This window comes from Diospyros lotus, chromosome 14 (assembly GCF_014633365.1).
Source record: "Diospyros lotus cultivar Yz01 chromosome 14, ASM1463336v1, whole genome shotgun sequence".
NCBI classification, from domain to species: Eukaryota; Viridiplantae; Streptophyta; class Magnoliopsida; order Ericales; family Ebenaceae; genus Diospyros; species Diospyros lotus.
This window is the reverse complement of record NC_068351.1, coordinates 20356212-20428300: the sequence shown is the minus strand read 5'-3', so window position 1 is coordinate 20428300 and position 72089 is coordinate 20356212. Positions and strand designations below refer to the sequence as shown.

The following is a 72089-nucleotide window of genomic DNA, read 5'->3' as shown; positions in this document are numbered from 1 at the left end:
AATTTTCAGATTTAAAATACCACAAATATACATCAAAATTTTTCCATTTTACACCCCCACTTCAACTCTTTGTCCTTCAAAGCCTTACAAATTTTTTTATTCATTTGAGCCACTAATATAAACAATGACGGCCTAACCCAAATACACATGGCAACAACACCACACTTGCATAACATTCATAAACCAAAAATTACAACACATGCCTTAGGCTTCAACAAGTCATAAACTAACAAAATAAATTCACATCATAAAGCTTCCCAACTTCAAGCTAGTAACTCCCCAACCTCTTACCATATCAAGAACCTACAAGGAGAGGATGAAAACCTCATAAGCTATAAAGCTCAGTAAGGGTGCAATGCATGTAAATATGAATATAAACATAATTATGTATGTCAAGTGCATGCAAATAAGGCTAGGTTCTTTCATCCTCACAACCCACCAAGTTTTGAGGCATCAACCTACCCCTCCCACAACACTAATCTTTCATATGGCCATAGGTACACTAGAACTCATACCATGCAAGTGTTAACCACTACATGCAAATGCTACATAAAAATTTTATAAACCATATTTACCCACTTGAAAGGACACCTCCACATGGGGCCATCCTTTACCTCTTCTCTTGAAAGCCTCTAATGCTTGCATCAAGAAAACCTGTACCACCATCTTCTCCCACCTAAGGAGAATTTCTTAAAATAAGACTTTTTCCTTCTAAAATAACATCAAGGATGAAGAGAAGCATGAAACTTACCTTGCTCTCTTCTTTTCCTTTCCTTTGCCTTCATGGGAGACTTCTCCCAATTCTCCCAATCTCTTTATTTCTTATTTCTTTCTTTCTTTGAGAGATTTTTCCTTGTCTTGATATCTCAAACTCAAGACTCAATCTTAACCCTTGATCTTTCTTTATGAGAATAAATCTCAACCCTTGAAAGAAACACAATCCATGCCACTTGATCTCTTTAAATCCCAACCCTTGGATCATTTTGCTTTTTCCAAGACTTAATCTCAACCACTCAAAGAAAGCACAATCCATGTGCTAAACCAAGATTAAATCTCAACAATTCATTACTTTAATACTTGGCAATCCATGCCATTTCCTCTCTTTAAATCTCAACCCTTTATTGAGATTGGAGATTAAATCTCCACCTTCCAAAGAAGCACAAGCCATGCCACTTGGAGACTTTTATTACAAGCCTTTGATCTTCTCCCATCTCATATTCAAGACAAATTCTCCACCCTTGGATCACTATGTCTTCAAATCCCAAAATTAGCCATTTTCCCATTTATTTAATTTTGACTAATTTCAATACATCACATGAGAGACATAATTCCTTTCTTTTCCATTAAATATATCCCACATTTTCACACATTAAATGGGAGACTACATTCCATTTTCTTTTTGAATTTCTTTATTTCTCCCTTAATCATTCCTTCCATAAATGCTAGAATGACTAATTTTTATTTTTTTATTAATTAAATCATTCATTTCTCTTGGACAAGAGCTTGCCGAGTGTCATTTTTAGACACCACCATTGGTTTCCAAGCTTTAATCTAAGTCATCCATGTGGTTTCACCACATTTATTCTCCATTTTAGGGAAAATAGATTACTTCTCACATATAAATGAATTATAATTAATTTTCCTCTTTAATAATTAAATTCCCTCGTGGAATTATACTCCAAATTACCAAAATGCCCTTAGGAATCAACAATCCCATCAATCTCCACACAAAAGCACAAATGAGAATAATTCACAACCAATTCTCATTCAAACAAGGAAATACTTTCAAAATTTCTCAATTACCTTTTATTGCGTCTTGTTAGCCAATTTACCAAAATGTCCCTTCCCGAGGGCACTATTAATCCTATAGATCCACTTATCATAAGGGCACTGTTCGGAAGTTTCTATCAACCTTCCATACTTTCTAACACCAATAACATCGGGTGTTACACCCTTTGTTGTGGCTATATGGAGGTAATGCAAGCTTTTACTGTAGATGTATGTCCCCTAAGGGAATGACTAGAATACATGTAAATCCTTAGCAATAGTCCATCGAAATTCCTCCATGAATGCACGCTCATCGTGGAAAAGCAACATAATGGTTACCACAACAATATAACCTAGCCTAAGGATATCATCTGTAGCCAGGTCATGTGTGGAATCAAGTGCTACTGTTATGTGAGGCCAAGACACCATTTGTTGCTATGGGAAAATGGGCGTGCATAAACTATTCGCCTTAATAGGCCTCACTTCAAATTGTTCTTTCTTAATTGTGCCAAACCAAAGTCCACTGATTATAACGAACTCTTGTTTCCCGTAGCTATATGGAACGAAGTCAATCTCGAACCACATCTCATCATGTCTAGCACCGGAAAATGTCACCTTCCTAACTAGAACATCTCTTATCAATTGTGGAGCAGAGTACTGATCGTGAAGAGGGATCTACATGAAATGTCCTAGCGATCCCTCGATAAATCTATCCAATACGCGATAATGGCTCAAAGCCTCACGAATTAGCCCAAGCTAGTGCATCCCACAGTGAGTAATGAACCATGTACTTGGCGGTATTACCAGATGAGCGTGAACATAAGTAAATTTTGTATTCTGCTTGACATCCATCTGAAAGGGTTCGAGCATAACCAAAAAATAATTGGAACAAGAATTAAATTAAAATAGGGTACATGAACATAATCGCTTAATCGGGCTTTATTGCGCCATTAAGTGTTAGCCCGAGCTTGAAAGCCCGAGCCTAGCGAGGAAGGCCAACCACCTAAAAAGACCAAGAGTACTGTCTCGATGACACTCGATTGGCCATCGTTTCCTAATAAAAGAAGCCCGACCTCACTTTCCTCTCCTAGGCTTCTTCTTTAGGTCATACCAAGGCTGACTGACCTTCATCAGGAAAGTATGCCCCATCGAGGCATAGGTGGTCTTCCTTCCTTGCTAGTCCAGGCTTCATCGGGTTGCATAGGCTTAGGACGCCTGGGGGGATGCTCATCAACGGGAGTTCCTCACAAACATGCCCCATCAGCGAGCATGCCCGGTGAGGAAGGCAGACAATCATCCTCGCCAATGGGGCTTCATCATGAGGAAGCCTTGTCGACGAGGAAGACCATTCGCCTTCCTCTCCTCCTCAAGCAACACAACCGGGTAAGGAAGGCAAACATGCATTCGAAATGCCGAGCAACGTAGCATGATGAAACCCATCATGTTGAAGCACGTCCATCCCCATTACAAAAAATCACACAAAAGGAAATGAGAACTAACTTCTTGATTGTCAGCGGCAAGGGGTCGGTGGTGACAGCGTTAAAGGATGTGATAAGGTGCTGGCTTACTGATGTTATAACGATGGTGGTTGGGTTTAGGAAAAGAGAGATAAGGAGAGATCGAGTTTCAATAAAGGGATATTAGGTTTAAAAAGGAGGGGCTAAAAGGGAGTGTTATTAGTTTGAGTGGGTAAAATGGAATTGGAAGGGGTTTACGTACGAATGGGTAAAAAAATTAAATTATTGTTTAAGAATTACATTTTCATTCTTTTGGGTAATCAAAAGTTTCATATCATCTTCATGTCCGTCCAAGGATTTGTAGGGAAAAAAACAAATAAAATTATAAAGTCTAATCACCGAGTTTATTCTGTCAATTAAACCCGGCCATGCTATTGAACCTAATAATCCTTTATTTATTGAATTCATTTTCTTTGGGGGGAGAGAGAGATTCTAATGACCCAAGATGCAAAAATAAATAAGTAAATAAATTATTGTTTAAGAATTACATTTCCATTCTTTTGGGCAATCAAAAGTCTCATATCATCATCAGGTCAGTCCAAGGATTTGTAGGGAAAGAAAGAAATAAAATTAAAAAGTCTAGTCACCGGATTTATTCGGTCAATTAAACCTGGCCATGCTATTGAACCTAATAATCCTCTATTTATTGAATTGCTTTTTTTTTTTTTTTGGGAGCGGGGGATCCCAATGACCTAAGAGGCAAAAAAATAAAAATAAAAATAAATTATTGTTTAAGAATTACATTTCCATTCTTTTGGGTAATCAAAAGTTTCATATCATCATCATGTCGGTCCAAGGATTTGTAGGGAAAAAATCAAATAAAATTAAAATGACTAAGCATCGAGTTTATTCGGCTAATTAAACCCGGCCATGCTATTGCTATTCAATCAATCAATATTTTACAGGTATTTAACTAAAATTAAAATACTAATGATCTATAAATAGATACATCAATGTTTTTAAAGGTGTAAGGATTCCATACTTCTTTGTCTCTTCTTTATTGCTTCTCCATCATCTTCTTATTTTCCCCATTGTTGCTTCTCAGGATCATCCATTACAACCTGGTTTCATCCTTGTGTTGCATATATGGAATATAGTGATGCATAGCAAGACCTTCTGTAAAGTATTGACATTAAAAACATACGCATGATATAATGTTTTCGGTCTTTTTAAAACTGAACAATGAAATTACCTTGAAAATTAAATGTATTAATTAGTAGAGACGGAAGCCTCAAGGTGGGAAATGGAAACGGTTGAATGTATGGAATATGTTACAGGAGGGGTGTCAGACAGGGTATTATGCTTCCTGTGTAGTCTGAATAACGATTGCATCATCCTGTAGATTCTTTTGTGACACTTTATTGACTTTCTTTGTACTTGAATACACATGTGCATCATCAAACCTTGATTAATTTATATTCAACCTAGTAGGTTACTTGAACACTACAAACTAGTGATTACCTTAACTCTTTTCGATGTCATCTTCAATGGGCCCTTCTTGCGAAGCTTCTTAGGTGTAACACTCCGCCTTACACGGGTGCGTCACTATAAGGAAATTCCCGGGAATCTTTTTTTTTTTAAAAGAAGGTCTATCACACGCGGCGCCATAGATACAATCTTCACATGCAGGTAAAAATCCCGAGAACCCCAGTCTTACTCGCTTAACTAACAAGATTAATAGACTTAAAACTAAACGAGATATGATATAACATAGCGGAATAAATACATCAAAATGTCGTGGCCTACCACGAGTTTCATACAAAGTATTCTCGTACTGAAATATGTAATACAAACTTTCAAGTGATACAGCGATGTCATACAACTGATTATACATATACCAAAATAATTACTAACACTCCCAAAATGGTACAACGATTATCCACTAAACACCGCTGGCCCAGCCGGCCATCTCCTCGATCTCGCAGTTGTCCCTGGCTGGAACGTTGAATGTTCTAGGGGCATAACCCAAGTTAGATGATAAAAACATCTAAGGGATGGCATGAAACAGTTTATACAATGCATGAACAATATACGAGCATGGCATATACAAACAATAACAGCATGAAACATGTCTAACTTGAGAAATCTCCCTGACATACTCAACCTCTCGTGGAATAAAACCATTCCACACTCTGTTGGGGTCGATCTTGCCGCGACATATTTAATCCCTCGAGTGCCCTACCGTGTCACTCGTTCACCAAGATTAACCTTGTCCCATTCTCAAGAAGACCCCATCCTGTCCCATGTGGACCCAACAATGACACGAAAATCAACACCCCAATGTTATGAATATACATGCCATGCACTGACTCGTTTTAAAAATGAAAACAGTTGATGCAATATACCACATGTTAGATATGCATATGATGCCATAATGTACATAAGTGAAACGCCTTTGCAAAACAACCTGGGGTTTAGGAGGGTATAATCACTCCTTAAAATCGGTCCGGTCATGTGGATCCTAAGCTCGGGAGGGTAAAACCACTCACCAGAACCTTCTATACACACTTCAAACCATATTTAAGATAAAATAAACTAGAGTCAAACCACTCACCTCAAATTGGAAAAGTTCGGATTTTGCCTCGAAAAACGTGAAATTCTTCTTTCCAACTCACCAATCGTCTCCTATTCACCATTTGGACCTTAGAAATCAATATTTCTATTTTTTCCCTCAATTTTCTCAATTTTTCTTTATTTTTAAACCTTCCTTACTTTCAAAAATTCACAAAAAATACCTAACATCGAGTTTCATCAAATATTTTTCCACGAAAATTCCTAACATAATTTTACCAAAATTCCAAAATTAAAATCAAGGACAAAACCTACCTCACGTGCCTTCACGCGCCACCCAGAGGCTCGGTAAGTGAGGCCCACGTGCAGCCGGCTCTGATCGTTTTCTCCGGCTATGGCAGCTTTCCGACGACTTCCTTTGGAAAAAACGACCACGGGGCCTTGAAGATCTTGATGAGGCGATCTTGATGGAACCCTCAAATGGCCGAAACACCTACCGGAGGACGCCTTAAACGGCGGTTGCAGGTCGCGGTCCGGCCGAGCCTGACTTTCCGACGAACCCACGAAAACCCCTCTATTTCTATACCAAACGACTCCAAATGCTCCAAAAACAATCCTCAACGCCCAAGGAACAAAAGCCCCCTATCCTAGAAGCTCGATTCAGCCTAAAACTTAGAGAAATTTCACTCAATTTTAAATTTGAACTCTCGGCCAAGAACCCTCTTTTATACTCGATTTTGACCCGATTCCCTATCAAATCTGGCTCGTTCTTGTCCCCTAAACCAAAATCCATCCTCCAAACCAATCGAAAAGCCCCAAATCACGAGCCTAAGCTCTCGAAAGATTCGGCCAAATCGAAAATCTCTCCCACCATTAAAACCGGTCACCTCAATGCTTTTTCCAGCCAATGGCGAGTCCCTACAACTTCATCATCAACTAAAGCTAGCCTAGCACCTCCTAGGCGACCTTCCCGATGTTCCCAGGCGGATGGCCGACGGCCATAGGCGGCCGGTCGGTTTCACACTATGCCATTTTTGAAAAATTGTATTTTAGCCCCCAGCTAACTTTTAATTGCATTTTCTCCCAACCTTTGATACCCCTAGACTTTCTAACACTTCCACTACTGCCCATAAGTTCCATATTTTTCATTTCCTCAAGAAATTTTTGAAAAATTCGTCATTTCGACCTCCCTCGGATACTTTACAAAATTTGCACTTTTGCCCGAATGCCCTTATTTGCATGGTTTTTACTTCAAACCTTCGAAAATCCCTTGATCTTGTCGAATATTGTTTATTTGGGCAATTTGACCTTTATTGGCTTGCTTGATATAGTCCCTCACCTTCTGTTTATGTTTTGAGTACTGCACTTAGGCCCTAAACTATTGTAAATTCTATTTTTTGACCTCATAATTCTTGAAAATTCTCTTAACATTAAATACTGGGTATTACATTAGGCCTCCCTTTACTACTCGAGTAGTTCTAGTCCAATATATGCTCGCTTGAAGCATTCTCCGTTGTTGTGTCGGTGGAGCCTAATTGAATAGTGGACTAATAAAGACAATTACTTATGTTCCTTGACTTTTATGTGGAAAGCTTTTTTTTTTTTAAATAAAAAAAAAAATTAATCCACTCTATAAGCTGAATGGTACGACCTTCATCATCTATTGCAGGATCACCTACCTCAGTAAAAACTTTGCACAATTGGTCATATCTTAAGTGCCCAAGAGTACTAATCCACCCATCATAGTTGATTACGACCTTCGTGTAGCATCTGGTCACATCTCTTCTCCATCTCCTCAATATATACCTATTAGGAAGTGATTTTACCTTACAACGAATCAGTATTGAGATAGCATGCCTGCAGATAATTCCTCTAAACTCGAATAGGTGGCAGCTACAAACAAATTCGCAACTATCCCTTTGAAATAAAACAATAAATTTTTTCCTCTTAACACCCTCACCAACAATGACATCCTCTTCTACCTCGAATGTTGTTCTTGAAGGCCCCTCGTTGGCAGATATAAGGTCACAATGCATCTTTTTGGTGATTTTTTCTTGAAATTCCTTAAATTTTGATATGGTGTAAACTGATTGAAATAGATTTTCAATTTCATATGGTGTAATGCATGGTACCATTTGCGAGAAGGATCGAAAATCTACTTGGAACTCCTTTTCAACCTTATTCTTCTATACTTGCTCATATTGTTCAACAAACTCCTTCAACGTTGTCTTTGAATGGACAAACCCATCGAAAAATGCATTCATACTCTCACTGCGTTGGGTTATTAACATGCTTGCCTAAAACGATGTTTTCAAGAAACAAGGAACCGAACGACCTCTATCAGTGTAAAGTCTGGTAAACCAATCACTATCATGTAATTTAAGTTGTTTAACCATCCTAATCCAACCTTGTTCGAATTCTTACGGAGCTTGTGAATCATAGACTTGAAAGTAAAGTAAGATTGCTACGGGGCAAGTAGCGTAGTTCAAAAATTTGAACCTTACCCCAATCCCGACGATTGGATCAAAGTCGAAATAAAAAAATATACATACAAAATAAAATAAATCTAACATTTATATTTTCTAGTTATTTTCGGATTCAAGCTGTTCAAGTGTCGGGCCTTTAACTCATGATACGTGACACGCGTCCGTTGGCGAGGAGAATGGAATGAGAGTGCTAGCTCCCTCTCCTTTTCGCAGCTTATGTATGGATGGAAAGAACCTCCTTGTTTCAAATCGATGCAGAAGGAAACAAGAGAGAGTTAACGACAATCGTTTTTCAACTCTTAAAAAACCACACAAAATAAATTTCATGAATTGGACAACCCTTAAAGGGGTATTTATAGAGAAGTCATAGGTTTTCTTAAACCCTAATAGATATGGGCCAACCCATTTATCCTAGTCCAACTAGGAACTTAATTAAATGGGTTTATCCTAATCCAACTAGAAACTTAATTAAGTGGCCCAAATCCAATAATAAGTTTAAATAAAATATTTTGACCAAATCTACTTTAATCCAAATATATTATTTAATTTAATATTTGACTCAAATCTAATTTAACCCAAATCCAATTTAACTCAAATATCAATTTAAGCCCAAATATATTTTATTTCTTATTTGTCACTCCAACAAATAAAAAATTATTAAATTAAAAATTCCTTCATAATTTAATCAATTGCCATTTTAGGAAACTTTTTCCTTTATGATGACCCCTCGTCATATCGACATTATTATGTCTATTTGTTCTTTTTTGGTGAGAATCTACGATAGTACAACTTTTTACCGAATGTCCCACTCAACTGAAAGTGAAGCAAGATTACTACGGGCCAAACAACGTAGTTCAAAACTTTTGAACCTTACCCCAATCCCGGCGATTGGATCAACGTCTAAATCAAATCATTCACAAACAAATAAATAAATCTAACCTTTAGATTATTGAGTCGTTCGCGGATTCGAGTCGTCCAACCGTCCGGCCTCTAACTTGTGATACGCGGCATGAATCCGTTAGTAAGGAGAGCGAAACTAGCTCCTCCTTTTCGCTGCTTGTGTATGGACGAAAAGAATGTCCACGTTTCAAATTGATGCCAAAAATAAATGGGGAAGAGTGAACGGCAATATGTTTTTCAACTCTTGAAAAACGACACCAAAACTCACTTCGATTTTGGGCAACCCATAAACGGATATTTATAGAGAAATATCCTAGGGTTCTAAAACCTTAATGGATTTGGCTAGCCCATTAGTTCTAATTTAATTAGAATCTTAAGTGGGCTTATTTTAGTCCAACTAGAAATATCATTAAATGGCCCAAATCCTTTTATAGATTTAAATAAAATATTTTGACCCAAATCTAATTCAAGCCCAAATATAATATTTAATATTTAACTCAAATCTAATTTGGTCCAAATATAATATTTAATATTTGAACCAAATCCAATTTAATCCAAATATAATATTTATTTTAATATTTGGCCCAAATCCAATTTAGTTCAAATATAATATTTAATTTAATATTTGGCCCAAATCTAATTTAGTCCAAATATTAACTTAAGCCCAAATATATTTTATTTTTTATTTGCCACTCCAACAAATAGAAAATTATTAAATTAGAAACTCCTTCCTAATTTAATCAATTGTCATTTTAGGAAACTCTTTCCATTATGACGACTTCTTGTCATATCGACGTCATTATGTCTATTTGTTCATTTTTCGTGAGAACCTACGACGGCACAACTTCTTGCCGAAGTGTCCCATTTAACCATACGTCCACTCTCCTGGTTTAAGCCAAGGACCATGCCTATTGCATATGACTCATTAAGCTTCCGAATATGTTAGCAATGTGTCGGTATGAACACATAAGACAAGATTGGCCTCTAGCAAGGCATCATCATGTCTACCCAATTATTCAGAAGGATTTATAATCCGCAAATAACCTTTCATGAGCATGGTTACCGTGTAATTCGATCCTCTCGTCAATGTATCTTATGTGATCTCAAGTATGGCGATGTGTTGCTTGATAACGATCACATGAGTTTTCTTCTGTCTTCCGGATATCTTCACTTAATTAGAAAGTAAATCAATAACTCCTTATTGATCTCTTTCATCATGGCCATGGATTTAAAGTGAATATCCACTGAAGGCGCCTTAGATACATTATCCTCTATCAAGGGATAGACGAGTCCCATCTTAGTTATACACCCATCTCCATAAGCCTCACGATATACCCAACGATCGCCCACGTGCAGCCTTTGTCTAGGCCCATCGAAATGATATCTAAGCATACTGGTCTTCTTATGAGATGACCGTGACAACCTCAAGTCCAAGGATTAGTTACACCCATCTCGTATGAGAATGCCATCAACATATAACCAAAATAGATTCTCATGGCAGAGTCATGTCCAGTGATACGTTCTCCAACATTGGTCACCTATGTACTTGTCTAGGAATCCATATGCCTATGGGTGTGAGACCCCCATTGCTATCACATAGCAAAAACATAGCACATACAAGTCTTACCGCAATTGTCAATGTCCATTCTTGACATTGCTACGACTTGGGATGTTTAATGATGTCTAGAAACTATGATGCATCATCTCACATCTTTATAGATTAATCACAGTATACATCATATGGACTTCTATCTAGTTTCATTCGGTTATTACAATAATAACAAGAAACTAATAAAATGACTTTTTGTGAATTTGAACAACTTCTTATTCAAATAATAAACATGATTACAATTGTCAGTGTACAACATGACCAATCTGATTGGGTCTAGAGCACCTACACTAACATTCTCCCACTTGCACTAGAGCCAATCACTCATGTATCTTATATCTAATGATCGAACATGATTTTCATGTTTCTCCTGGGACAGAGCTTTAGTCAAGGGATCTATGACGTTGTCATCCATCGACACTTTCTCTATATATGTCACCTCAGCTGATAATCTCCATTATCAAATGGTGATGCCACAATACAAATTTGGTCCGTTAATGAGATCGTGGTTCCTTCGCTTACGCGATGGCTCCATTGTTGTCCCAATAACTATTATTAGATCAACAATGATGGACACCACTTTAAGTTCATCAATGAACTTATGGATCCATACAACCTCCTTAGCTGCTTTGAAGGCTGTTATGTATTCGGCTTCAGCTGTTGAATCTGCCACTATCTCTTGTTGGAACTCTTCCAACTCATGGCCCCGCCATATAGGCAGAATATGAATCTCGATTGTATGTGATTCAAAATCATCATAGTCGAATTGGAAACTGGCATCCGTGAACCCCTTCATGGTATGCTCTCCTTCTCCATATGGCAAAAACATCTCTTTAGTGCTTCACAAGTACTTAAGAATGTTTTTCACAGCAATCCAGTATTTCTCACCTGAATCAGCTTTATATCTACTACATATGCTCAAAGTATATGCAATATTAAACCTTGTACATAACATGGCATACATGATCGAGCCAATAGCCAAGGCATATGGTGCTTGACTCATCCTATCTCTCTCATCTTGTGTCTTCGAACACATAGTCTTGGAGAGATGTATTCCATGTGACATGGGAAGACTTCTCATCCTAGAATCTTGCATGCTAAACCTCTTTAGCACCCTGTCAATGTACGTGCTATGGGAGAGCGCTAGCAACCTCCTGGATCTATCTCTATAGATTCTTATTCCTAGAATATAGGTTGCTTCTCCCAAATTCTTCATGGAGAAAATATTTTGAAAGCCATATTTTAACTAATTGCATCATGGGAACACGATTCCCTATGAGCAATATATTGTCCACATATAGGCGAGTCATATCCAATGACACGTTCTCCAACATTGGTCACCTATGTACTTGTCTAAGCATCCCATGCCTATGGGTGTGAGACCCCATTACTATCACAAAGCAAAAACATAGAACATATAAGTCTTACTATAATTTTTAATGTCCATTCTTGACATTACTATGACTTCGGACATTTAATGATGTCTAGAAATTGTGATGCATCATCTCACATCTTTATAGATTAATCACAGTGTACATTATATGGACTTCTATCTAGTTTCATTTGGTCATTACAATAATAACTAGAAACTAATAGAATGACTTCTTGTGAATTTGAATAACTCCTTATTCAATGATAAATATAATTACAATTATCAATATATAACATGTCATATCTGATTGGGTCTAGAGCACCTACAGTAACAAGACTAGTCAGTGTATAGCCGAACATATGGCAGCCTTTTAAGCGTGGTTGCTAAATTTTTCAGGGAGCTCTTCAATATATGCCACAAGCACCATTTATGCTTTGTATTTGGAAATACTATTTGGATTGCATTTGGTCAGTAATTATTCCGTTAGGAGCCTAACCTTGCATGCATTGAAGCCATATCCTAAATAGCTAAACGAACGTCTCTATATCCTCATTTGACACTAACCCACATCCAAGTAGCATAGATTGTCCATGATGATTCCCCCAACAAAAGGGGCAAATGGCATGTTATACTTATTGGTGAGGTATATGGTGTCAAATCTCACAACATCGCTAAACTCCTTATATGGTTGTCTGCATCTATTATCGGCCCAAAACACATTGCTAAACACATTGCCAAATTGCCATATGGCATCTCTTTCTTTAAGGCCATTTGCTGCAATAAGGTATCTCCAACCTCGTGTTAGGTACACCCTATCCCACGACAGTGCCAGTTGATGTTGTCTTCCATCTATGATAGCCACTCTACAATGCTTGCCTATCACGACCCAACTTCGGAGGTCATTCCTGGCATTGGAGAAGTATTTCCAGTTGGTAAGGTAGGCACTAGCAATGCAAGATTCCTCTCAAGACCATTGCCAAACTCTCCTATGTAACATTGCCACTAGCAGTCACAGGCAAACCATCGCCGGACAGAGATTCAAATGATCAAAGCCTACCATTAGAAATACCAAGCCATGGAGGTTAACATACACACTCATGGCCCCTAAATCCAAAAAAATCCAATTAATACAAAAAGTTTTTGAAAAATAATGATCAACTTCTTTAGCATGCCAAAAATTTAAGCCACATTCCTAAATTTTAAGGATGTAAATACCTTATTTTTTATTTCATCCATAGCCTTAACTCATGATACCATCTAGGAATAACAGACATTGTTGTGGCGTTATGGTACCAATAATATCAGTAAATGAGTGAAAGTATCCAAACTAAAGCTATTATTTTTTTCCTCTTGTGTAGTAGCAAACTCAACTAATTGATACACTTTTCGATTCCTATAGTAATCATTTCGCTCTTTGTTATGGATTATGGGTTCCAATCAACATAATGTCATAAATCAAGTAGGTAAGCAATTTTTCTCTAAATGATTCTCTCTCCGTAAAGGAGCATTAGCCAACGGAGACGGGGTGTAATGGTTGGCCGGCGGGTAGGGGCAACAGTAGGCTCGACTGTCAGTGATACGACAGGCAGGTTTCATGGCTAGCAGTGTGAGAAGCAAGTTTTGAGGGTGTAGTGAGAGAGAGAGCAGAGACAGAAGACGATCATATGAGGAAGTGGGGGTAGCCAGCGAGAGGGAGAGAGACAGGTCATGAGAGGGAGAGCATTGTGTGAGGGAGTAAGGATGGCTAGCAGGAAAAATGAAGATGGGTCGTGAGAGTTAGTTAAGGTGGGAGAGAAAGAGAGAGAGAGAGAGAGAGAGAGAGAGAGAGAGAGAGAGTTGGGGGGGAGGAGAGGGAGGGAGGGATAACATTGGGTAGGACATTGGAGTCTCTTGGGGATAACATTGGGTGGGACATTGGGGATTACAAAGGAAAAAAAACTAAAAAAGAAAATGTTAAATGTTGGGTAGCCTAAAGGGTACTTGTATCATTTCTCTTTCTCTCCTCCCTTTGTTAGTCAACTAATCTTATCACAAGCCAATTTTGACTTTTCTCACCAACAATTGTCTCCTTATTTTAATTAATTAATTCTTATACAATATATATATATATAACAATTATGCATATAAATATTATACAAAAATTAATTACACACTGAATTTTTTTTTCATATTTAATAATCCACTAAAATTCTCATTAACTCTTAATGATGTTTTTATCAACCATTAATTCTTAATGGTGTAAAAATAGTCTATCAACTCAAATTCACTAATCCAGTGCTTTACCTACTTAGGGTGTGACCTTCTAGCTTCATAGTCATATAGCAATCAGGACACACCAACTCTTTGACATTGATTGAACACTTCAATCTACTAAGAGGATTTCTTCATCTTCCCAAAGCATCTTGAAAGATCTTGAATATCCTCTAGCTAGGACTCAAGACAATTCTAATGGCAATGAAATTATAACTTCTTATAAACCTATTTAGGGCTCTCGATTACCATGCACTATAGTCATTCCACTAACTAACATCCTGATTAAGTGAGAGTCAATGACAAACTAAATTCACAGGTCTTGGTAACTATGTGAATATCCAGTCCCCAGTCTTCAAATTACCTTGCACTATATTCAACATGTTGAACAGATCTGCTGGAGTGCACTCTATCGTATTCATATAGAAGTTCAAAATGAAACCTCCAAATGAATCTGACAAAGATTGAAGAATTAATTCAATTTGTAGGTCATCATTAAGCTCAACCTCCAAATACTTTAATTTCTCAATTAGGGAGATCATTTTGAGAACATGTTCTTCAATAGGTCCTCCTAGTGTGATCTTTTCCCTAAATAGTTCCTAACTTTGTTCACCATACAACTCTTGCAGCTGAGTGATCACAGTATAAGCGTCAATCATCTTTTCATGTTAACGCTATAACTCATTACTCATTGAAGCAAGCATATAACTCTTAGCGATGGGATCATCATCTCACCACTTATTAAGAGTATCTTACTTCTCTTAAGTAATATGTTGTGTAACACCCCAAATTTCTTGAGCGTGTTATAACTTAGGATTTCGGGAATATAAAAATTTTTCATATCACAATAGCTGTCATACATCACACAATATCCCAAAAATCCTAATTTTCACCGTCCCAGCTTAACAAACCCAATAATCGAATAGCTAAGATAGGCGTTAAAATTTCAAATGTGGAAGCTAGATCGAACCTGATATGGTTCACAACCATAATGCTTTATTTATCATAAATAAAATCGTTCAAGACGTCTACAAAATGTATTACATTATCTCTCACAAGTGATAACTGAACGTCTTAAACATATCCAAAATTACATAGGTTCGCACATAAACAAAAACATGCTACAAGTAGTAATTTAAGCTAATTCTTCAGCTACCTCCTTTCCCTTAGAACCGCTCGTCGAAGCTGGAACGTTTGAATATTCCAGGGACATAGTCCAATTAGAAGATGAATCTTCTAGTGAGAAACTCCAAAAATAGTTTATATCGATGCATGATCAGGTATAAAATATATGAGAAGACAACGAGAACTACTCCAAAGTGCCTCGTGAACACGTCAGCCTCCTCCTATGAGAGCTTTCTCAATAGCGCATCAATAGCATCTCTCGGGAGGTCCCTAACCATGTCACTTCGGCTTGACCTCATAGAACTCATGCAAGCACCACATCCATTGTTCCTTAGACTCACGGTCTTCCCCACGAGAGCTTTCTCGATGGCGCATGCATAGCTCCTCTCGGGGGATATCCAACTTTTGTCCTCGGCCAACAACAAATAGGTGCAACAGTATGGCCACACGAATTTTATAAATGCAATAGTTAAAAAGCCAATAGCACATATTTTTCAAAAAAATACATTTCATATATGTAACATGATTTCACGTAAGAGAATAACAAGAGTTTACGTATAAGAACTTCACGAAATACGTCTCATGCAATAGAAGTCTCTCATAAGAGAATACAAAATAGGATTTAGAGTATAGGAGTCTCACCTTGTTGGTTTATCTCTTGGACGGTATAATTTCATTGCAAACGGCCTAGGTTTATGCAAAAAACACACGTTTTAGTGAACCTAACCTCAAATATTTTTACATAATGTTGAGGGGCATTAAAGTGGGGACAAAACTGGAAAAGTTGAAGAAAAATGGGCCCCTCACGTACCTTAGAAAGGTGGGTCACGCGCCTTCACGCGCAGCCAACTTTCGGCGCGTGTAACTCACGCGCGGCCACCAGATTTTAGACAACTTCATCCCTTTTTCATATTTCGCTCATAACTTCCTTATTTTAACTCCGATTTGACCCTCGTTTGAACTTACGCGACCCTCTCTTCCCCCTCTACAGGATTATTAAAAAAAATGGACTTACCTTACTTTTTTTCTTACTGATTTTGACAAACTCCGACGAAGGCTCGTTCTCCCCCGCCTCTCCGCCGCTTTCTTCCCGCCTTCTTACAGAACTTCCTCCTCTCTCTCTAGAGAAAGCTCATCCACTTAGAATGCCTCAACTCTCAAACTTTCTTGGAATGATTTGAGAACAACCTATGGTGCCTATTTATAGATTACTTGAACCAATCATATTATGCTACTTGTCACAATCTTAGCCATGGACTCCCAAGACTCAAAGATATAATTGAATGGCTTTTGAAATCCAAAGCTAGAATGGATTTAATTTTTGAAATCCAAGCTAATACCCCAAAGTTCTTCCAAATGACATTTTGGCCCTTATTTCAAGTCCTCAACTTTAATATTTTACCACATGAGCTTATAATTTCATCCTTATTTCATTTGGATAATTCTCTAATTACAATTACACCCTCAAACATCAAATTTATTGAGATACTTAAAATCTCAAAATTAATAACTCAAAATTACTTGATATGTACGATTTTCGGGAAGCCCTTACCATCATTCGGTCTCTTTAGGCTACAACTTAGCGTAACCGAAAATCGTCTCTTATTTTATTTCTTTCAGTGTTATAAATCTCACCTCGGGACGCTCGTCAAAGATATACCTTTTCCCTTAGGTATCTAAGCTCCAGGGCACTCCCTGCGATCGATTCGGTCACTTGTTGCCATTTCAAACATATTTTTCGATATTTAAAACTCACTTAAAATACGTGGCATCTTCATGAAAATATGGGGTATTATATGTTAAGCCGTGGGCGTAGGTACAAGTGTATCCAACACATAAGCAATCCTCTCCAAATTGAGAACAATTTTCAAATTTTAGAGCCAATCATTGAAATTTAGTCCAATTAAGCGATTAGTGTCAAGTATTTTTGCAAGTGGGTTAATTAATGTATCTATAGAAAATAAATAGACTGTTAGATATCTTATTTTTCTTAACTGTTTGATTTTGGTCTTTAAATCAAACAATACCTCCCACTAAGTTTTTGAAATTCCTTACTCCCAATGAAGGAAAAAGCGAATTCATGTTAGTATGAATTCCAGTGGGTATTTGGATTCTTATTAAACTTATTACTCCTCACATAATAGATCTTTGGAATGATAATTTTAATAAGTGGATAACTCTTGTCCAGTACATCTCAAGCACAGCCTAAATATTTTACTTCGACTCCCAGTCCAATATACCTCACATTATAGTTTCTTAGCAATTGAACATGGTTAAATCATACCATCACGCTAACAACTTTACACAATTGAATTTCAATTCCCTCACATTTATAGATTCTTGGGTCATGATATTTGTGCTTCCCTATCACATCAAATGTTATATAGAAATTAAAACAATTGAACTAATGTGCAACCCCTATGTTTTCATAGCCGATTAACACACAAATCAAAATACCCCAATTTCTATCGTGATGAAGAGCCCCAATTAGATTGTCTTAACTCTTAAGGTCTGACTGGTTACAATTTAATTTTATAATTATAGGAGATTTTCGGTCTTTAATTATTTGGTCTCACTTTCACATGCAACATTTTTACATACATCAACTATATACATAAAACATTGCATAAAAATAGTCGATGTGGTCATGAACTCAAACATGCATACTAGGTGAAAGGAAACGAGGGCCTAAGGCCGAAAACCAACAACATGTGGATCTATGAAAGGATTTATGGGTTTTAAAATATTTTCAAAACCAAAAATAAATAACAAAGTAGCACAAAGCAAAAGTGAAGACAATCCTTGCAAGACTCGATATACTTCAGCCATATGCTCAAAATAAAACCATGCCATAGGGGGTTTTATTGGTATACCTTTCCAAAGAATGTTGTTGCCGGTTGTCCCAATGGTGGATGCTCCTTCTTGTTGTCCATCTGAGCTCCCATGAGTAAGCCGCTTCTTCGGGTGACTAGCCTGCCTCATCACTTGTGAAGGACCTAATCAGTCTACACCTGAGATGCGTCTAAAACCCTCCAATGGAGTTATGCTAGGACTCTCTCAATAGAGGTGACCCGTTGCTCTATGGGTGTTCCTCCTTAGGCTGCTTCTTAGCTATCCAATAACCTCTTTGAATGGGAAAAGAAATAGAGGTGTTGTACCAGCTATCTCTTAGACCAAGGACAAGATGATTTCCACAACAATGGAGAAGAATAAGAAGAACCAGGAAATAAGAGAAAAGAGAATCAGAGAGCAGGAGAGAGGGGACTAGTCGTGAAATCGTTAGCCTCATGCAAAACCCTTTACTATTAATATCTCAGCAAATCCCATTTTTTTAAAACCCTTTCACGCCTCTCATCCATCTCTCTCATTTCTTTTGCATGCAGAGTTTCAGAGCATCAAACACTCGTGTTAAAATACGCAGTGAAATTTTGACCGACTAAAGATTACTGTTCAATCTATCAAAGTCGATTAGAGGCTTGCTGCCTATGTTTGGTCGACCAAACTGCTTAGTTTGGTAGATTGAAGTCAGTTAAAATGCATAGTTCGATTGACTGAACTCGACCAGAATCGCACGACTCATCTTTTATTGACTGATTAGAAAGATATGGTCAACTGAAGTTGACTGACTTCCATCCACTTCGTAGTTATTGCATTCTGGCCCCGCTATTAACAAATAACAACCCTTGCTATCTAATATCAATCTCCCATGCGCAATAGCAACCAACATCATTGTCTCATAATGATGAGAAAAACACTAAAAGCAATGGATCACTAATTCAGTGCATTACTCAGTATGCGTGTGACTTTCTAGGTTCATAATCATGTAACAATCGAGACACATCAACTCCTTGACATCGGTTGATCCCATCGACCTACTAAGGGGATCTCTTCAAATCCCTAAATCACCCCCCAAAGGATCTTGAGTATGCTCTAATCAAGGCTCACAAAGATTCTAATTGCAATAAAGTCCAACTCTATATGAACCTATTAAGGCTCCTCGATTATCATGTACTAGAGTCCTTCCACTAACTAACATCCTGACCGAGTGGGGGTTATGGACTAATTAAACTCACAAGACTCGATGATTATGACAAATCCAATGAGGTGTGTGGTATAGGTAGCATGTTAGATTTCATAGGATGTATGCCCCCATCCAATGAAGGTTAACAGATCCCATCAATGAACATCTATGTCCATACACCACTACACAAAGACCACATAATGAGCATCTCCACCTCTTACACTTGATGGTTCTGCTCAACGGTAAATCCCTGACACCAGTGTACAAGACACTATGTCACCTCTAGTCTAAGGACTAAATATATAATCGAGAACCAGTAAAAGATCATTAATCCTTAATGATATAATAGTATAGCGATGGCACCAACCTAAGAGTGGGGGATGAATTGGGTTACTTAAAAAAAATTGATTGGACTTGAATTTCTTTCTAGCTAGAAAGTCAGAACTTTTAAACCTATAGTGACAATTTTAAGAAAATGCCTGGGACAAAAATTAAAGCAATAAAGGGATACAAGAATTTATAGTGGTTCAACCAAATGATCTAATTCACTCACTTAGCTACTCACTAAGGATTTTTAAAACTTCATTAATACCTCATAGTTGATCATAGGTAGGCCCTCTAGTCCCCAAGACTAGGAATTACAGTCCTCCTACAATACATGTAGACCCTCTAGCACACTTGGTAGGAACAATACAACAATACAAATGAATGAGAGGATCTAAAAAGTAAACTCCTCAATTATAAATTCTCTCAAAATGATACAAGGCTTGAAGTAATTAAATAAAATGAAAACAAAGCCTTACAAGAGAGAATAAAAAATTAAACACTTGAGCACTTGGAAGCTTTTGCAATAAATTCTCTAACCCTATAAATGGTCCACCAACCATGTATTTATTGAGGGAGATGAGAGCTTTGAAGAAATTAGCCATTGGTGGTAGTTGGGGCTCATTTAATGAACTGACGAACTAGTCATTGGGCGACTCTACAACAAAAATGGTCGGCAGATTCAAAGAATCGGTCTATAGGTCAATTTAAAAATATAAAGAATGGTCAACATAATGTGAAAAATGGTCAACACCTACTGATGTAGGAATAGTTGACAGGAAACAACTGGGATCTATGTTTTTGATTAATTGATAGCCTTTAAACATCAACAACAAGGACAAGGGCGGTTGACAATTCCTTAGAACCGTTCAACAAACTTCCTTTGTATTTTAAAACATTTTGCTCCTATTTTCTCAAGCACTCAAAATCCGATTTGAAAATCTTTTTTTGAGATTTAATTGAGACATAATACTTTGTTTATCCAATCTCCATCAAAATAAATTTGAGATGCATTGATATATAGATATAAAACCATTGTCTCTCATCATCAAAACAAACACAAGAGAAAAATATCACTTAAGCCAAGTGATCATCTGTTATAGGCATCACATTCAACGAATGTTCTACCAACATCCACCCAAATGTCTACTATATGCATCCTATTCAATGTGGTGTGTGACTCACCACCCTATTCCCATTAGCACCCTATGCTAACAATGGTAGTAGCCCATGTGCTGGTCCACTAATAGATATATCATATTCCCCTTCTGATAAATCTAAGGACCGAGAATACCTTTAAGAAATCTTGAACTAGAGATCCATGTCACACAGTTTCAACCTCAAGAGAGTAGGAACTCTATCAGGATGCCTAGGGACTCATTCATAAAAGCAATAGGGAAAGGTATGAATGAAAATATAACATTTTCATTAATATCAAGAATATATCAAGAGTGTTATTCACATACATCCCATGTAATGTAAATCTAGCATCTAGGGCACTATCACTAACACTAGGCACAATTCTAGCCATTGCAATTGTGTGGTGCATTCGTGGGTGCATAACATGAAACGCCTATAACTATTACAAGCATAACCCTTTTACATAGGGCCTTTGTTTCCTTGATCATTTTGCCATTAACAACTTCACTCAAAGTCATGCCTCATTTGATGTGAATCCTTCGCTTTTACATTCATTACAAACTACTTTTACAATAAAATTAAAAGCAAAATAATATTACAACAGTCATGTAAAAGGGAAAACCCCGACACACTAGCCATCAAATAAAATAATCAACACATACATCATCTATGTAGTATCCTAGGTCTACGACCAATACTGATATGCAACAAGACATCCATAACATTATATTAACAATTAAAAACATATTAAAAACAATTGTATGATTATTGGATATAGGTATAACAATTTATACCTTATTGTTTTGAAAAACATTGAATATATATATATTTAATTGAAAATGGTGCTAAAAAAATTGACGAAGCAGGCAAAGGGCTGATAAATCCACTTACACTTTTCGTGCAAGGTCCACGGATAGGCCATGACCTGGTCCAAGGCTTGCAAATGACCCGAGGTTAGCGCACACCAAGTGCGACCCAGTCCGAGGCATGTTGCTGTACACCACCTAAGGAGGACATGGGCTTAGCCCGCGTCGTGGGTGAGTCCACCACCTCGACCACCATAGCCATTCATCATCCTTCTCTATCATCACTGGAGACAATGACGACGCTACCTTGCAGCGTCGTGCTCACCGTCATCGAAAAGGACAACGTTATGCTCTATCATCGGCACTACCTGAGTGCACTAGATCCAATCTCCAGCGCTTCCCAATAGCACCAGATCCTTTCAAGTCTAGTCATGGAGTTGGTGGCGTCGGTTGAGACTGTGGAGCCACCGAATGGCGCCTCATTTGGCAACCTAGCACCACCTTTGATCGAAGACTATCCGGTGTCGCTTAACGGCACTAGATCCAGATGGGCAACGTTGGTTCATGATTGACGGCTTTACCCAGCGATGCCGAATCAAGACCATGGTACCGCCTAGCGGGGTCGATCTAGATCTTGGCACTACTTAACAGTGTAGGAATGGATCCATGATGCTATTGATCCAATTCGTGCATACAAGCAGCGATGTTAGATCCAATCTTTACGTTTGAATCTCATCTAGCAAAAACTTTTGGGTTTTTCAAAAACACATATTTATGTCCAACAATCACATAAAGAAATCATAAATCTGAAAAATGATGGCTCTAATACCACTGTTAGAAAACTTAGATATGAAGATATGTAGTAGAATAAAGAATAAAATTTTTAGGTATCACGATTTTTCATAATTTTTCTTTTACAATCGAAGAATAAATAGAAGAATACTTGTTGACGAAATCTTATTTCTATTTTGGTTCATCCATTGTTAAATCCTCCAAATGTAGGATGTTGAGTCGATCTACTCGAAATCACTTTTGATCTAATAGCGTCTCAAGAGAAGAAGTAGAAATTTTCTAAAATTTTTTTACTGAATCTGAATTCACAAACTGATTTAAGGTTTATAGTTCTATTTATAGAAGACCATATGAAACCCTAGGTGCCCTTGGACTGGGCTTAATGTGCTACAATTAAGCCCGATCCAATTATTAATAATTAAATAATTTCATTCATAATGTAATTATTTAATTATTCTTATTTATCTAATAAATAAATATATACCAAAATTACTAATTTTCAAAATTACTAATTTGCCCTTCTTCTCTTTAAAAGTGATTTCTTATTTGGTGGGACTTTCTAAGTTTACAATTAAATTAGCAATGAGAATAATCAAAAATTAATTCTCGTAAATCATTAGTGACATCTAGCAATATGTTATGATTACCCAATTTAATGTGAAGCGGGTATAGTGAATATTTTACTACAATACCTTGCAATACGGTCCTTCTATCATCCTATATCTTGACAAGATATGAGATCATGGACAGTAGGTCAAATCTCTTAATCTCGTCATATAATCAAATTCAAAATCAATTTTGACTAATATGACACAACATATGGAACACACATTCCATAATCATATTACCTCAACCAAGGATTTATCGTCAAGTGATTATCAGATCGCATAGGATATCTTCCTCGCAAACCTTCAGGTGATAGATTTCATGACTGATGCACACATACCTCATGCACCATTGCATTAGGCGCATAGATACGTATGATCATTCCAAATTAGAACAACCATATAGTATCGTTGATATCCTAATTCACTAATGCACAGATATCCATGTTATCTTAGGTCTAAGGACTAGTTGCATATTCGCAATTATTGTTGCCAAAATACAACAATTTATTTTTAATCATAGGAGAATACAATGTGTGTGGTTGATTATGAGAATTTTGAGAGTGTAGAGTCTTATGAGTCTCGGGGGTCCTAAGAGTCTTGAGAGTCTCAGGGGTCTTGAGAGTCTCATCACTAAGTGTCTTGAGATTCTTGAGAGTCTCATAACCAAGTGTCTTGAGAGTCTTGTGTATGCTGAGTGACATGAGACTCTTGAGATCTTTTGAGCGAGTGACCTAAAGAACAAGAGACTCCTTTAGATCTGACGGGAAGCTTTCTGATGACTGAGTAATTCTTGATAGCCGAAAGAGTCTTGATGACCGAGAGACCTATAAGATGAACGCATGGTTAGAGGCATGAGTGGGTGTCCCCACGTAAACCCTCTGATGTTTAAGTCAATTCTCGAGAGTAGGAGCGTAAGAATGTATTCAGAGTGCCCAAGAGAGCATACCTAAGATAGGGGGCAAGGCCTCTTATTTATAGAGAATGGAGATGGGAGACACTTGGTGGCCATCCCAAGAGTCTCGTGGCCCATCCTGAGAGTTTCACAGCCCATCTCAAGAGTTTTGTGATCGTTCCAAGAGTTTTGAGGCCATGATGGTGTATCTAAGGAATAAGGTGTGAATAGGAGACACCCACTCAATCAATTGATCATGTGGGTGGCCCTACTCACTCGATCATACAACCAAGTGAGTCATGTCCCTTTGGGAAGAGGGGGCCTCCACTCACTCGGTCATATGACCGAGTGGGTCATGCCCATTCATTCATATGACCGAGTGGGTTTTCACCCTCTCAGCCTTAAATGGCTCCCTTGTCTTTTTTCCTTGGTTCAAACCCATATCTGCTCCAATGCTTGGATCTGTTCTTTAACCTGATATGGGTGCAATTTTCAGGGCATATCAGCAACTAACATTAAATCATTAACTTGTGAGATAGAACTGATGTGATTCGATGTTAACAATCCCGTTCAGTGAACTCATTCCTATAACAAGTGCCCACTCATCTTCCTTCTATATCTCATATAGAATGGCACGAGACTCACCAACTTTAACTTTTAGTATCTCATACTGAATAAGGAGAAAGATGATGTGCTAGCCTTTACGAGTTACTACTATCTAGATTAGGAACTCTACGGCTAGGAACTTGTTTATAGCATAACAAACCATGGATTAACCAGTACTCATATTCTTAACACTTAAAAATGGTATCCACTCCTTATTATACTAATAGATGTATGTTTAAATTAAATCATATTATAATTTAAATAATAACATAAACTTGCTATTTAAATAATATTTAATAAATTACAAGATTGAGTCCCTTTTGTGTCACTATAATTGGTTTTAAGGGCTTATATATAATAGAATCACACAAACTATAAACATATATAAACAAAAATCAAATGAGAAAATAACAACATATAGAAAATTAACATGGTTGGGCTCCACAACCTATGCCCACGATCCCATTACAAAGGGAAAATCTACTAATCAAAACAAATAAGCTAACCTCACAACTTCAAATAACTAGTCACACCATACGTCGAGACTTTGATTGTCAAACTATGGAACACAATCCATAATAATATAGATATATCATTCCATAAATTATTAGGGGTGGTCCATCAATAATTGAACCAAAATTGTCTACTCATAGGATCTAAATCACAATCATAGTTGGATTTTTAGTCTCTTGAACCTATTCTAATCTCCTAATCAAAGTCACCATTAGATAATGATTATATGAGCAACCTTTCCTCCATTAGATTAATGTTACCAAATGAGATAAATCAATCCTAAAAAAAAAAATTAGAAGTAGAGGGGTTGTTTAACATATTATTGGGTGGCGTCTGGCATTATCAAAGATAATATCTAGTAAGATTTTATGCAACAAAACTTCTTGTTGAAAATTTGATTTTGTCTAGACAAATGTGCAAACTAACAATAAAACTAAAATGCAGAATTATAACGAAAAGAAATTTGAAAATATAAAATAGAATTGAAATGAAGTGAGGTATGTCGAAACAAATATCCTTTCTTTATAATTCTACATTTTAGCTGTATTGTTAATTTGCGCATTTTTTTAGTCAAAATCAAAATTTTGACAACATTTTTAAGACAAAATTCACCCCTCACAATGGTGCCAATAGGATTGATGGATGTGTGTCTCCCAAGATACAACATTTCTTTTAAGAATTAGTACAACACAATACTAACCTTGTCGGGTGAATCAAAAATTAATCGTACTCTTCTTAACCGAAGGGAAAAAATTAAAATCTCTCGCACTTGAAAAATAATCAAGGTAGTAAGAAAGTATTTTGGAGAAGGAAAGAAAGAAATCAATTAATTTGAATTGATTTTGGATGGAGAAAATGGAATTAGGGGGGGTCCTATTTATAGATGCCAAGTGTTCAATCATGAAAGGTCATGTTGTTTGATCCAAATTAATCTGGATCATAAGATTGCATCCTTTCAAATTTAGGTGCGACCTAACGGTCCAGACACACACTCTTGCGAAGGTTCACATCTTTTACCATGCATCTCTTACACTCAAACGGACGTGTCCACTCACCACCGCCCTGTCAGCACCCATATGAATGATCACGTCCACCCGTATGAACAATAAGACTTTTCCCTATTTTGGGTTTTGTTATCAGGTCTAGTCTTGAAGACTTTTCTAATTCACACATGTAAGACCCATTTAATTCTAACAAAACTAAACTTCGGGGAATAAGTTAGTTAAAGAGAGTTAGGTTGAATAGTTCATAATTTGACTTTTGATTTGGAAAAAACTGGCTAATTTTTTGTTGATCTAGTTTCTCTAAACTAAACTTTAGGGAAAAAGTTAGTTAAATAGACTTTTCATTAGACGTTAGATCAATGATCAATTTTTTAATATAAATTGGTGGCTTAGTCTGATTTTATGATATTAATTTTTGTAATAATTTTTTATAAGTATTTTCCTTCTGTTATCTTTTATTTTCTTGACACTTTTATCTCTCCTTCATGAACTTCTCGACCCAACCTAGTACTGGCATTGAAAACCATCTCTCGAACAAAATAGGACCAAACCCATCCCAGTGCAAGGTTCATTATTGAACCTTGTTGGAAGGTCAAAGAACAAGGTTTATGACATCATGTGTCAAATGCATTTAAGGCTTCACTAACAACTCTATTCGGATTTATTTGGTAATTTTGTAAGTGTAAAGTTTAGAATAAGAATTTCATCCCAAGAAAGAAGATGTTTTTCATTGTGTTAATAGTAATATTTTTGCGATTGATGAATTTGGAGAGTGCCAACTATGACAAGGGACTTGAACAATTATTTGAAGAGTCAAGTACCAAATTAGAGCCATATAACAGATTGGTATGTTCTTATCTGGCATGCTTAAAGCACAATTGTGGAACATACACGCAGTTTGTGTGACTGCGTAACAAAGAATTATATTTTAGCCTTGATGCCTTCCATGTAGGACTTTTGCACATAAACTATCCTATAAATTTGATTTCTAGATTTGGAACTAAAAAATATTCCAAATGTTTGCTTTCTTCTCCGATTTCCAAATAAAAGATTGTCGGGACGTCAAAAAGCTGGGTTTTCTTTTATTTTTATTTTTATTTTTTGTCTTTTTCTCCAGTTTCCAAATCAGAAAGCATTAGTTGAGACTTGATTGGGATATGGAAAGGTTGATTCTTGGGGTCTAACCAAAAATGATAGAATCACAATCGTGTCGGGTGATGACAAGAAGATAGATTAGAATGGTGGTGTACGGTAGCAAATGAGGCAAAATTTGGTAAGATTTTGTATAACAAGACAAAATTTTGGGGAACATGGTGGTCAAATCGAGTCAAGTTACTTGGTGACCTTAAATGTACCCAGTGATCTTAAGGATCAAAAAGTTAATAAAGTAGATAAAAGGTAATAATAGAATGACGTTAAATAGTGCCAAGTGATGTAGGATTTATGTAGAATGGCCAAATATTTTAGTGCATATAAAGATTATATAATAATACTATATATGTAAATTGGTGGATGGCTAGGTGGTACAGATATTTTTAATTTCCAAGCCAAATGGCGAGGGCCAAATCTCATGCGATTGACACTTAAAGTGATTATGCGTGTTCAAGTGGTCTAATGTGATTTTAGGCAAGTTGCTAGGTGGCCTTGTTTTATCTTTTTATAAAAGTAGTTAAAGTAAGGAGTGTTCTAAAGCAAATAATTAAATAAGGGATCAACGCAAGGGAAAATTGAAGATTGTGCTCAAGGTGGTGATTTGGGTTATATATATATATATATATATGTATGTAAATGGGGAGACTCTTCCAAAGTGAAGTATTTTTTATTCATGGAATGATCGAAAATTCCTCCTTAACTCGTTATATACAATGGAACCATGATATAACATATAGCCAAATCTTTTACATAACATTCAAGTCCATCTGCCCATAAGATACAAAACAACTTAACAAAATATGATAGTGCCCTTCTTGGACACAACACACACGAAGCCACCCAAGCATCTTTTGGTCAAGGGATCTCTGCACACACCATCTACCCATGAAGACTCAAACACAGTTGGACCCACCCTCAATGACCACTTCGTTCTTACCTAGAATGATGCAAAGAAAGAATGATTCACAAGACTCAGCAAACATTAAGAAAGAATGAGAAATGGATAAGGACTTAACTTTCACAAAACATCATGCATACATGGTATGAACTGAATCATACATCAATCTGGCACACACACAGGTACTGGCAGGAAAATAACTCAAACCACCCAGACTCATGCACATCACATGCACACCCAATCCATGAATATCAAGCTATGTAGTAAATGCATAATTAAATATGTGCATAATGGTACTTGGGGTCCACATAAGGTACACACACTAGCACCCAAGACCTTGTATACACACACTAGTACCCCTAGGTTGGGTACTAGGAGTGGCACATGTACTTATTTCCATTCGGCTAGTGGCGTGAGTGTGAGTTGTTGTTGTATAGTGTATGTATAAATGAATGAAATGGAAGTTTTGTGTTGACTTACCCTGAACATACTTGATAAATAGCCATTGTGTGAATTTTACACATATGTGTGAAGGGATGTGTGGTAGTGTAAAGTTAAACTACAATTTTGATAGGCCCAAGGATTGAATTGTTATGTATATCAATGCATTGTGTGGGACTTGAATTGGGATTTCTAGTGGAGGTATGAGGAATACATGGGACCTATGGTTAAGCTGATTAGACGGATAGGTAATTGAATTATAGATTGGCTTGGCAGCCAAATAAATTATAGAGAGGAAATGAAGTGCGTCTACCCTCAGTTGTTGGTTGATCAGGTGAGAATTTCAAGGACAAAAGTTTATTAAGGGGGGAGACTATAATGACCTGATATTTTGGGAAAGGAATAAATGGAAAGGAATAAATCAATTAATTATATGTTAAGTTAATTGTGGCTTACTAGTGGTTTGTGGGCTAAGTGGAGGATCACATGTGAATTTTGATGGTCAAAGTAGCTAAATTTGGTGTTGGAAGTTCAAAGTCAAAGGTGAAATGAAATATAGAAAAACCAAGCAAGGGAAATTATATAGGTATGTGATGTTGAGTAATCGAAGTCAAAGAAGGAAGCAAAGATGCTGAATATTGAAAAGTCCAAGTTAGAGGTATTTGGAAGTGGGTTATTGAGGATGTTTGGAGGAAATGGCTTAGATGGAGCAAAGCTATTGACCAATTAGTGCAATGGACACTATCGGTCGATAGATGGTGATAAGGTTGTCGATCATTTGAGGTGGTTTGAGGATGTTTGAGGAGAAATTGGCTTTTTCCAGTCACCGTTCATGTGGTTTGTTCACCATTCATGGGGAGAAAATGAGGAAACTGTTGACCGATGGTGTTGAATCTATCGTCTGATTATGAATACTGGCCTCTAGCTATCGACAAATTCCTTAAGGCTGTCAACCATTTTCTGCAAGGGCATAATTTCCCAAGCCATCCAATTGATAAATTTAAGAAGGATGGGGGAAGAAGCTTGTGGAAGCTAGTAAAAGGAGAGAGACTCATGAGGCAGTGGGTTTTTCTCCTCTTTTCCTTTCTTCTTCTCTCTTTCTCCCTTGATCATCAGTGCTTTAAGAAGGAATCTTAGAGAGTGATGACTGATCTTCCATCATCTTCTTCTTTCCTTTAGGTGGTTTCTTCTAGTTTGGTAAAGGTTGGTGAAGATTGGATTCTTGCAGAAGCTTTTCTCAAGCTTAGATCATGAGTAAAGCATAGTAAGGCAAGTTCTTCTTCTTTCTTTTCCTTAAAGAAGTAAGTTCCTCTTGTTTTTTTTGTTAAAGGAGCACATTCTCTTTTGTTAATTTTTTCCCGTGGCAAGTTCTTCTTCCTCCTTCTTTTCGATAAAGAGGCAAGTCCTAACTTCCTTCTTAGTTCTAAAACCTAGAGTCAAGAGATCTTAGTGATTTATTCCTGAAAACTCCTTATTTTTGGAGAAGAGTCCTTGAAAAATGTCAATGTAGAAAGCTTTGTAAATCTCCCTTTATTCTTGATGATTCTTGTTGAAGCCTCTTGAATCTTCAGATAGGGTTTGTTCCACCCTATAATTCTTTGGGGATGATGTATTTCTTGTTAGGGTGTATAACCTACAAGGGATTTGGTGTGGCTTGCATGTGGTAATGTTGAAAATGCTCTATTTCGGGTTGTAAAGTGTTATGTCGATCGACAGAAGGCATGAGGTTGTCGATCGTTCGCCCTAAAACGCATTGTCGGTCGACAAATGCCCTAAAAGCTATCGATTGATTGGGCCAAAATAGGCGAACTGTCAACCATTTTTTAAAGGGCTATCGATCGATGAAGATGTTTTTCCACTATTGAAATCAAATTGTTTCTTGAATGTTTTCCCTCTTGATTCCACTTCTTGGGTAAACTTTTTGGGGGATAAATGTGCATGCATGAACATGATAAAGGACTGATGTTGAGCCATATGAAAGCTTGTATATGGAAATCATTTCATGAGTATGTTATATATATATATAATGTAATATGAATGTTAAGTTGTGCATGACATTTGTGTGCTAATGGTGGGTATGTTGCAAACGATTGAGTGTGGGCATTTGCATAGAATGTTTGGGGAGCATGTGATCATGTGGAAACATACATGTGGCATGTCATTTTTTTTAAGTTGCATGGAAATTAATGTGCGTTGCGGACTTTGTCCGCAGGATATATCTGCAAGCTCAGTAGGTGCAAGCCTGACTCAAGGGAGCCTCAGCTCGTAGTTACGGCTATTATGTAGGAAGCTCGATACGCATTTGCCTGACTAAAAGAGGACTTCAATCCACAGTATTATGATATGTTATGGCCTTGGGTTAAGCTAAAAGGCCCTAAGAGTCGCTTGACATGTATGTATATATATGAGTTTATATAGTTTCAGTGGTTTGCATACCTCATTCATTGAGCATAAGAGGATTATGCATGGCATGGGTGTATGTGGTGATGTTAATGGTGTTATGTTGCATTGCTCCTCTTTGATGAGTCTACCCATTATTGACTCGAGCTATGGTGTCTCCATTCATTGTTGACTCATGCCATTGTGTCCAACATCTGTTGTGGACACATGTTGTTGTGTGTTCCTATCTTTTGATGGTTCTTGTTGCTACATGTCATTGATGGTTTGGTATTTCGTGAGTCTACCTAATGCTACGATCTATATTCTCATGCCCTGTTCTTTCATATTATACTAGCTGGGCCATGTGACTCATTTTCATTTTACATCATTTCAGGTAAAGGTGAGGCTAAGGTGAAGGGTGATTCTAGAAGGGCATTATTCTTGGGGGTAAGATGTGTACAAAGCTCTCCTGACTAAAAGGTCTTGGGGATGGTTTGGGTGCAATGGAAGGTGGTTTGTGTTTGTTATAATTTTATTGAGTGGTTTGGGCAGTTGAGCCCTAATGTGTGTTTTAAACGAATGATGTTTATCTTGTTTGAATGGGAAAAATGGTTATAATCTTTGTTGTTTTCTATAATGGTGTGGATATTCCTATTTAAATTTTATTCAGTATTCTTCTTTTTAACGCTCCCTCTCGATTTCTTGGTCGTGGGGACTCTAGGAGTGGGATCATTATGATATTTTGATCTTTGTTTCGGGTTTGATGATGAAAAACTAACGGTTTATATTTAAAAATAAAAAGGTTCATATGTATTGGCCTAAGTCACATCATAGATATTCAATTGGTTCCAAGTTTTGAAACAAAAATCAAGTTTGAGTAATTTAATCACTTGAGAGCATCGAGAAATGAAATAAAATAATTTGGGTTGAAATCTCATAAAGGATTAGGTTTTCAAAGTGATTGGCCCAAAAGTCTAAGCAAAAAAAATCAAATCAAATTTTCAAAAGCAAAGGACCAAAATGTCATCAACATGTTAGAAATTGTCGACTATTTTTGCCTCTATCCTTTAAACCTATCGACCATTTTCTTTGGCTATCATCCATCCAAAAATCATGCTCTCTGGATCGAAATGTCAACCATCTCTAGTTAGAGACTGTCAACCATTTTTAGGATAAAATCAACCATTTCCATATAATGTCGACCAGTGTTTGAATTTTCAATACTAATTTGTCAATCGTTTCCATGAAACTGTCAACTATTTTTATCACAGGATCTTTCAACAGCTAGTTTTGGAGTGCACTAAATTCATTCCAACTACCTCGAACAGTCAAAATTTTGGCAGCACTCACCCTTAACCATAAATACTTGGTTGGTGCAGCATTTATGGGGTTAGAAAACATTCATTACAAGTGTCCAAGTGCTCCAACTTACAAATGCTTATATTTATCTCTTATCTTTAAATTATCATAGTTTCTCTCAAGGTTACTATTTCCTTCATTGTTGCTATTTATTTTCAAAGCTTTGTATCAGTTGAGAGACATTGTAACTAAGAAGTTTAATACTCAGATTCTCCTTTTTCATTAAAATAATTTTTAGCATTCCTTAGAAAATGCTAGAGAGCCTACAAGTATTGTAGTAGGTTGTATCATCTAGCATTCTTACTAGAAAGCCTATCTTGTAAATAGAGGGTTATTTCTTCCAATTAGTGGATTGATTAAAAAATCCTAAGTTCTATTTCATAGAGCTAAAATTCCTAAAGCTCTCAAGTCCTTAAATTTAACAATCTCTCGAAGAACTTGTATTAATTGAATGTATGTTGCTTGATAAGCAAAATTATTCAAGTTCTTGAATGAATCTAAATATTGTATGTTTTCCAAGCAATATTCCTTAGTGTTGCTCATGTTTAGGTTTAATGCATTTGAGTAATAGAATTCTAAAATATCTATCTTTCAAGAATTACTCAAAGTATCATTAGTAATATTTATGTATGATGTCTTAGAGCTTATAGGATAAAAGTCATATATGCTTTGTTAAGATTATATGTGTTCTTGTTTTGATAAGTATGATTGAAAAATCATGATGCTTTAAAGTTTATATACAACATAGATAATGTTTTGTCTTATGTGTTCTCTTGTATTCATAACTATAAATGAGATATCATAATGTTCAAGTTAGAATATCTTTGTGCTAAATGATGTGATTTGTTGAGTAACATATTTCGTGCTCAATATATTTGTAAATCTTCTATTTGATCTATACCAATCAAGTAATAGGTGAATTACTCGACTTATATGTGTTTCATGCATATATATTTGTTATGTGAATAAATAATTATTTGAGTAATGATATTTCTATGAATCATGTCATATTGAGTGCTAAGTAGAAAAATTATTCTTTGATTAAAAAGGAAATATTTTTAGTTAAGAATTGATAAGTGTCTTTTATACACTTATTTTGGTCTATAAACTTAGCATTTATACATTCAATGAGCATGACTTCTACTTGATTTGGTTCTATATATGGTTATGTAGATGTGGAGCATGTGTTAAAGCGGACATGGAGCAAAAAGAGTGATTTTGGTGCATTATGGGAGTGAAATAAAGCTTGGAGGCATGGTCGGGTATCGAATTAAAAGAAAGCAAAAGAGTATCGAGAGTAAGAAGTTGAAGATGATAAAGCAAGAGGCTAAAGAAGAAGGCTAGCGGGCTTATAGCGGAATGCATACCGCTGTAGGACCGCTATAAGACTTAGTTTCTGGAGCTCAGGGTCTTACAGCGGAATGCATACCGCTGCAAGACCGCTTTAGGAATTGTTATCTAGAGCTCACGGGTCTACAGCAACAAGCATACTGCGGTAGGACCGCGGTAGGGTTTAAAGCTTCGTGAAAAGGCCGTTTTAAGCCCGTTTTAATCCAAATGAAAGAGAGATAGACTCCTTCAAGGTGTATGACTTTGATAACCTAAAGAGGACTATATAAAGACTTATTCTTAAGGGTTTTTGGAGTTTTGGAAGGCATAGAAGAGAAGCGGACGAAAGATTGAAGACTCTTGGGTTGTATTTTTCATTTCTTTCTCAATTCTTTGCTATGGATTTCAACTCTTTTCTTTTTCTTTTGATTGCAAGAATGCATTGCTAAGTGTTTATAGCTAGGGTGAATGATGAAACCTCGACTTCTAATGGTTTGATTTAAAGTTAATTGGTTTGCTATTTTCTTATCTATCCAGGTTGATTGTTTGTTATGTTTATAATGTTGTTTTGATGCTTGATCTCCATTGAAACATATTTGTGATTTATATTGCTTTCGAGAGATTCAATACGGATTAGACATGGTAGCAAACAACGTAGGGTCCGATAATAGGTATAGATACCGTTATGCCTTATGAAATCATTTTGTGATGATCTCTGTGATTGAATGCATGTTTATATGTTTGAAGGTTGACTAGAGATAGTTAATATCATATATATACATAGAACTGAATGACCATCGAGAGAGGCTTTTGGTTGTAATTGGATTATCGATTTTCAACCTAAGATAAGGAATAGCAACACCCAAGTAATGAATAATTGAATCATAAAAGGCCGACGGTGGATTCACAAACCCTAGTGCCTTAACTTTGAGAGTTTTTGAATCAAAGAAATTGTTTTGTTTGCATCTTTTATTCGTAAATTAGTTTTCATTGCAATTAAAGTCATTGTTAATGTGTGTGTTAGGTTAAGGTTAGATCAATTAGAGTAACCATCAAAAGTTAGTCCTCGTGGGTACGACACTCTATTCATCACTGTATTACTTGTCATGATCCGTCCACTTGTGGGATAAAATAGGCAGGACAGGTTTTTGGCGCCGTTGCCGGGGACTAACTATTTTGATTATTGCTTTGATTGATATTAGCTTTAACTATAAAATTTTGTTTTCATTATTTTTCTAAGCTAAGCTATTTCAATTTGTGTGTGTGCAGGGATTGAGATAGTGCATGAGCCATTCAGAACGTTCGGATATTTGTGAGTTTGATCCTAGGATAGAAAGAACGTTTCATCAAAGGCGTCGTGAACAAAGAGCAAGGAGGGGAAAGCAACTAAGTAACATGGGTGACAATGCAAACCAACTTGTTCCAATGGCGCAGCCCGTTGAAGTCAATGAAAGAGACATTCTGATGGGGGACTTCATGATGCCCCCAATGATTTAGAACCTATCAAGCATAATCTATCCGCCTTACGGGCATGAGAACTTTCAGTTGAGGCCGGACGTGATCAATCTCCTTTCCAACAACATACCCTTTTATGGAATGAGCGAAGAAAATCCACACTATCACTTGTCTCGATTTCTTGAATATTGTGGGAATTTTAAGTATCAAGGAATTAATGAAGAGGCACTCAAGATGCATTTTTTTCCTCACACTCTGAAGGATAGGGCTCGAGAATGGTTAGACTCATTACCACCAGGTAGTATTACTACATGGACAGATTTGGTACAGAAGTTCACACTCAAATACTTCCCATCGGCCAAGATTAACAAACTTAAACATAAGATTTCAACTTTTCAGCAAGCTGAGTCTGAAAACTTTCATGAAGCATGGGAGAGGTTCAAGGAGTTTTTGAGAAAGTGTCTGAGTCATGGCTTTCCACTACCAGCTCAAAATCACTTTTTCTATGCTGGACTCACTCCTCAAAGTCGCTCTACAGTTGATTCTACATCAGGAGAATCTATCCAAAATAAATCAGCTGGGCAACTTCACGATCTTTTTGAAACAATGAGTGAGCAGTTTGTAATGTGGCCTGATAGGAATTCGCATAAAAGAGCAACAGGAGTGCATGAAGTGGATGTGAGTACTTTGATGCTAGCTAAGATTGATGCTTTGTCAAAACAGATGGAAGCATTCAAATACTCCTCATCCGTTAATATGGTGCAAGGATCTCATCTTATTTGTGTAACTTGTGGGACAAATCATCTGTCGTTCGAATGTCCACTAGTCATCACAGATCCTTCTTTCACAGAGCAGGCCGTATATGCACAGAACTTTCAACATCAGCAAAATTTTCAGTGGCAACAAAATCATCCATTTTCTCAGACGTACAATCTTAGCTGGAGAAACCACCATAACTTCTCCTCTGGTAACAATCAGAATATTCAAAATCCACCAAGACAAGGGCGACCACAAGGGGAAAAAGAAAGATGGGAAGAAGCAGTTTCAAAGCTTTAAGAACGAAGTGACCGGACAAATGCAGCTATTAAGAATATTGAAAATCAAATTGGGCAGTTAGGAAAAATCTTAACATAGAGACAACCAGGCACTTGGCCTAGTAATACCGAGGTGAATTCGAAAGAGCAAGTAAATGCAATCACAACAAGGAGTGAGGTGCAACTACCAGAAATTCATGTTAAAAGTCCAGGTGTGGTAAAAGAAAATGGTATTGTTCAGGAGACAACGGATCAACTTGAAATGCCTGAAGTAGTAGCTGAACAAGAGAAGGTAATTCCACCGCCGGTTAAGCCATATGTTCCTCCAATTCCATTCCCTCAGAGGTTGCGCAAACACAAACTGGATAAGCAATTTGAGAAGTTCCTCGAGGTATTCAAGAAGCTTCACATAAACATCCCATTTGTTGATGCCTTAGCTCAAATGCCCAGCTATGTGAAATTTATGAAGGAAATTTTATCAAATAAGAGGAAATTGGAGGAGCATGAAACTGTTATGCTAACGGAGGAGAGTAGCACTATATTGAAAAACAAACTACCACCAAAACTTAAAAATCCAGGGAGTTTCACTATTCCTTGTACTATTAGTAGTTTATTATTTGAACGAACTCTATGTGATTTGGGTGCTAATATAAATCTAATGCCTTACTCTATTTTCAGGAAGCTTGGATTAAAAGAACCAACACCCACCACTGTTTCTCTTCAATTGGCTGATAGAAGTATCAACTATCCGAGGGGAGTAGTGGAGAATGTTTTGGTAAAAGTGGATAAATTTATTTTTCCTGTTGACTTCTTTGTTCTAGACATCAAAGAAGATTATGATATGCCCTTAATTTTAGGGAGACCTTTTCTTGCCATAGGGAGAGGTTTGATTGATGTCCAACAAGGAACACTTAGCCTTAGAATTTATGATGAGACAGTTACGTTTAATATATTTAAGGCTATGAAATATTCTAGTGGTAATAAAAAAGAAGTCTTAATAAGAGATGGCATTGTTGATTTGGTAGAGAAACCTGATAACCCTAAAAAAAATTGCATGGCTAACTCTTTTGATGAGCAGGAACTAATTTTGGATGCCAAGAACAAGGTCGTGGTTGTGGGCTCTTTAGGAGAGAAGCAAAAAGATTGTCCATCAAAAGAGACAAATTGTGTTCTTTAGATGTTTCTTCTTCTTCAAAAGCCAAGCCACCAAATCATGAAAAGGAAAAGTTGGTAAGGGTGTTGAGGGAGCAAAAGAAGGGGATTAGATTAAAGGTTGCTAACATTCAAGGAATAAGTTCATTAAATGGCACCCACAAAATGTTGATGGAAAAAGGATTCAAGCCTCCTTGAAGATGGAGGCCAAGTCAAGCTAATGACTTTAAACAAGCGCTTATTGGGAGGCAACCCAATTTCCTATCTCTTTCTTTTATTGGCATGTTGCATTTTTTTTTTTTAGGATTCTTGCACAAAAACAATGTTGAGGTCATCAAAACAGCATGCATACTTGGTGTTTGATAAAATGCTTCAACCAATGTTTCCTGCACATTGCACCTTAAATTTGGGATTGTAAGGTTTAAGTTTGGGGGGAGTTTGGGCATCCATGTGACTCTGTCTACTTCATGTTGTTCTTAGTCATTGTTTCTCTCTCATGTTCAAACTTGTGCATTGTAGGTACATTTTTGGAAGTGATAATGTAGTCAAAGAGTCGTCCTGCACCAGCTGTTTGCAAGGGCAAAGCCATTGTCAAAAGTTCCAAATATCTCAAAACGAGCATGTGTTGATCTATTTACCATCACAACCTTGACACTATAGTCCGAGTACACTCCTTCCTTTTCTTTCTCTTTGTTCCATTGGGACAATGAAACATTTAAGTTTGGGGGGAGGTTCACTATGGGCAGCTTGCATATGTCGTATGGTCTAGTTGTATGGTTTTATTAAAAAAAATATATATCTTATTTTGTTGGGTAGACGTGCCATCAATGATGAACCTTATTTGGCACCATTTTAATGCAAAGAGTAAAGATAGTGATGCTACTCATTTCATTTTGAGATTCATTATCCTTGTTAGACTAATTTGAGCACATGTGTCAGAAGATTCAATGCATAGGTTGACTACACTGCTAGGTTTCCAATTAGACTTTTGCCCTTAAACCAACTTTGTGAGTAACTCAATCATCAAACATTATGAAAAGAAAAGTTTGGGGAAGGTTGAGCCATGATGGCAAATGTTGAGGAATGTGTTGACTCCGTGCATGTTAAAATTTGTGTGGAATGTGTTAGAAATACTAAGAGAAGCTAGGCAATGACCATAGGCTAGTGATCTCATCCCTAAGGATGGCAATTGCAATCGAAACCGTGGGGAACCGAACCGAAATAGAACAGGTCAATGAGATTAAAAACCGTTTGACTGGGTAATGGTTTGGTTCGGGGAAAAACCGAACACTGTTTCAATGCGTATGGTTTGGTTATGGTTTTCACTAAAACCAAACAAAAATCGAACCGAACCGAATATATATATATAATATATTATATATATAATATAATATGTATATATAATATGTATTATATACAACCCCGCCCACCTGAGCCCAGCCCACCTGAGGCTAGCCCACCCCAACCCAATTGCCTTGCTTGCAAACCCTTCTCCCCTTCTCTTCTCCTTCCTCTCTCAACCTCACTCTCACTCTCTCTCACCCTCGCTGCCTCTTGCTCGTCCGCCCGCCCTCGCCCTTACTCTCTGCATGTCTCTTGCTCTCCCTCGCTCTCGCCCTCACTGGATCTCTCTTCCTCTCGCTAGTGTAACACCCCGTCTTGCCAGGCGTGTCACTATAAGGGTATTCCCGGGATTTCTCTTCTTTTTTTTTTCTTTAAGTTCAACATGCGCGGTATTTCAAGAACAATCTTCACATGCAGAAACAAAACCCCGCGAACCCCAGTCTTGCCCGTTTAACTATCAAGATCAATAACCTAAACGAGTCTTAATACAACGCAGCGGATACACTAATACCAAACACCATAGTTCTTACATTGTATTTCCATAGCAAAATACATAATACAGATCAAATGATAAAATTGCTATATACAACTACTCGTTTACAACCTGAAATGCATGTTAAATCCTCCAAACGTTACAACGACTTAACAAACTAAGCACCATTGGCCCTCAACCGGCCACATCCTTGCCTCCGCAGCAGTTCCTGGCTGGAACATTAAACGTTCCAGGGGCATAGCCCAAGTTAGATGATAAACATCTAAGTGACGGCATAAAACAGTTCATACAATGCATGAGAGACACACGAGCATGGCATACTCAGATAAACGTAAATATGCAAGACATGTCTAACTCGAGATATCACCTTGACATACTTAATCCCTCGAATGCCCCACTGTGGCACACGTTCACCTGGTCCAACGTTAATCCCTCGGGTGCACCGTCGTGACACCCGTTCACCTGGTTTAACATTATTCCCTCGAGTGCCCCCAGTGTGACACCCGTTCACCTGGATTAACATTGTCCCAATCTCAAGCAGACCCCATCCCGCCCCATACGGACCCAACGATGCAATTAAACTTGACCCCAAATGATATGAAGATTTACACGCCATGCACCAACATTTTAAAATAAACAGTTAATGCAATGTAGCAAATATCGACACAATGATCATAAGCAAAGCCTTGTAAAACAATTTATGTCCAGGAGGGTATAACCGCTCACTAGAACTCACCACAAGCACCTAAGAACACTTCCAAAACAAGGAAAAGTTGGAATCAAACCACTCACCTCGAATGTATTCAGATCGCCTCAATCCTCGTGCAACGCCTCGGTTTGCGTGCCAAATCCCAAATGCTTGAACTTATCTCAACCTCGAGCCACAGTACTTCCTAAACACCATATTTAATTAAGGAAGCGTTAAAATCCATTTTCCTCAATTTTCCATAATTTTCTCTATTTTCTCCCAATTTTCTCCTCGTTAATTCCAAAATAATTATTTCTTCAACTATTTTCCGAAATATTTCAACACAATAATTCCTAGAATAATTAAATAAAAATATTGGAATTAAAATTACCAAAATAGCCCTTCGCACGCGCTCTCACGCGCCCTGCGCGTGGCTGCGCGTGGAGGCTGGCGCGTGCAGCCACGCGCGTCGTCTTCTTCCTCAAGACCCGCCGGCGACGACCCCTCCGATGACTGCAAAACCGGTACCCCCTTGAAGCTCTTGAAGAATCGATCCCAATGGCACCAAAATCAGGCTGAAACAACATCGTTGAGGCCTTCAAAAATCGATTTACAGGTCCGGCTTGCGCGGTCCGCCTCTAACCCTCGGCCGATTTCGATTGGCCCTCAAACATGCACCAAAATGCTTCAAATCGAGCCCAAAGCGATCCTTGATGCCTCGCGACCAAAAGCCCCTTAATCACTCGCTCAAAATCATTCAAAAACTCAATCGATTTACGCTTCAAAAGCTCGAACTCGCGGCCTCTATTTATATCAAAAATCCGAGCTTTTTCCGACCAATCAACGGCCAAGCTTGGTCCCCAAGTGTTCTCCTGGCCGTATACAACCTTCCCCAAGCAAGCCTCGGCCGTCCCATCGCCGGAAACGGCCTCCACGTGCGGTGGCAGTGCGGCGGCCGAAATCCCTTCGCGTTCACACTATGCCATTTTCCATTTTTTGCATTTTGACCCCTGATTTCTTCAAATGACAATTCTGCCCTTTTTACAACTCCCCTGATAAATCCAAATATACCTCTAAGTCCCACAAGTTTAGTACATCTCATTTGACCCTCAAGACTCCTGAAAGATTACCGTCTTGACCTCCCTTGGGCAAAATTAGAAAATTGCACTTAGGCCCGATTGGTCAAATTGACCTTAAATCCATTTGATTCAACCCGAAATCGCTTAAGGGTTGTTCTACACATTAAATACTAGTCTTTGACGTGCTCCGTTCATCTTCTGGACGTTTCCTACGTCGATTCGGTTTTCTCAGCCCGGTCGACAGCTGTACTGAAAACTGTTCCCGATCCCACTTCTTTCATTACTAAAAATCATAATTCGAATCACTTGTCGATACTGTATAATTTTCTTTAGCTATCTAAGGTCCGGGTTACTCCCTCTGACTGATTTAATCATCTAAGACTACGTTAGTGTGCCATATAGCCTTATTCTTTTGCTAATTCCAGTTATACCCTTCCTTAAAAATCATTTATACTCTGAATAACTTCCCGGGTATTACATTCTCCCCCCCTTTAATAAATTTCATCCTCGAAATTTGATCCGCGATAATTGTATCACTACTAGTGCGATTGACTTCCGATTGCAATGTCCTAAATACCATTATTAGTCCTTAACAATCATTCATAGCTTATGTCTTCATATGGTTTGAGTTTACCAAACTCGTTTCTTATCTTCTAGAATATCTCGTTGTAGTTCCATACCGGCGGCTTCTCAACTCCCAAAATAATTTATAAACTCTATATCATTCCCAATTGTGTCCTCAAATTACCTTTTATCTGGCTCCTAAATCTCCCAACCCAATATCAGGATCACACCAAGATTGAGTTAACTCGGCTTCCATGATGGCACAGAAATTGATAACATTGAACTTACTCAGCGTATCTTTCTCCCAATTATCTCGATCGCATATTATCTTTAGAGATAATTTCTCAGCCTCTTACGGCTGGCCATGCAAATTATCCATTTAGGTCCCAAAAACACAATTTCTCTTTCAATAGCCTAACATCCTGACATGTTACTATTTCTCTTCCAAAACACTATCCATCAATCAGATCAATTTATCTCAGCTTAGAACTCCCGTGTCGTCTCAATGTACTGACAACCTTCCATATTTGTACACGTCCTTCATTTGTGGCTTTTCAACTTAGTACCGCTAAGTGTTTTACTTCAACCAAACAGAGATTGCCATATTTTTTTCCACATGAGAACAATCTCTCTATTGAGTTAATCAAGATCCCTATTATTCTCGATTCTAGGAGTAAATTTAATCTTGTCCTTCTTAGGCGATCTAGTTTTCACACAACTCCTTAAGAGGAAACCTTTCTGGTTAGCTTTTGATTCTCACTGGGTCTTCAACAATACCTAGCATAATTATAACAGCTTAACCTACTGTCTTGCAACCCAAATAAATTTTCATAGTGGAACTAAAAACTCACGTCTTCCTTTATAACAGCTTAATCATATGTTTTCTCAAATCACAGCATGTCTCTCGAGAAGAAAAACACTTTCAATTACCTATCAACTTATAACTTACCATATCCCTATATTGATTTTGTCTCTTTCAATCCATCAGCTCATGTTCTCAAGGGTACCTAGGTATACTTATCATTGCTCCAACCTTTTTATATCATCAAAGGCAAGGTTTGAAACAACTAAATCGGAGCCAATTGCTCACAATTCTTGGGGTGCGTATTAATAGGCACACGAAACTAAAAGATAAGTCAATAACTAGAGTTAAATTTCTGCCAGATGCCACATTCGAGAAGCACATTTTCCTAAGCAAGTTCATAACATATGCCTATATCAGGGTTCGTTCCATTCCTATTTAGAACCTAGCCCGACCTATGAACACAATTACTGTTTCACCACAACTCCCAAATTTCTCGAACGTACTTGTCATTTTTTAGTAACCTTAACTTCACAAATTTCTGCCGTGGATGCAATTATCCTAGAAGAATCCTTCACAAGTCTTCGTTAACAGCTCACCAAACATTATTTCGTCGCTTGAGATTACATTTCCTTCTTCCGATTTTCTTTTGACTATCGACTATCATAATTCACATGGCAACTATCCCGCTTAGGTCATCTTTCAAGATGTCAACCTTTTTATACCAGTTAGGGATTCTACCACAATGCTTTGGCCCATAGGAAACTTGGACTCTAATCCGTACATAACATCCACGTTGCCGTCCAAACCTTGGCACCTGACCGTCTCCACAGTTCACTGTGTTGCTCTGATTCGTGGGTATCACACCCCAAACCGCGAGCCAACCATCAGTCCTCTGCCTTAGTCCTTAGGCTCAGATCCGTTGTTACAGGCCAAGCACCAATGGTGTTATCACTACGCTAGAATTCCTCGTTCCATTTTTGAGAACTATAGTGGTTCTTTTAATACCAGCCCAAATCCCTGATCTCTTGGATTCCTGATTTTTCTTTTCTAAAGAAGATATCACTCAATTTGAGTGGTACCCTTGTCCATTCCCAGTACCTCGTATTTTCTTCCAAAGTCTATTCTCCTTTCGTTTCCAACTTATCAGGGAATCTCACTCCCTTGCTACTACCCTTACAGGTACTATAATTATTTCTTCCCAAACTACTAGAAATCCACCCAGCGCTATTATCGTATCAGAAAGTTATACTCCTTGTGCTTCAATCATGTGTTCCGTCTATCTAGTTCTAAAAGCTCTACCCTCCTGTATATGCTTCTAACATCCTATTTCAACTTGACACCTCACTTTTTGAATCATCAATCCCATTTTTCTATTTGAATTTACCAAGATCAACTTTAACTTGTTAAGATCTAATCGTGCCCCAAGATATCTTTACGAGCTTAATCAAGCTTTAGCAAACCTATCTCATTGCTTGGTGCCTTAAAATTCAACCCGAGACTTTTATGACTACCTCTCAGTCCTTGATAATCATCGTTATGCTAACTATTTTCTTTGAGTTTGTATCTTCTTAAATCGGCTAGAGTCATTTCAAACTTAAAATATAGTTGTCTCCATAGGTTGAAATACCATTTTATCTCTAAGTATATACAGTACGCATAAATTTGTTTTTAGCAACATCAAAGTCATGCTCATAATTTACTTATCCCCTTTTTTTTTTTTCTAATTTCCAAGGTTCGTCTTAAATCACAAATTTCTAATCTATCGTTGTTCCTTATATTACTTACAATCTCAAAATCATCAAGTAAGGTTTCATTTTGCAAATCCTCTATAAGCCAAAAGATTCTCTCAAATTTCCAATTTAACTGAAAAGTTCTAATCTTCAAAACAAGCGGTTCTTGCGTTTGATATCCAAATAATTTTTCGGTCGCACCTTGACCCTAACTATAGCTAATTAACAGTCGATCCCTCTTTGTCTTGTGGTGACCATATGTAAGGGAAATAAGTTTAGATCGTATTCCAAAATTTTACTTGAAAGAGAAATTCTTATTGCCACCCAAAATCTGTTACCTAAATCTCCAGTTGCCACCAAGAAAACTTCCAAAAACTCCGAAACAGGAATTTGATCCTCAGTCAATTCTGATTTGTTTTCCTTGTCAGATCCTAAACCTATATCACTGATATAGCTCTTTCTTCTATAATCTCCCAAAATTTTCACAAGACTTAAATCTACACCTTAACTCTCTTTGCCCTTGAATAACATATGAAACCATACATATACGACTCGTTCCTATGAGTCGTTTTCTTAAGGTAATATTTCCTCTGTCATCAATTCTGGTTTCTCTATCTCAATATCCCCATCAACAATTTCGGATTCCTAAAATCCTCAAATTCTATTTTCAAAAGCTTTTATTGAATCTTCCTGGGTTTCTTATCGGGTCGTTCCTTAGGATTCTCCATCTATACCAAGTCATTCTTTCCCTTGAATCCTTATACCATTCGATCAAAACCTGACTTACAATTAGGTTATGTTATATCAGACTAATCGTTCACAACTTGTTTCTTCTTAATAACCATCAGTTATCCCAACATTTAGTGAGATTGATTTTAACTAATGATCTCCAATCTACGGTTTCCGATTCTTACGAATCCTCAGTTATGGTTTGTCGAACCACCCTTACATTCGACCCATATTGTTCGATGCTAACTCCCAATCCAACATTTCATCTTTCAGCAAAAATCTAGTATTCTTCAATTATAATTTCAAAGACTTCAACCGACAAACCCCCAAATCTCCAAGCAGGGATTTTGTCTTTATGACCTATCGGCTCCCCTCCTCTAAGTCTCCGTTCGAGATTTTCACTAGTTAGCCCTAACTGAATTCGTTCTTCTTAAGTCCTCAATTTGGATATCTAACTTAACCTTAAGATCTTCAAGTCGTTTTTCCTTCCCACGCCCTTGACAGGTTCTCCTAATAATCTCCATCGTTTCACTTATCTTTGTCAAGGCATGACACCACCATTATTTAACATGTCCCAAACGGGAGGGTACTAAGACGATTCACTAAGATTCTTCCGAAAGAGATTTTATACTATACTTCAAGTTGTACCAGAATCACCAAAGTATTTATTCCTCAAAGGTTTCGGATCATATATCTCTTTTATTTCGACGACCCTCTTCACTAGCTTCCTAATTTCCAAAAGATGTGAATAGAACTTGTTCGTCTTCCCTTGACGCTGAAAGTATATTCAAATTGAAAACCTCAAATTTCACCTCTCTAGAGTCTCCATACCATTTCGACTATGTGCCGAATGTCTCCTAGAATCCATAATCCCGTTCTAAGTTCTCATTCAATAGTTCAAATCATGCTAAATTCAACAACCTAGTCAAATCGTCCTAGGGTTTTAACCTAGGGCTCTGATACCAATTGTAACACCCCGTCTCGCCAGGCGTGTCACTATAAGGGTATTCCCGGGATTTCTCTTCTTTTTTTTTTTCTTTAAGTTCAACACGCGCGGTATTTCAAGAACAATCTTCACATGCAGAAACAAAACCCCGCGAACCCCAGTCTTGCCCGTTTAACTATCAAGATCAATAACCTAAACGAGTCTTAATACAACGCAGCGAATACACTAATACCAAACACCATAGTTCTTACATTGTATTTCCATAGCAAAATACATAATACAGATCAAATGATAAAATTGCTATATACAACTACTCGTTTACAACCTGAAATGCATGTTAAATCCTCCAAACATTACAACGACTTAACAAACTAAGCACCATTGGCCCTCAACCGGCCACATCCTTGCCTCCGCAGCAGTTCCTGGCTGGAACATTAAACGTTCCAGGGGCATAGCCCAAGTTAGATGATAAACATCTAAGTGACGGCATAAAACAGTTCATACAATGCATGAGAGACACACGAGCATGGCATACTCAGATAAACGTAAATATGCAAGACATGTCTAACTCGAGATATCACCTTGACATACTTAATCCCTCGAATGCCCCACTGTGGCACACGTTCACCTGGTCCAACGTTAATCCCTCGGGTGCACCGTCGTGACACCCGTTCACCTGGTTTAACATTATTCCCTCGAGTGCCCCCAGTGTGACACCCGTTCACCTGGATTAACATTGTCCCAATCTCAAGCAGACCCCATCCCGCCCCATACGGACCCAACGATGCAATTAAACTTGACCCCAAATGATATGAAGATTTACACGCCATGCACCAACATTTTAAAATAAACAGTTAATGCAATGTAGCAAATATCGACACAATGATCATAAGCAAAGCCTTGTAAAACAATTTATGTCCAGGAGGGTATAACCGCTCACTAGAACTCACCACAAGCACCTAAGAACACTTCCAAAACAAGGAAAAGTTGGAATCAAACCACTCACCTCGAATGTATTCAGATCGCCTCAATCCTCGTGCAACGCCTCGGTTTGCGTGCCAAATCCCAAATGCTTGAACTTATACTCAACCTCGAGCCACAGTACTTCCTAAACACCATATTTAATTAAGGAAGCGTTAAAATCCATTTTCCTCAATTTTCCATAATTTTCTCTATTTTCTCCCAATTTTCTCCTCGTTAATTCCAAAATAATTATTTCTTCAACTATTTTCCGAAATATTTCAACACAATAATTCCTAGAATAATTAAATAAAAATATTGGAATTAAAATTACCAAAATAGCCCTTCGCACGCGCTCTCACGCGCCCTGCGCGTGGCTGCGCGTGGAGGCTGGCGCGTGCAGCCACGCGCGTCGTCTTCTTCCTCAAGACCCGCCGACGACGACCCCTCCGATGACTGCAAAACCGGTACCCCCTTGAAGCTCTTGAAGAATCGATCCCAATGGCACCAAAATCAGGCTGAAACAACATCGTTGAGGCCTTCAAAAATCGATTTACAGGTCCGGCTTGCGCGGTCCGCCTCTAACCCTCGGCCGATTTCGATTGGCCCTCAAACATGCACCAAAATGCTTCAAATCGAGCCCAAAGCGATCCTTGATGCCTCGCGACCAAAAGCCCCTTAATCACTCGCTCAAAATCATTCAAAAACTCAATCGATTTACGCTTCAAAAGCTCGAACTCGCGGCCTCTATTTATATCAAAAATCCGAGCTTTTTCCGACCAATCAACGGCCAAGCTTGGTCCCCAAGTGTTCTCCTGGCCGTATACAACCTTCCCCAAGCAAGCCTCGGCCGTCCCATCGCCGGAAACGGCCTCCACGTGCGGTGGCAGTGCGGCGGCCGAAATCCCTTCGCGTTTACACTATGCCATTTTCCATTTTTTGCATTTTGACCCCTGTTTTCTTCAAATGACAATTCTGCCCTTTTTACAACTCCCCTGATAAATCCAAATATACCTCTAAGTCCCACAAGTTTAGTACATCTCATTTGACCCTCAAGACTCCTGAAAGATTACCGTCTTGACCTCCCTCGGGCAAAATTAGAAAATTGCACTTAGGCCCGATTGGTCAAATTGACCTTAAATCCATTTGATTCAACCCGAAATCGCTTAAGGGTTGTTCTACACATTAAATACTAGTCTTTGACGTGCTCCGTTCATCTTCTGGACGTTTCCTACGTCGATTCGGTTTTCTCAGCCCGGTCGACAGCTGTACCGAAAACTGTTCCCGATCCCACTTCTTTCATTACTAAAAATCATAATTCGAATCACTTGTCGATACTGTATAATTTTCTTTAGCTATCTAAGGTCCGGGTTACTCCCTCTGACTGATTTAATCATCTAAGACTACGTTAGTGTGCCATATAGCCTTATTCTTTTGCTAATTCCAGTTATACCCTTCCTTAAAAATCATTTATACTCTGAATAACTTCCCGGGTATTACAGCTAGGGCTCAGCCCCTACTCTCGCTCGCCCTCAATCTCTCTCACCATTTCTGCCTCATTTCTCTTGCTCCTCCGCACGAGCTCGCCAATCGCCCTCACTCTCTGCATCTCTCTTGCTCTCACTCACCCTCGCTAGATCTCTCTTGCTCTCGCTAGGGCTCGGCCCCTCTTGCTCTCGCTCGCCCTCGATCTCTCTCACCCTCGCTGCCTCTCGCTCTCTGCCTCATCTCTCTTCATATTAATTTATTTTTTATATTTATAATTTTGTTAGATAGAGTTGGCTCATTCATTTCAGATGGATATGCATCAATTTACGAAGAATATATTAATGTTGTTGATGAAGGTATTAACTTCATAGCTAATTTTTTTTAGCTTAAATTACAATTTAATTATGCACATATTAATTTATTGATCTTAACAATTGTAGGTTTGGAAAGGTGATTTTATATTCAATAAGTTTTGTAACTTTATGCAAGAATAAGGTAACTTTATTAGAATTTATCTTTGTTTGTTGTGAAATTATCAAAAAAATTTATGAATGTTATTTGTCTTTGTTTGTTGATATGGATTAAACTAAAAAAACCATGGTTAAACTGAAATCGAATGGTTTGGTTATGGTTTTAAATTCTTAAAATCAAATGGGTAATGGTTTGGTTATGGTTTTAAATTCTTAAAATCAAATGGGTAATGGTTTGGTTTTGGTTTTAGTAATTTAAGTTTGGTTTGGTTATGGTTTTGGCAAAAACCGAAACCAAACCGAACCATTGCCAACCCTACTCATCCCTATGTCACTATGTCGTGCACCAAATTAAATTTGAGCTTGCATATATCTTATACTTTTCTTCGTAGCCTGAATGACTTGAGTGATTATGCCCGTAGAGGTATCTTAAAACCTGGTGCCCCATGGTCATTTGGCTTGGGAGTCATCGGTTGAAAGCTCGTTACAAGGGTTATTCAGAAAGCTTAATGGAGTGAAGGCTTGCACATAAGATATCAAAAAAAAAAAAAAAAAAACGAGATGGAGCATAAAATGCACTTGTTCAGCAAAAAAAAAAAAAAAAAATCTCAATAATGGTGTCGATGTTTGTAACTCCTAGGAATTGAGAAAACTGGTGGGTTTGACTGTCTAGTGGATGTTAGCATGCCGAAGCATTCAAAATAAAGGAGAATCTTCACAAACCAAGACAACGTCATTTTTTGGCTGAGTCCAACCAAACTTGAACAAGAAAGAAAAGAGTGATTGGGAGCACCTAGGGACTGAATGAAAAGACCAAGTTTGGGGGTGGAGTGCATATTACGAGCGAGAAAGTGTACAAGACCATCAAGGGGTCGGGATACCAACAACCTTATGCATGATATTGTACCTGACAGGATTCGCACACACACGTCAAAACATGGAATAAGTCCAAAAACAGTTGTGTAACATTACTAGAAAACTCTGTGTGAATTATGAATGATACCAAAATCCGAGGCTACCTTGAAGGCTATCCAACTTGTAAGTGATTTTGAAATATTAACTATTCTCTGCTTGAGGGATGATATATTTGAGTCGATAATCTTGCTCGAGACGATCAAGAGTCTAAGTTTGGGGGTATTTGATAAGTGTCTTTTATACACTTATTTTGGTTTATAAACTTAGCATTTATACATTCAATGAGCATGATTTCTACTTGATTTGGTTCTATATATGGTTATGTAGATGTGGAGCATGTGTTAAAGCGGACATGGAGCAAAAAGAGTGATTTTGGTGCATTATGGGAGTGAAATAAAGCTTGGAGGCATGGTCGGGTATCGAATTAAAATAAAACAAAAGAGTATCGAGAGCAAGAAGTTGAAGATGATAAAGCAAGAGGCTAAAGAAGAAGGCTAGCGGGCTTATAGCGGAATGCATACCGCTGTAGGACCGCTATAAGACTTAGTTTCTAGAGCTCACGGTCTTACAGCAGAATGCATACTGCTGTAGGACCACTCTAGGAATTAGTTTCTAGAGCTCACGGTCTTACAGCGGAATGCATACTGCTATAAGACCGCTTTAGGAATTGTTATCTGGAGCTCTGGAGCTCACGGGTTTGCAGTAACAAGCATACCGCGGTAGGACCGCAGTAGGGTTCAAAGCTTCGTGAAAAGGCCGTTTTAAGCCCGTTTTAATCCAAATAAAAGAGAGAGACTCCTTCAAGGTGTATGACTTTGATAACCTAAAGATGACTATATAAAGACTTATTCTTAAGGGTTTTTGGAGTTTTGGAAGGCATGGAAGAGAAGCGGATGAAAGATTGAAGACTCTTGGGTTGTATTTTTCTTTTCTTTCTCAATTCTTTACTATGGATTTCAACTCTTTTCTTTTTCTTTTGATTGAAAGAATGCATTGCTAAGTGTTTATAGCTAGGGTGAATGATGAAACCTGAACTTCTAATGATTTGATTTAAAGTTATTTGGTTTGTTATTTTCTTATCTATCCGGGTTGATTGTTTGTTATGTTTATAATGTTGTTTTGATGCTTGATCTCCATTGAAACATATTTGTGATTTGTATTGCTTTCGAGAGATTCAATACGGATTAGACATGGTAGCAAACAACGTAGGGTCCGATAATAGGTAGAGATACCTTATGCCTTATGAAATCATTTTTTGATGATCTCCGTGATTGAATGCAAGTTTATATATTCGAAGGTTGACTAGAGATAGTTAATCTCATATATATACATAGAACTGAATGACCATCGAGAGAGGCTTTTGGTTGTAATTGGATTATCGATTTTCAACCTAAGATAAGGAATAGCAACACCCGAGTAATGAATAATTGAATCATAGAAGGCCGACGGTGGATTCACAAACCCTAGTGCCTTAACTTTGAGAGTTTTTGAATCAAAGAAATTATTTTGTTTGCATCTTTTATTCGTAAATTAGTTTTCATTGCAATTAAAGTCATTGTTAATGTGTGTGTTAGGTTAAGGTTAGATCAATTAGAGTAACCATCAAAAGTTAGTCCTCGTGGGTACGACACTCTATTCATCACTGTATTACTTGTCATGATCCGTCCACTTACGGGATAAAATAGGCAGGACAAGAATCATATATTGTTTTCAACTTATTATCAAAGCTATGTGCTTTAAGAATATCTCTTTTATTCTCTAAAGGTTTTCTATCTAACCAAGTGAATGTATTTGTGAAGTTAAGTTTATCCAACTTTCACAAACGACACTTATGTTTATTTGAGCTTAAGGATTATATTATTTAAATGCTTATATTGAGGAGAAAATTGTTTTGAAGATGGTATTCAAAACAATATATGTTGTTTGAATAATATTCGAGTAATGTGATGTTGCACATTTTTGTATATTAGTTTTGATAATGAAAAATATATATTAGCTTAATCTCTAAGTCATGAATCAATGTTATGGTTTTCAACATATATCAAGTTTTATTTTGTTCAAATGAAAATCAAATTAATTTCATTCTTATACATATGGAGATTTGCAAAAACAAGTATTATGGTTTAAAAGAATCTCCTAAAGTGATTTTCAAAATTAGTCTTGAAATCGTTGGTCAACTTAAACCTAAAATTGTTCTAAGGAAAAAGACCAATTAGAACATGTTTTTGAACATGTTTTCTTTTTGAAAAACCATCTCTCGGTATTTTGATATCTAATATCTATTGGTATTAAAATGATTTTTAATGAATTTTTTTATTAAATAGAAAGTATATATTTTGGAGATGATAATATTGCTAAATCTTGAGTTTGTACTAAAACTAAAATTCTACTTGATTATTGTTATGGATTTTGATTTTTTTTTATATTTTTATTGAATCTAAATAGGGGGTACTTCTTATTTACATTTATGTATTAAAGTAAATGGAAGGTAAAATATAAATAAAAGAAAATATGGACATTTACTTAAACTAGATAAATGTAAATATGTTATAATGTATACATGCTATGGATTGTGTTTTCAAGCAAATGCTACTGAAAATCTGTTATGTTTCTGTGCATGTTTCAAAACTCCTTTTGAAACAGTTTCAATGTTTTCTAAGTGTGTATGCTATTTTGAAACATCTATGTAATGCATATGTTTTCAAATCAGGTTTTAAAGTATGTTTCGAAACCTTTATTCTATGTTTCGGAACCTCTATCAGCAGAGATTTAAAAAATCCAAGATGCTTTTGTTTTACATTTTAATATTTATCTAAAAGGTTCTCAAAACATTTTTTAATGCATTCTCCAAGATCTGCAAAATTCAAATTCAAATTTGAAATGGATATCATTATTATATGTTAGTGGGGAATAGATTATGTCTCCCACTCATTGTTGTCGATAAGTGCAAGTCCAGCTGGAAAGGCTGTATGTTTCGAAACATGATAAGTATGTTTCGAAACCTATATGTTATGTTTCAAAACTTACTTTTTTGTCTTGTCTCTAATGGATATAAAACTGCTAGATTTCTATTTCTTGATATAAATAACAGGTGTTTAAAGTTAAGAATAGTTTACAACAAGAGAGCACACACTAGAGACACATACACAAGCACAAGTGTTGATCAAATCATTTATTCAAGCTCTTAAAGAAGATCCTCTACAAATCCTATTCTTGTGCATTGTGAGTGAAAAGGAGAAGCAAGAGAAAAATGAAGTCTCATCTTGTCCAACTCTCCTCACCTCAAGTTAAGAGGTTTGTCCAGCCATTGATAATATATTTATTGCTATATATTCTAGTGGGTTGTAAAGATAAAATTCTATTTATCTTGTTAATGTTGTAAGGTTTGAGTTTAGTCTAAAACTCATTGTGGAAAATGTTTGAGTTAAGCCTAAAACTCACTTGTTGTAAGGTTTGAGTTAAACCCGTAAAACTCACTTGGTGAAAGGTTTGAGTTGAGGCATAAAAACTCATTATACAAGGTTTTAGGGTGAACCGTGGTAAAATCCTTGTTGTGGTTGATCACTAGTAAAAGTAATTGGGATTGAAAATCTTTCAAGTGAGTAAACTTGAAGGTAGTGGACTAGGCGGGGTGCCGAACCACTATATATTTTGTGTACAATTGTTCTTTCGCTTTTGCTTATCATTATTGCATATTACTCATGCTTTCAAAAGAATTGTTTTCAAAGACTAAAACAAAGTTTTCTTCAACTTAAACATACATATTCACATAAGCATATCTTTGATATCCAAAAATCTTTGATATACTCTTACTTCTGTAAATCATCTTTGCCAAAGATCATTATTTTGAAATACAAGTCAAAAGATTTCGAATCAAGCAAAATAGAAAAGTATATTTCGAAACAAGCTAAAATAGTGAGGTATATTTCGAAACATTTATAGTAGGTTTCGAAACCTACTTAACAAAAAGATTTATTTCAAAACATATACCCTATATTTCAAAATGCCATCAACCATTGTTTTAATTATCAAAAAATTTATATGAATCCCAATTCACCCCCTTATTGGGATATATTTGCCATCATTATGACCAAGATAATGCATAAAATAAATTGAATATTTATTGCAAGTATCAGCTATATCAAAAGTAATCAAGTGATATACCTCATTAACTGTCTAAGAGTTAAGCCTAATTAAGTAATTTCTTGTATTAGTCGAGTATGTCGATTCCATAGCCAAGTAATTGTGTTTGAGCATTGATTATGAAGTTTTGTTATCTTTTAATCGAGTATTTTTCATGAGCAATCGAGTAAAAGTGATGTATAATTGACTATTTGTGAGTGATAGTCGAGTATTTAATTCATGTCTCTGTTCAATCGAGTAACTGTTGAGTATTGTGACCACCAGAAATCTCCTCTCAATTTTTTTTATATACATACAAGCTCTGATACCAAACTATAAGGGTTTGAAATTTCCTCAATTTGTTTTGTATAAGCTCTAATACCAAACATTTAATAACAGTAGAGTCTAATATATATAAATATTTACATCACTATTCATTAAACATTCACATTAGGGCTTAACTAATATATATAAATATTTACATCACTATTCATTAAACATTCACATTAGGGCTTAACTGCCCATGTAGCTCCAAATAAAAAGGAAACAAACTCTAAATACAAAATTAAACCCTCTTTTTCTACCCTCAACACAAACTCCCACGGATCTTTTCGTTGGGATTGTTCTGTACACATAATTGCTTTTCTCAAATTAAGCTACACTGGCTCGCTCTCATCCAAGCTTTCCCCTTACCTAGAATGATGCAAAATAAATATGAGCCACTAGGCTCAGCAGGTATAATATAGAATAAATGGGAACAATAATGGATGTAATAAAAACGAGATTACCCACTTACATTAAGCACCCCCAATTTAATGTATCGTAATAGCATATAACAAAAGGAGATCTACTCATTTTTATTTGACGCATCCATGACATATTATTCCCCATCTTGTACCCATACCATGTTATTCCACATCATACCCATACCATGATATACCACATCATGCTTTACCATGGAATATATCAATCAATTCACATTATCAACATAAGGACCAATGTCCTTCCACCCACTGGTTTTTCACCAAGCAAGCATCCTAAGCCGAAGCTCACATGCACTGACTTTCATCAGGTGAGCATCATTAACCAAAACTTACACACACTGACCTTCCTTAGGTGAGCATCATGAGCTGAAGCTCACACGCACTAACTTTCCTCATGCAAGCATTGTGAGTATACTCATACATGGTCATGCACTTATATATACTTCCTAAACAATTGCTCAACATGGTTATATTCGAATTCATCATCATGCACTCATACTATGCTTCACCAATTGCCCCCATACCCACATATACATATTAGAATGCAATATACTTATCGATGCATACATACGGTCCTTAGGGCCCATTTCAATCTTAGCTCAACCCATGGCCTTTACCCTATAGACATAGACCACCGCGCAAGTAATAGTTGTGCTAAATCAATATCATGGACATGTAATCAACTTTATAAATACATATAAGATCATGAACTTATCAATTTCCCTAATGATAGACAATAATCACATGAGATCAAAGCATGTGTGCATTAATGCCAACATGACTCAAACATTTCTAAGCATACGCTTACACATGGGTACACCTTAAATTCTTCATTATGCTCGCATAGATAATATCATCACATTTATAAACTCATTCACAATTATATATATTTAATATATAACTTCGTACTCCTAGTTTTATTATATCTCCCCCAAGGCGACCAATCAATAATAGAATTGATGAAAAAACTTGATAGTAGATAACAATGAAGTTTGGGGGCTCTCAACAAGATTCAGGAAGGATCCAATTAATACCACAAGATTTAACAATGCAAAACCCATTCATCCAAAAAAAAAAAAAAAATGAGGGTTTTCAAGAAAAAATTCCATAGATAGAAGGAACAAGTGATCTGAACTAGAAATAGTATAGGCAAGAACCATAACATTAAACATAGGAAGTGCAACCAACATAAGAAAGGATTGAATAAGCAAAATCCCAAAAATTCCAGATTTCAGTTGCGACTTCAAGGATCTATTTCGAGTTCATAACTTAGTCAAATATCAAGAAAATATGGCCAAATTGAAGCTCAATATCTCTAGTTTGTGAAACAACAAATGGATTCAGGAAATAACCACAAGAAGTTATTCCCTAAAATCTAAAGCAATATCAGAATATCAAGACAATAAAATTTCTAAATTTTTGTCAGAGATTAACAAGAGTGTTACGGGCTTAAAATGCAACCAAATAATTCAAGTAATATGTCAAAATGAATCTTATGAATTCTAGTTTACGGATAAAAAGTGGACTGTAAATCTGGTATAATGTGACGACTCGCTCCCATCTACGGGAGCCACCAATGAATAATTGACTGGATTACTCACATGCCAAGCCATTAACTGAAGAGACGGACTATATTTCAACAAGAAACGCCCTAGGTGGGCATTAAGCTTCATCCTTCTCCTCGCTCCACTCAAGGAATCGATCCTAATACAGACAAGGAAACATGGCGGAATGGGACTCAAAACCCGAGTGAGCTACACCTTTCTTCAGCTCACCTCGCAACAAGCCAAAAGGGACCCAGGTACAAAACTAGCACATCAAACATCCGCTGAGTACTGGAGATTTATTGGAAATACCTTTTCGATCATTACACAATCCGAAGATTTGGCTCTACCAAACAAACCACTCACAACCAGAAGCCTGGACAATCACACATACACTATGCAGAATACAACTACGCTAAACTGATTACAACCAACTGGATACCCTCCAGTGCCCAACAACATATACATTCCATCACAAGAATAAATATATACAGGCAACACCCTCAAATACATGCAGTAATATATATATATATATATATAACATATAACTAGGGCAACACCGCTAGTCGCCACATCATCCTCCCAGCATCCCCCCTTGCTTCTAGACTTGTAACATCTACAACACGAGGTAAAACCTCATGAGTCATAAAAACTCAGTAAGGGTACAAATGAATGTAAACAAGATAATATATGCAATGACAAGTATGTATGCATGAATGGCAAGCCATCATTGCCCTCCGAACCCACCTGTTCGAGGCATAACCTCCCAAATTACCCAGAGCATGTATCTAGTCTCTCCCATGGCCATAGGACTCCACTAGACCACCTATAGAACATGCACATCACACAATTGTACACAACATATATTTACCAATTTTACCAAACATTTGCAAGGCCGCCCTCTCTTAGGGTCATCCCTTACCTGGCTCGAAGCCTCTCTCTACCATGAACAAGAACGCCCGCCTGAACTCCAAGCTCTTCTAGGGTCACCGCCTCCCCAGTCAAACCTGGATGCAATCAAATCCCAACAACATCATAAATTTAACCAGGGCCTTTGTTTTTGCCATACCTTGTAAAAACCCACCCATCCACAATTTCCAAACAATCTCAACCAATGATTTAATCCAACCAACACTATTCACATAATCCCACATATGAAATTAGCATGAAAAGAATTAATTTATTTACCTCAATCAATCTGGAAGAGAAATTGAGAAAATGCCCACCCAACGTTGCCTCCAAAGCTGTCACTTCGCGCCCGAATTCCCATATTCGAGCCTCTGACACACTCATCGACCCCAAAATAATTTCTAGATTTTTTCCCATTTTTTCTCCTTTTTTATTTTTTTCCAAAATTTCATTTATTTTTCTTTTTTTTTCTTTATTTTTCTTTTCCTCTCCTTCTTCTCTTCTTCCTCACGCGTGCTTTTTCTTCCCCCCACGCCGCCACCTGCGCATGCACAACAGCCATCAGCTACCCGTTTGGCCTCTACCGCCTTAGCTCCATCGCGCACAACTGCAGCCACCACAACCACCAATGTGTGCCTATGCGCACAACCCGCTGCTACACACGGTCGTCGCTGGCCACTGCGCTGTCGCCATTGCTTCCAACCTCTGGCTTGCTGCTTCATCAACGCCTCCGATCATTACTCCACTTCAGCCTCTATAGCTGTCGGCAACCGCACCAACACGCGGTCGTCGTGGCATCGCATTACAACTGACCGCCTCCGGCCAGCCCTCGGCTATCTCCATTTTCCTTTGCTCTCTCACTCTCTCTACTTCTTGATCTCTTAGCCCTTGCTCTCATGAGCTCTCTCTCACTCTCTCTCTATTTAAATCTCAAGAAATAAGGGCATTGTTGAAGCCTTGGCCCCCAAGTACACACACTTATAAATATTACACATTTATCCCCTATAACTCTCTGTAATTCCACTTAAGGATTTTATTAATTGCCATTGGACCCTCCAAGCCCTTAAATTAATTACCATCAAGCCCCCAGACTCTTGATTTCTCCAAAATTAATAACCATCGTTTACTTGATAAAGGCCAATTTCATCCCTGCGTCTGCACGGGACCTTTTCTACACCCAAAAACACCTCAGGGTTGCCTTAGTCGCAAAACTAGACCACCCCTAGGGTCCGCTCAGCTTCTTGGAGATCGCCTACGACCATTCAGTACCGACACCCATTCGGCCTTATACATAAATTATTCCCGGTCTGATCGCTTTTAGCGTCATTAGGCTCACCTCGAGATGCTCACAAATCTTATACCCTCTTCCCTAATCATCCAAGTCCCGAGGCATTCCTTGTCGTCTATTCGATAAGTTTTATTAATTAATTTCTCAAAATCGACTTTCGGCTTCCCGAACCACTCGAGGCCCTTTTAAAATAACTGAAAATTACTTATTTTCCAACACCATGTAATACGGGGTTTTACATCCCTTCTTAAATGAATTTAGTCCTCGAAATTCTCTTTACCTTACTCTACTGCCCAAAACAACAACATTCTTGAGCTATTTCTCAAATTCCCATACTCGAGAATCTCATAGCTCAACCATTGCTCACCTTTTTCCTCGGGTTATCCTCAACTCAAGGTTTCGCTTAGGCTACTGATCCTCCAACTCTCAAGGATATTCATCACTATAAAGCCACTTTGACCTCCCGCTAACTAGTCGCTGGTCATGACACATAACTACCGCAATAATGTCAATCCTCTTAATGGATTTCAACTACCTCTAACCTTCACTTTGCAATCAACTTCCCATTTTCCACATCAAACTAAAACCAAACACGACAATGCCAATCAACTCGATAACACTGCATCATTGATCATTCAACAATGATTTTACGCAGATCACACACGGTAATGTTTCCCTTGCCGATTACCCACAACCACTATTTTTACCCTGATCAAACACGGGAACGTCTTAACACTGATCAACCACAACAATGTCACTTATAATGCCCATTAGACACGCTAACACCCATGCATCCATGGCATTTCGTCCTTAGTTATAAACATCCATAGCTTGAGTTGATCCTTATGGCAATATCTCATTATCGATCTACTATAGCCATGTTAGCACTATATGGGAAGCAACAATCTGGCTCCTCTAGCCATAATCGGTCATTCCCCACATGGTTTACTATTTTGACCAGCCGACCTCCACTTATCGCTATGACTTAAGCATAACCCACATACCCATACATCGTAGTGGGCAATTTCATGCTTCAACCAATAGCGTGCACTACCCGAGTCCACACCTCGGCTTAACAATGCACGCGCCATAACACTTTCCCAACTAGGCATTCTTTCCACATTCAACAAAAATACTGATTTTTTTTCTTATTGGCTAATACCACTCACTAACTGGGGTCACTTACCCACATTTGGGAACTCTTATTGGGTAACCCCTCTTAAATGTTCTACACCTATACCTCAGTTTCCCAAAATCATGCCACATGCTAGGCTTTACTCTTGTTGTTAAACCCTATAACGAGTGAGTGATCCTACCATTTCTCTTTAAGGTCATGGAAACTTTAACCATAACCTTCTCCATCCCCTACTATGCATGCCACAAATCTTCGCCCCTTGACCACCAGCATAATCACTGTGTTACCCTGTGCATTAGGCGAGCTAACACCTAGTCCTCACAACTGTGTTGCTCCCATACAGGCACATCGGGGCCCAACACCAGTTTCCAGCAACATGGCTCAGGTCTATCACTTATTGCATCGCACTAGTAGTATGACTCTGGGCCTTCGGCTCCCACCTCCACTACCGCAAACCAATTACCCTTGTAACGGTCTTTTAGGCAAGTTTACCAGCCCAACTTCAACTCCATTGGAATATTCTCGAATTTCACAATTCCTCACCATAGCCTCACCCTCACAAAGTGCAAGACTTTACAGCCATCCCAATCAACTTTCTTCACAGTCGTAACTGACACCTGACCTTGAGATTCTACCATGCCTAATGGTTTTCTTTATCCTTCTTAACAACGTCAATACCATGACAACAACAAATCTCCCACCAAGTTCGTTGCATCCTAAATCCTACAGATCGTCTCAACCACCACGACTTCAATCTTGGATTAGCCTTTCTCTCATTACTTTGCCATTTATTAAATAGCTTACTAATCCCCTAGAAGCTCTGACTTCTCTCGAATTCTTCTTATCAACCACACACCAAAAGCCGACTTCTCCAGCCTCTCCCGGCTTCTACCGAGCTCACCTCATTTGGTTGGCAGCCACATTGGCTCTAATGCCACCATCACCGGCTAAGACGGCCTCCTGCCGTCACTCACGCCGCATCCAGTAGTCATCGAGACTCCAAAGCTACTGACTGGCCACCCTTATGACGTCACACAACTATAGCTGGATGCTCCTCGCCATTGCCACTAACACTAGTTAACGCCTTTAGCCGCCAACCCTAGCCACTGATCAACCCCACTAGATATTTTCTTTCCACGACCATTAACCTTTAACCATGAGGTTAATTCTCATCAATTGCCCAAACACCAGGGCATCCCCATAGCCGTATTACTCACAGCTATCATCACCTAAACCTCATTCATGGAAACAAATCTCATTCTCATGAATTACTCAATTGAGCTCTCATTACCCATTGGTAAAATCTCAAATTTACCCTCAACATTCCTCTAATCCACTCGATTAGATCCATCTGAGTTGTCAGACTCACAACCAACACAACATTCCTCTAGGCACTACACTAGCAAGCATTGACTCTCACTTTAATGAATTTCCACTCACTAGAAATCACCCTAGCCACAATTGTGGAACTCACCCTTCCACATAATGCCGTAGGACTCAACCTCTTACTTGGGCACTTACTATCATGTTGGCTTTCCCTGGGTGATACATCATGTTGTAGTTGTAGTCCTTTAGGAAGTCCATCCAGTGTTATTGCCTCATGCTCAGCTTTCCTTGGGAGAACATCCCGAGTTCTAACTCACCCCACACTTGAAACTACCATCTTCGACCCTTTCTTAGTATCAATGCTCAATCGAGCTGCACATCCCTATTTCAACCAAACACCTCAGAAACTTGGATCTCTTTCTCAAAATCCGACCGATCTGACCACCAAATCTAGTTGAACCCTCATATCAGTGGCATACACGACAATCAACAAAACTTTACTTCACAGTCATCGAGCCTCACGCTCCCAACATTTCCATTACAGGTGCCACCATCTGGAAATAGATCCTATGTCTCCAATTGGAAATCCATCCAATGCTACATGATGATGCCTTCTTATTTTCACGTTGACACATTCAGGATTAACACTCGATTATGCAATTGTAACCTTTCCCAGATCCCGCAACCATACCATTGCCACATGTTTAGCCTATCACAACTCACATCACAAGTTTCAAGATCCTTATACTTGAAACCTTCACGCGTTTCAGTATTCTCATCTCATGATTGGCTTCCATCTCAAAATTCTCGCCCTCCATGGCACTTACTTCACATAACATCCTAGGGTCATTTGCCAACTCTGCTAATCAAACCTGTTTTTCCCGCATTGCCATAAGTTCACATTGGGTCCATCATCCCAATTTATTAGATCAATCACTATCAACTCTAGCCACAAATGCACTAGGATCCTTCAACAAGGAGCATCGTCACTTATCTTGTCATCACACCACAAGATATCACTCAACCACTTCACCAGCCCTCAAATCACCACGACACACTAGTGACACTACCACCGCACCTCAGTCCCCATGGAACTCAGGCCTAGGCCAAACATAACCTACAGTACGCTCCAAGTGTTCAACATCTAATCGTCTCCACAACAAACTAGTTACCCCACATAGAGGGCTGCGATCCCTCATCATGAGCTAACCCAATGGCCACCTTCCATCTGCATTCAGTGGTCCCTACTATTAGACCCATCACTGGTAGGCATCACCTATAGCATTTTTCCGCACTAGTCCATTTCCTTGTTCCTTGGGTTCCATTTTCTGGACATCTCGAGCCACCATACGACCTCAACATTCATCAGACCATTTCATCACTTCTTCACTAAAGCAAAGGCTTTAAACCCCACTTATGCCTTAGTGCACTTTTCCCCACTTGGCCTCCATGCTCTTGCCCAACTCATCCCTCATGAGTTCGGTATCCCTTCTCATCATGGTTCATCACCATGTTCCCACCGACTCTACTTCCTTCATTGAACCAGATTCTAGGAAATCTATTCTCACATAGACGACTACCTCATCCCATACGTATAACCGATTCCTAACTCACAATCTCTAAACTACTCAACCGACTTACTTTTTTACACTAAGCGTCTAATCATCTCGGCACACCGGTTATTATCATTGTCTGTTACCCTAGTCCCTCTGTCACCTTGACCTTCATGGAAGATTAACGGTCCTACGAAACTTAGACCATTACCTAACACAACTCCTATAGTGTTGCTCCAGATCTTCGGCATCTGATCGTCACCTACAGTTCACTATGTTGCTCGGGCCAAATAGCCACCTACCCTTACCACGAGCCAACCCACTTATCCTCTACCAAATGGTCCATAACATTAGATCCATCATTGCAAGCCTTGTACCCATAGCATTAATTCCACGATAAACCCTCCACGAGCTACGATGGTTTCATAACCATCTTATGAAAGCAACCACATGAGGATGTCCTTGCCTTGATGAACCTCTCTCCTCAAGACTTTACATCTCTTACAACCCTAGAGAATCTCAGATTACGCCAACTCTTAAGGCCTCGTGACCTTACCCCACAAGATTATACTTCACGGCTTTCAAGCACAATCCGAAAGATCTATCTTTCCACAACAATGGATCCAAGTCTATCATGAATCACTTTGCCACCAAAATCATTCCAAAGCTTGATCATCTTTCCTTCGATGGGTCGCTCACCGAAAGATCTACTGGGCTTCATAAGAAAGAATAAGCTAAAGCTTAAGCCCATCCATCTCTTAACGACCCGACTAGCATCAATCTCTCAATCAACAACATTCATGCTAAGTCTAGCTCGACTTTCGGCACCCATCATCTAGAGCACATACTATCACCCTCCAAGTGAGTCGAGATCTCACGTCTTTCCTTGCATACCCACATATGCATTCAGTCATTACGCCCAACTCGGCCTTCCAACATGCCTTACTTAGGCTCCCAAGACTTTGGAATTACAACCCGAGGTGACTACATCATTTGTCATAGCCCCCCCCCCCACTCAGGCATCTACAGTTGGCATTTCCTTCACGTGCATAGCCCATGGATGTTCAGTTGCCATAACCTTGCCTACCACTGTCATTGGCCCACACAAGCCATTCATACCTTTCATTGGGTGACCTTCTCATCACCCCAACAAGGATCTCGTGACCTTAGGCATCATTCCTGACCCCAAGTATCACAATGAGGGTCTATTCATTCCTCATCTCTCATGACCTTAGGCGTCCTACCCAACCTGAAGCGTCACAATGAGGATTTGCTTGGCCCCTCATCCATCAACACATGAATGGTTTCCTGGCCCCTCATACATTCTCGAATCGAGATCCACTGAATCCCAGCTTGACTCGCTAGGGATTTTTTTCCCTCTCACACAAATGCCCACCAGGGTCCATTTGCCACACACCTGTCCTTCCTTAGGACATATCTCATTTCATCTTGAAACCAGCTAGGGTCCACTCATACCCTAGGTACATCCCCTAAGGAATCCTCATAATGATACGATCACATTGCACCGTATACCTTTAAAATGCACACATCACCCACGACTCCTCTCGAAATCATTTCATAAATTACTTATGTCATACCTATACTAGCCATGACATGCATATGCATTACATGCACACTCCTCTCAGAGCCTCACTGTAAGCAACCTTACCTTACCCCCTTCCTGGCGCTCGTCACATGGCCTATTGACGACTCATTTCCTTAAGCTTCAAGCTAATTCCCACTTTAGCTCACTCAATCTCAATCACACAAGCCTTATCACACCACTTCTAAAAGAAAACTCTACTCCCTCATACATGCTTGGTCAATTCTCCAAACATAGGGACACTCCACTAATCCCCTCCCAGATTAGTTATGCCTTAGGCTCTCCTTGCCCCTTCATGACTCTTTTAATGACTCAACTTTGCGTCCCCACACAAGCCTCAACACTTCAATCTCAAGGAAATTCTCATCCTTAGAACACTTCATATCCCCAAATTCCCACATTTGGGTTTTCTTGACACCAACACCCACACTTGGGTTTTCGGCTCTTCATTGCCCCGACCCATATACCACTTATAGGCATATCTCTCAACCCATGATATTTCCTATTCCTATAATAGGAATATCCAAGCACACCATGCAAATCATCACAGGCCTTATTGCCACAACCCAAACCCTTAGGCTCCTAGAGACCACATGTCCTACTTTCGAAGCCATCAAATCAATCTCTCATCCAAACCTTGAAATTACAAACCACCATTCCCCACCCTAACTCAGCAGCTAGGACATTTCGACTTACATCCAAATTATGACAAACATCATTGACTCATAACTTTGGTAACCTCGCTCACATCAAATACTTAACTGACCATACACAACACCACTAATGCGCTAGCTTTCCCCATTCATATTGGTAGCCATGCTTTGATACCAACCGTGATGACCCGCTCCCATCTACGGGCGTCACTAGTAAAAAATCAAGTGGATTACTCACACGCCAAGCCATTAACTAAAGAGACGGACTATGTTTCAACAAGAAACACCCTAGGTGGGCACTAAGCTTCATCGCTCTACTCGCTCCACTAGAGGAATCAGTCCTAACACAAACAAGGAAACACAACGGAACAGGACCTGAAACCCAAGTAAGTTGCACCTTTCTTCAGCTTGCCTCACAACAAGCCAAATGTGATCGAGGCACAAAACTAGCACATCAAACATCTGCTAAGTATTGGGGATTTATGGGAAATACCTTTTCGATCCTTACACGATCCGAACACTTGGCTCCACCACATACACTATGCAGAATACAACTACGCTAAACTGATTACAACAAACTAGATACCCTCTAGTGCCCAACAACATATACATTCCATCATGAGAATAAATATATACTGGCAACACCCGCGAATACATGCAGTAATATATATATAACATACAACTAAGGCAACACCGCTAGTAGCCACATCATCCTCCTGGCATCCTGGCTTGCTTTTGGACTTGCAACATCAATAACAAGAGGTAAAACCTCATGAGTCATAAAGACTCAGTAAGGGTGCAAATGAATGTAAACAAGATAATATATGCGATGCAATGATAAGTATGTATGCATGAATGGAAAGCCATCACTGCCCTTCAAACCCACCTGTTCGAGGCATAACCTCCAAAATTACCCCTAGCATGCATCTAGACCTCCTATAGAACATGCACATCACACAACTGCACACAACATATATTTATCAATTTTACCAAACATTCGCAAGGCCGCCCTTCCTTGGGGCCATCCCTTACCTAGCTCGAAGCCTCTCTCTGCCATGAGTGCGAACACCCGCCTGAACTCGAAGCTCTTCTAGGGTCACTGCCTCCCCAGTCAAACCTAGATGCAATCAAATCCCAACAACATCATAAATTTAACTAGGGCCTCTATTTTTTCCATACCTCACAAAAAATCCACCCATCCACAATTTCCAAACAACCTCAACCAATGATTTAATCAAACAAACACTATTCCATAATCCCATATGTGAAATTAGCACAAAAAGAATTAATTTATTTACCTCAATCAATTTGGAGGAGAAATCGAGAAAATGCCCACCCGGCGTTGCCTCCAAAGCTATCACTTCATGCCAGAATTCTCATTTTCGAGCTTTTAGCCTTCTCGAGCCCCAAAATAATTTTTAGAATTTTTTTCCAATTTTCTAGAATTTTGTTGACATTTTTCCTATTTTTTTTATCTTTTTCCAGAATTTCCTTTATTTTTTCTATTTTCTTTTATTTCTTTATTTTTCTTTTTTCTCCTTCTTCTCTTCTTCATCGCGCGGCTTCTTCTTCCCCGCACACGGCCACCTGCGCATGCACAGTAGCCATCGGCCACCCGCTTGGCCTCTACTGTCGCTGCGGCCGGCCCAACCACCATTGGTCGCCACAGCTCCACCGCTCACAGCCGCAACCACCAACCTATACGCCCAAATCATTGCTGGCTGCTGCCATTACTGCTACATCTGGCCACTGTGACTGCCTTTCACCAGCCGCTACTGCTGCTTCCAGCCTCTAGCCGGCCGCTTCATCATCGCCTCTGGTCGCTGCTCTACTTCAGCTGCCTCCGGCCAGCCCTCAGCCATCTCCATTTCCCTTTACTCTCTCTCTCTCTCTCTCTCTCTCTCTTTCTTTGTTTAAATCTCATAAATGGGGGCACTATTGAAGCCTTGGCCCCCAAGCACACAAGTACACACATTTATAAATATTACACATTTGTCCCCTTATAACTCTCTTTAATTCCACTTAGGGATTTTATTAATTGCCATTGGACCCTCCAAGGCCTTAAATTAATTACCATAATGCCTCTAGACTCTTGATTTCTCCAAAATTAATAATCGGTGTTTACTCAATAATGGTCGATTTCATCCCTACGCTTGCACGGGGCTTTTTCTCCTCCTGAAAACACCTCTGTGTTACCTTATTCTCAAAACCGGACCACCCCTAGGGTCCCCTCAGCTTCCCGGAGGTTCCCTACGACCATTCGATACTAGCACTTATTCGGGCTTATACAAAAATTATTCCCGATATGATCGCTTTCAGTGTCATTAGCCTCACCTCGAGAAGTCACCAATCTCATGCCCTCTTCCCTGGACATCCAAGTCCCTAGACATTCATTGCCATCAATTTGACAATTTTTATTAATTAATTTCTCAAAATTGACTTTCAACTTCCTAGACTACTCGAGGCCCTTTCAAAATAACTAGAAATTACTTATTTTTCAACACCATGTAATATGGGGTATTACATATAAGCACAAAGAATTATACCCTAAAGAGTACAGTATGCACAAATCTACTGATCACAACAACTACCATAGAAGGATAATGATCGACTGCCAAAGGTTATTTTCCAAATGGTCGACCGCCAAAGGCTATTTTCCAAACGGTCGCCAGACGAGGATCAATGGTCGACCTCTAGAGCCAATTCCACAACAATGATCGAGAGGCCAGACCAAAACGATTGACCGACAACAACCTGAAATGCTAAGAACAAGCATGAAACCAATAACACAAGCAAGATACAACAAAATCTTACATTCATCCTAACTCTAATTAAATAAAGCATCATTCCTTGGGAAAATGAAGGGTGAGACAAAACCCTATTGAGATTTACAACAAGATCCATTTATACGAAATTAGGGTTTTAAGAATGAAATTCAAGGATGGAAATAATAGCAATACGAGCTAAAAGGAAAGATTAAGGACTTGCATAAGAAAAGAAAAAAGAAAGGAAGAGAACTTGCATCCGAAAATAAAGAGATATGAAGCTTGCCTCTTAAATGGAAAAAAGGAAGAAGAACTTGCCTTAGAGATTTGTTTGATGTTGGAACCGAAGAAGCACCCACTTGAGATTTGAAAATCTTGCCTTCTTGAAGCTCCAAATCAAGAAGAAGAAGAATGAAGAAGGAGAGAATGAGAGAGAGAGAATGAGAAGAAGGAAAAAGAAGATGAAGAATGGAGGAAGAATGGCTTGCATGCCACTTAACTAACTGCTCCCACTCTTCTCTTTTTCTTTTTCCTTTTATTTAACCCATAATTAAACATATACACATAAATATATATATATATATATAATACCCCATTTAAATATAATATCCATATACATATATGCATACCCGACAGCTCATTCCAATTCCCCCCAATCAATTTTAACTTTTCCACACTCAATTCTTTTGACTTTTTAACTTACACATAATTCTTCATTTCATTTGACTTTTCAACCCATTTTACTTTTGAATTTTCCACCACATTTTCAACTCTTATTTTCTTTACTTTACTCTTTAACATAACACAATATATTAACTTTGACATTTCAACACAATAATTAAATATCTTCTTTTTGCTTTGAATATTTCATGCAATAATTTATAATCCTCTTTTTCTTTTACTATTCCACATCTTAATATTTTATTTATTTTTACATTCCACATGAATCAAATTCCATCTATTTTAACTTCTCAACATGACACATATAATTTCTCATTGTTTTATATAGCAGATACCGAGCCCAATAGAAAATAATCAATGATGAGAGGTCAATATTTCCTAAATCTTAATGAATTATATCCCCATTTTTGCTTTATATTTATGCTTAAAATAAATAATTATTTGCATTACATATTATTACAGGATGAAACAAGGAAGTTGACTTCTACAATTAATTAAGGGCATAAATCGAAGATGTTGGATTACCCATTATTGTTGCTCAAATTAATGGGCAAACTATGGAGTTTAGAGGATGTTTCAAATGCACTTGGCCCAACTATCAAATAGAATCCAACATAAGAAAGGCCCAAGACCAACCAAAGGCCCAACAAAAGCCCAACTTGTAGAAGACTTTTCTTTGTTTTGTATTTTTTTTATAAGTGATTTACCACCTAAAGTATTTTGTATTCTTATAAGTAGTCCACCACCTAAAGTCTTTGGTATTTTTTGTCTTTTACCTACTTTTCTTCCATTAGTTAGGTGAATGTTTTGTGAGTGCCCATTAGATATAATTATGTTTAGTTGAATAATTGTGTGGTTTGTATTGCATCTTGTGGGCTATAAATAGCTCACTTGGGCGCATTTGTGAGGATGTGGTTATTACTTGAATCAAATTTTAGTTTTGTTCTTAGAGTTTCTCTTAGAGAATTGCTCTTATTCTCTCTCTTGTTTTCTCTTGTAATCTTACTTCCTTCCTTTCTTATTTTAAATTTTTATGTCATTTATTGTTACTTTATTATCCACCGCCTAAATGGCCGGTTAATTTCTGTCTTTAAATTTCTGCAATTTTAATTCTTGTCTTTTAATTATCCACCGCCTAAATGGCCGGTTAGTTTCTGCTATTTTAATTCTTGTTATTTAAATTACGCCATTTAAATTCTTGTTAATTAACTTTTAAATGGAAATGAGTAGCTAAATCTAATCTTGGGTTAAGGCAAGGACAATGTCCAACGCCAATGATTCCCGAAGAAAGTTGCGCTTTAAATGAGTAACATTAATTTAAATTTCAGTATGAGTGTGTTTTAATTATTAGAAAATCACTAGGTTCGGATTGGAGCGTAAGCCTAACTTAGAGCTTTCATGTCACGGATGATTAATTTAGTTGTTTTGTATATTAATTGTAATTGGATTTATGGTAGTTGCTTAAAATAGAATCCCGCATATCATGTATGGGAATTGCTTAAATTAGAACTATCATCATCTCTAATTGCATTTAGTAACAAACTCTCATATCTGAAATTAAATTAATGTTACTAACCTGATCTACTAAAATTTGGGAATTAACGGGTTGGTGCTGAAATTGTCTTAACTCAAATGCTATCCAATTTTATATCCTCACATTAAGCATTTATTTCAACTTCTACCTTACTTTATTTTCTAGTATTTGTTATCTAAAAATCATAAAAAAAAAAATCTTGTTACCAATCCATCTAAATGCGCGTGCGTGTGTGACATTCTTTTTCTTTTGCCATAAATAAATCTCTTAGTGGACGACCTGGACTCATCCAGAAAGTATAAATTTAAATTTGGACTACAACTACACTCGTACACTGACGAGTATAAATCTCTCACCTAAATAAACAAAAAAATATAAAATTTTTATTGTGTTTTGTTTTGTGTTTTAATTGTAGGGTGAGAGTGCAGCCAAATTTTGGCGCCGTTGCCGGGGAGATTGAGACAAAAAGAAAAAAAATTATAAATTAAAAAAAATATATATATATATATATATTTAGATAACTATTAATTACTAAACAGTGCAAGAGACTACGGTCAGGTATGATTATTGAAACATTAATTGATTCATTAGCATCATTATCTGTTATTGAATTGTCATTTTCATATTCTTCATGTCTCAGTATTTTAGCATTTATGTGTCTTCTAATGCATTTGGCCATCCCGATCCCAGTGATGAGAGGTTTTCTTTTAACCAAAGTCAGGGGGAGAATTTTTATCTGTCGGGCTACGACCCGAATCTTTACATTGATTACCCTAGTTCATATGACCATTGAAATTATCCTTGGAATGATGACTCTTTGTTCCAATCTCATGAACATTTCTCTCCAGTATCTCACCAATTCAAGTTAGAACAAGGGGTTAGATCTGATACTTATCAACCTCAGGATGAAAATCTTTTAGAGGACATCCTTCAGGAGTTTATGCAAGGTCAAATGAGTTTTAATGCACAAATGGCCGAATTTCAAGAACAAACCACTAGGGCCATAGGTGACATTTTAGAACAATTGATTGAACTTACACAGACCTCGAGCGTGAGTGAGCCTGGCGAGTTTCCGAACCAACCTAATCAAAATTTCGAAGGGGGGAAATTGTTATTCAATGCACCCATAGGACAAGAGTTGGACCAATTTACATCCATCCCTAGGAATGATGAGCCAATTGAGAGACTTGATGAACCTATGATGGTACAAGCAATCATAGAAGAAAAATTGGCCCAAAATGATGTGAGAAAAAAAAGAAACCTGGGAGGAAGAAGAGGATAAAATCCGAGAGCCAAAATGTGAAGATGTCATAAGTTTATTCACATTTAAGCCTAAATTTCTATCTTTTAGGCTAGTCGATATTATTGGTGATCAAATTAAACCAAACATGTGTGAGGTGTTTTTGCAAATTAATGTGTCGTACTCTGATGTAATAAAACCAACACCTCCGGATGATATATTTTCAAAATATGTATGTGCATTCATGAGAAAAATCAATTTACATAATTTTGAAAATAACTTTAAAATTGGTGTAATGAATGGGAGTTATTATATGTGTAGGTGTGCAACCACTCATTTGATCCTTAACTGGAAGAAAAGAAAAAAAAAACTCTAAAAATAAAATAAAATAAAAATATATAATAAAATATTTTTTAATAAATAAATAAATATATATACAAAAAAAAGTATATATATACATATAAGTTGTTCCTTTTCTGCATTACTTAAATAGTGTTTCTTTGTGTACAGTCTAAATAAAATTTTTGCATACGAGTTCATGCACTGAAGACTGCCAAGTATGCCTATCTTCTATCATTTTATTGCCGATTGAGGACAATGCGCAATTCAAGTTGAGAGGTAAGGTGTACTTAAGAATTACTTAAGAATTGATTTATTGGTGTTTGAAATTGATCCATTGTGCAAATAATTTTGTTTGACTCGATAATATTGTCTTGTGTGGTATATATATAATTTTATTAGGCCACTAAAAAAAACCCCTAAAAAAATAATTAAGAAAAAATTAATTAAAAAATAAATAATAATAATAATAATTAAAAATATATAATAAAAAAACAAAAAATTGAATTGAGAGAGACAGAATTGGCACTGGTGGTAGCCATTTTTCTCAGGCAGTGCAATCACACTGTCCTATAAAGGAAGAGGCACACTGCCAAATGTTGAAAAATGAGGCACCGAGCGTTGAAAAAATAGACGCGCCTGACCCTACAATTATGGCGTGCCTCGAGCCGAGTGTAGAATAGTGATACCCATTGCTCTATAAGAGACTCCATATCTGTATAAGGTAAGCCACACTTATGTAAGCAAGCTCAGTCTCATTTCCTTCGTGTTGTTCTCCAATCAGGTACTCGCGTTCATTTTGCAAGATTCATAGTTTTTAGTTTTCTTTTATTATAGTTGTGTTTTAATTAAAAAAAAATGGATCTTCAACTCTTAAAAATTTGCAAGTACTATCCATCTCTCCCAATGAATGATTTGAAAAACATTTATGCCGCTAGGTGTGAAAGACTTAGAATGTTGATGTATAATAACATCCCTGA

The 72089-nt window shown here is 37.7% G+C and overlaps 1 non-coding gene across 1 annotated transcript; it reads right to left on the bottom strand.

Annotated features, from left to right (window-relative positions):
* Positions 1-35625: 35625 nt before the first annotated feature.
* Positions 35626-35732, bottom strand: LOC127791255 (small nucleolar RNA R71). Its single transcript, XR_008020896.1, has one exon. It is a non-coding gene; the product is annotated as a small nucleolar RNA R71 (small nucleolar RNA).
* Between the last annotated feature and the right edge of the window lie 36357 nt (positions 35733-72089).